Here is a 72,089-nt window from a genome sequence, read left to right as displayed (position 1 = left end):
GCTTTGATCCAGTTTTATGATCCGCCACTTAGATGTTTCACTTTTCAGGATTTTCAGTTGGCTCCTACTTTGGAGGAGACGGATGCTATGCTTGGGTTTTCAAGGATAAAAAAGGTATTTTATACAGGTGCTTGAAAAAGGGTTGAAATGTCTGATTTGGACAAAGCTTTGGAAGTGCCCGTTGCGGATTTAGAAGCTAATCACAAAACTGATGGAAGAATACAAGGAATTAAAAGAACTTATTTAGAAGCTCAAGCTATGTCTTATGCTCAAAAGAAACAATGGGACATTTGTGGACATTTTTTGGCTCTTTTAATTTTTGGTGTTGTTTTATTGCCTAATAAGGCGGAGTATGTTTATGATGCTGCTATTCATGTCTTCATCTCCTTCAGAAATTCAAATGAGGATCCAGCTCGTACTATTCTTGCTAATATTTACTATACTATCCATGATCGGTATGAAAAGAAAAGGGGAGCGATATCTTGTTGTCTTCATTTATTGTACTCTTGGTTGACTTCTCATCTTTACAAGGCTAGCTATTTAATCAAAGATTTGACTAGGCATGAATGGTCTCAAAAGCTAAGAGCTCTCAATGCGGATTCCATCTTTTGGTTTGCAAGGAAATTAAATTCTGAAAGAATTATCTATAAATATGGAGAATTTAATAATGTGCCTTTAATGGGAACTTTGGGTTGTATTAATTATAATCCCGTGCTTGCATTGCGCCAATTGGGTCATTCTATGGATTGTGAGCCTTCCGATCAACAAGTGGAAGGATTGATTTTGCATGACAATGGGAAAGGATATCCAAGAACATTAAAGAAAATAATTCAAGCTTGGAAGCATGTTCAAACAAAGAACTATGAGCCGAAGAATATTGTTGCTAAGGAACCTTACACTAGATGGGTTCAAGAGAGAGTTGGAAAGATTTTGCTACCTTTTGTTGTGGATCCCGCGTACAAGCCCGATTCTCCTAATCCTATTTCTCTATACATCGAAGAGATAGAAGGAATCAAGGCTGCCCTAGAGGCGTCCCGTAAGGAAAAGGAAAAATTAGAGCTTGACATACATCGACTTTCCAACGTAAAAAGCCAACTACGCTTCGATCTTAAGGAGAAGAGCCAAGAGCTTCAAGCCGCTAAGGAAGAGAATGATAGACAAAGGAATAAAAGAAAGTGAGCAACCGAAGGAGTACTAAGTGCCAACTTTGATCTAATTGCATATAATGAAAGGTTGGAACAAGCAAATATAGAAATTGCAAGGTGGAGGAGGCGTTATGAAAAGGCTTCCCATGACAAAGCAGAATCCGAGAAAAATCTAGAAGTTGTGGTCTTTGAATTAACGTATAGGACTAAAGATCAAGAGGTAGAAATAAGTTATCTCAAATTTGATCTTCAAGAGGCCCGCAATTCTGGACAAGAAGAACGCATAAGGAGGTTGACCGCGGAAGAATCACTTATACAGCGCACCGATGAGCGTCACAGAGCACTTCAAGCAATGGCTTTGCTTAGGCAATTACTTATAAAGCAAAAGGAGATGTATGAGGCTGCAAGGGATGAAGGGGATTATTGGAAGAGACAATACACAATTGTTTCAACGGCATATGAGCATGTGAGCATGGTTCCCAAGATGCTTGAAGAATATGAGAAATGTCGTGACAATTATGACAAGTTGGTCTATTTGTGCAATGATTTAATCCTAGACATTCCAAAGAGCTTGGCAAAGGCGGAATCATCTCCTATTATCCTTCCTGAAGAAGTCAAAGAATTCATGGAGCTTTGTAGGGACATGGTGGACAAATTCAAGGAGGACATTCATAGGCGTTCTTAGATATTTATTAGTTTTTTACTTTAAATTTAAAAGTCTTATTTCTATTGGTGTTTTTTTTCTTTTCACAAAGTTGAACAATTTTAATTTGTACTTTCTTTAAAGTATTTTAAATTAATAAAGTGTGTTTATTTCCGCATTATTCAATTTCTTTGCAATTTTTCACCAAAAAGGATTATTCAAAAAAAAAGGAGGTTCCTACTACAAAAAAAAAACACAAAAAAAGAAATAATATATATATATAGACATATATGCTAATATATAAATATATATATATATATATATATATATATATATATATATATATATATATATATATATAAATATATTATAATAACAATGTGGATAAGACGTGAGCATAGCATTTGCATATCATTCATAGCACGCATATCATTGCAATTTTTTAAAAAAACATTAAAAGGAAAACTGTCTTCATCTCCAGTCACGCCATTGCAACCCGATCACTCATCCAGACAAGAGCTCAGAAGAAGAAAGCAATGGGACAACTAGAGAAGAATCAAGCCGCCCTTCGCGAAGAAATGACCCAACTGAAAGGCATTGTTGAGGACCTCAAGGGAGGGATGACCCAAATGCTGAGCTTCATGAAAGACCTCAAGGATAAGCAAGACAAAGGTAAGGAGGTTCAAGATCAGTATGAAGAGATACCAAATGATGGCAACCCATTGTTAGGATATGTTCGAGGCCATGACCCTCACAAAACGAATGCTCACGCATCTAAAAGGGTCACCACGACCCATGAAGAGGGAGAAGCCTCTCAAGAAGGGTTTATTCCTGCTGCTCATAAGGAAGGGACGTCTCGCACAGTTCGCATTCCTGTCAACAATCCTCTTAGGGATGAGGACTACTTTGATCTACAGTATGGGGACACTGATGCCACAAACCAAGTCCCTCAACCCAAGCTGACCTCTACTAATTCTGGGGAGGATTCTAAGGATAGTGGACAAATCAAGGCATTGGAAGAGAGACTGAAAGCTGTGGAAGGGTATGATGCCTTCGACGTGGATACTTTTGAAATGAGTTTAGTCCCAGATATGACAATTCCACACAAGTTCAAAGTTCCAAACTTTGAAAAATACAAAGGGCTCACCTGTCTGAGGAATCACTTGCGCATGTATGTGCGAAAGATGGCTGATGATTCATTTTTTCCAAGATAGCTTGAGCGGAGCATCGGTTGACTGGTATATGCAACTGGAGAAGTCTTACATCTGAAGCTGGAACGACCTTGCTAATACATTCCTAAAACAATACAAATACAATTTGGACATGGCACTCAATCGGATGCAACTCCAAAATTTGTCACAGAAGAAAGAGGAATCGTTCAAGGAGTATGCCCAGAGGTGGAGGGAAATGGCTTCCCGAGTCCAACCTCCTCTGTTGGAGAAAGAACTCGTAGACATGTTTATGGCTACGTTGCAAGGACCATACTATGATAAAATGGTCGGAAGTGTATCCTCAGGATTTTCGGACTTAGTGGTTATTGGTGAAAGGATAGAGAACGGAATTAAGAATGGGAAGATACAAGGGGCACCATCTGGATCGTATCAGTCAAAGAGGCCTGCTCCCACCTTCGCGAAGAAAAAGGAAGGAGAGACTAATGCAGTGGTGCATCAGGAAGCTAGACCTCCCATGTCATTCCCACCGCAACAAAACTTGTTTCAGGGAAGTCAAAGGAGATTTGATCCGCTACGTACTTCCAAGAAGGATATACTAAGATATCTGAAAAATGAGTCTTTGGTAGAAATTAAACCATTGGCACCTCCTCCTCCAGGCAAGATCACACCCAACTACAAAGCTAATGAAAGGTGTGAATTTCACGCCAATTCTCCCGGACACACATTGGAGAAATGCTGGGCTTTCAAACATATAGTCCAAGATCTGATAGAGTCAGGGGCAATCGCCTTTGACAAACCCAATGTGAAAACCAATCCTATGCCACACCATGATGGCGCAGTCAATGCAATTGAGGTTGTTAATGAGCAAGAGTTGGTTCAACAAAGGAACACCCCCATAGATGCACTTAAGAGGTATCTTCTTATAAAGGGGTTCGTCTTAGAACACAACGAGGCTTTTAAAGACACTCTGCAGAGACTCATGGATCAAGGATTGATTCAGCTGAAGGAACATTCTGAGGAAGAGTATATGGCTATGGTGGATAGGAACGAGCCGTTGATCATACCCAGTCAAGGGGCAAGAAAGCCGTTAATCATCCCTTGTGCGAGACCACCATTGATGATACCAACGCAAGAGCATACTAGGATAATCCCAATCAAGGATACATATCCTTTGGACAAAATGAAAGCGGTGCCTTGGGAGTACAACTCTGGTACCAATCCTGCTGTGTCAAGTATTGTGGGACCTGGAGGCATGACCCGTAGTGGTCGTATATTCAAAACTGCACAAGCGCAACCCACGTCTAATTAAAACTCGACGCAGTCTGGTGATCCAGCTGTTATGAGACCAAGTAATGAGGCTGAGCCCAAAGATAAAGAAGCTAGCAATAAGGATGCTGAAGAGTTTCTTGCTTTGATCAAGAAAAGCGACTATAGGGTGGTGGATCAGTTACATCAAACACCTTCTAAGATATCACTCTTATCATTGCTAATACACTCCGAGAGGCATCGAGATGCCCTGATGAAGATCTTAAATGCTGCCCACGTGACTAAAGACATCACAGTCAATCAGTTTGACGGAATGGTGGGTAATCTAACTGCTGGGGCATGCTTGGGTTTTAGTGATTATGAGTTACCTCCACAGGGAAGGACGCACAATAAAGCCTTACATATCTCTATACAATGTGGAATGGCTCATCTGGCTAGAGTTCTGATTGACACAGGTTCATCACTAAACGTGATGCCAAAAGCTACACTGGATAAAATAGCTTTGGAGGGTCTTGTGGTTAGACCAAGTCGTCTGGTGGTTTAAGCATTTGACGGATCACAGAGTCCGGTGTTTGGAGAAGTAGACCTTCCTGTTATAATTGGTCGTCACACCTTCTGCATCAATTTCCAAGTGATGGAAATCGAACCAGCTTATACCTGCCTACTAGGGCGTCCTTGGATTCACGCAGCTGGGGCAGTCACCTCTACCCTCCATCAGAAATTAAAATCCGTGAATGGGAACTCCATAGTAACCGTCAACGGAGAAAAGGATATATTTGTCAGCAACCTGAATTCATACAGATATATTGAGGCTGGAGAAGGAGCATTGGGTACTGCGTTCCAAGCGCTGGAGATTGCAACCGCTGTTACACTGCCAGTGGAGAGGGTGAGAAGGGCGGTAACATCATGGAAAGATCTACAAGACGCAGATATGAAGGGCTGGGGCAAGCTACCAGAGGTTTTGGAGAAAAAAGATCACCTAGGGTTAGGATACCAACCCACAAGGATCACAAGCACTAAGAAGGAGGAACAACAATTCCCCCCAATAATGCAGACTTTTGTGACCGGCGGGTATGAACACGTGGCTATGGTGTCCAACAAGGATTCTCAGGAAGGAACGTCCAACTTCATCCGAGAGATCAGACCGGGAGAACAGCTTCAGAATTGGACAAGCCTGGAGATACCGGAGATAGTTTTTATTTCAAAGTAATTTGCTTTTGTGTGTTTTATTTCCCTTCCAAATAAAGAAAAACAATAACGCTCATGCCTCGCCCGAAGCATAGAGTTGGTTTGTAAGGGCCCCATCTATTTCCAAGTTTAAAAGTTTATTAATAAAATTGTCTTTGCATTTGGTATTGAAAACATTGTCTTTTCCGCATTATTCCTTTTTCTTTCAAAATGACAAATAAATTTCTTGCACAAAAAGCACGTTCATATCTGCATACTAAAAACAAAACATAAAACGTGTGCAGATCACCTTCTAACACTACCGATAATAATACTGCTGAAACTCTGTACAAACTCGAGGCTCTCGCTAATCAGTCTGAAGAAGGGGATGAGGAAGACGATGAACTTCCGGAGGAGTTGTCAAGGTTAATGGATAAAGAATCCGAAAGCATGCTCCCTCCTCAAGAGGTCATTGAAACCATAAATTTAGGTATAGACTAAGAACCCAAGAACATCAAGATTTGGGCAACACTGAACGAGGATGTGAAAGCGACGCTAATCAAGCTCCTCCACGAGTATGCAGAGATATTTGCTTGGTCATACCGCGACATGCCGTGGTTGGATACTGATATTGTCGTACATAGGTTACCGCTCAAAGAAGGATGTGCACCTGTCAGGCAAAAGCGCAGAAGGCTTCGACCCGATATGGATGGTAAAATCAGGGAAGAAGTGCTCAAACAGTTCGATGCCGGGTTTCTCGCTGTAGTTGACTATCCACCATGGATTGCTAACATAGTGCCAATTCCTAAGAAAGAAGGGAAGGTACGCATGTGTGTGGATTACAGGGATATAAACAAAGCAAGTCCAAAAGACAATTTTCCACTACCACACATAGATGTCTTGGTGGACAATACAGCACAAGCGTCGGTGTTTTCCTTTATGGATGGGTTCTCCGGGTATAATCAGATCAAAATGGCTCCCGAGGATATGGAGAAGACAACCTTCATGACATCATGGGGTACCTTCTGTTACAAGGTAATGCCTTTCGGATTACGAAATGCAGGGGCAACATACCAAAGAGCCATGGTCACACTGTTCCATGACATGATTCACAAGGAGGTCGAGGTATATGTAGATGATATGATTTCCAAATCTTGCACAGAAAAAGAGCATATCACACACCTACATAAGCTGTTCGAGCATCTAAAGAAGTTCAAGCTAAGGTTAAACCCGAACAAGTGTACATTCGGCGTGAGGTTAGGAAAGCTATTGGGATTCATTGTGAGCCAACGAGGCATAGAGGTTGATCCCGACAAGGTAAAGGCTATACAAGCAATGCCTGTTCCAAAGACAGAAAAAGAGGTGCGTGGCTTCTTGGGTCGATTGAATTATATCTCAAGGTTTATTTCACATCTAACGGATACATGTGAGCCTATATTCAAGCTGCTCAGGAAAGATCAACCTATCAAATGGAATGACGATTGTCAGGTAGCCTTCGAAACTATAAAGAACTACTTGCAAGAGCCACCGATACCTCTTACCTCCTGTACCAGGGAGACCACTAATCATGTACCTCACAGTTCTCGAGAGATTTATGGGGTGTGTACTGGGGCAACAGGATGAAACAGGCAGGAAAGAACACGTTACCTACTATCTAAGCAAGAAATTCACGGATTGCGAGTCTCGATATTCACCATTGGAAAAGACATGTTGTGCCCTAACATGGGCCTCCAAACGTCTAAGGCAATATATGCTGAACCATTCCACATGGCTGATATCGAGAATGGATCCTTTGAAATACATGTTCGAAAAGCAGGCTCTCACGGGTAGAATTGCAAGATGGCAAATGTTGCTGTCAGAATACGACTTACAATACGTCACCCAAAAGGCGATAAAAGGGAGTGTACTGGCAGAACATCTTGCTCACCAACCCATCGAAGAATATCAGTCTATGAAGTTCGACTTCCCCGATGAAGACATTATGCTGGTAAGAGACTACGAAATACCAGGACCCAACGAAGGACCTGAGCCGGGCTTGGTATGGACACTTACGTTCGATGGCGCTTCAAATGCACTAGGACATGGTATAGGGGCAGTCTTGACATCTCTTGACAATCGACACTTACCCTTCACTGCAAGACTATGCTTTGACTGCACCAACAATATTGCAGAATATGAAGCATGCATATTGGGGTTAGAAGCTGCAATTGATCTAAGGGTTAAACTCCTTGAGGTGTACGGGGATTCAGCACTGGTAATCCACCAAGTCAACAAAGAATGGGATACTCGAGATTCAAAGCTAATCCCATATCGAGACCTCATACTGGAGTTAATGGCTGAGTTTGAGACGATCACTTTTACTCATATCCCAAGGGAAGAAAATCAAATGGCTGACGCATTAGCAACACTTTCCTCTATGTTCAAAGTGACCTGGCCAAACCACGAGCCACGGATAACGGTTAGACACTTTGATGAGCCCGCTTATTGTCTCACAATTGAGGAGCAGTCTGACAAAAAACCATGGTACCACGATATCAAAAGGTACTTGGAGAAACAAGAATACCCGGAGAACGCCTCCACGATTGATAAAAAGAAACTAAGGAGATTGGCAGCTAAGTTCTTCCTGAGCGGAAGTATCATGTACAAACGAAATTACGACTCGGTGTTACTAAGGTGTGTGGATAAAAATGAGGCCAAGGAGATTATCAGAGAAGTACACGAAGGAACCTTCGGAACTCATGCAAATGGACACTCAATGGCGAGAAAAATATTGCGAGCAGGGTATTACTAGTTAATAATGGGAGCTGATTGTTTCCAATATGCAAGAACATGTCACAAGTGCCAAATTTACGCTGACAAAGTACATGTACTGCCAAATCCGTTGAACGTTCTGAGTTCACCGTGGCCGTTCGCAATGTGGGGGATTGACATGATAGGGATGATCGAACCGAAAGCTTCAAATGGACACCGATTCATATTGGTGGCCATAGATTATTTTACCAAATGGGTTGAAGCTGCTTCTTACACCAACGTGACAAGACAAGTAGTCACTCGGTTCATCAAGCATAACATCATATGTCGGTATGGGGTTCCAAACAGGATTATCACCGACAATGGGTCAAATATAAACAACAACATGATGAGGGAGCTGTGCGAGGAGTTCCAGATTGAACACCACAATTCTTCACCATACAGGCCTAAAATGAACGGCGCTGTCGAAGCTGCAAATAAAAATATCAAAAAGATAATACAAAAGATGGTGAAAACATACAAGGATTGGCACGAAATGCCTCCCTTCGCCCTACACGGTTACAGAACCTCGGTGCGTACATCCACAAGAGCAACACCATTCTCCCTGGTTTATGGTATGGAAGCAGTCCTCCCTATCGAAGTAGAGATTCCTTCATTAAGGGTCCTGGCTGACACAAAGTTAGAAGAATCGGAATGGGTAAAAACTCGTTTCGATCAGCTTAATCTCGTTGAAGAAAAGCGACTGACGGCTTTGTGTCACGGGCAACTCTATCAGAAAGGGATGAAAAAGGCGTTCGATAAAAAAGTCCGTCCTCGAACTTACAAAGAAGGTGATATTGTTCTCAAGAAAATACTATTACCTCGACTTGACGCCCGTGGAAAATGGACACCTAACTACGAAGGTCCATATATTGTAAAGACGGTGTTCTCAGGAGGAGCGTTAGTTCTCATTACAATGGATGGGGACGAGCTACTGCACCCAATCAATTCTGATGCGGTCAAGAAATATTACGCCTAGCGAAGGCAGGATTGTTAGTCATAAGCTGAAGACAGACTACGAAGGATAGGGATTCGTGCAATCATCTACTTCTAAGGTCGAAGGATTACTGGGACCCTTGATAACAAAGGAGCAACGGCAATATTAATATCATTTCTATTTGTCATTTTCTTTTCTTGCATTTTTGTACACTCGCCAATTCAAGGCAACATCAATAAAAGTTTCTTTTCTTGCATACCGCGTTTTTTCTCATTTCAATACCATTTGCAAAGGTTAAATTATTTTCATAAGCTTTAACTTGGATTTAACATGAGAAACTTACAAACTTTCAATACAAAAGCAATAGGATAAAACTGCGAAATCTCCGGAAGGCTACATACGCCCTACGCTGCGATCACTCAGATCTAATATAACTCGCTCACAAAGGATAATATCAATGGATCATTCAAGTACAATCCGAGCTAGGATTCACAAATACTTCAAAAGGGGTTAAGCAAAGGCAATGGGTGATAAGGAGATAAGGTGTTGGGTTAGCATACATAGTCATTTACATACATGTAACATTTGCATGTGTGAACATCCATACACATACATTATACAAACAACAGGGGCATGCGCATAACGCATAAACATGGTGCATACGCGTTTACAAAACAAACTTCTATGCAGGTAAGCTCGCCCGAATCAGGGTAAGCACTCTTAATGGTGCAGGTGAACTCGCGATAACACTCGCAAGCGATCTTAATGGTGCAGGTAAATCTGCGATGACCCTCGCAGATGACCCTAAATGGTGCAGGTGAAGTTACTATAAGCATAGCAAACTAGCCTAAATGGTACAGGTGAAGTTGCTATAAGCATAGCAAATTAGCCTAAGTGGTGGAGGTGAAGTTGCTATAAGCATAGCAAATTAGCCTAAATGGTGCAGGTGAAGTTGCTATAAGCATAGCAAACCATCCTAAATGGTGCAGGTGAAGTTGCTATAAGCATAGCAAATTACCCTAAACGGTGCAGGTGAAATTGTCCGAACTAGGACAAATGATCCGAATGGTGCAGGTCAGAGCTATGACAAGTAATCCTATTGGTGCAGTTGAGCTTGCTAGAGCTATAGCAAGTGATCCTATTGGGGTTCATAAACTATGAAAACTTACTAGAACTATAGTAAGTGGGGTTCCACAAACTGCGAAATTTCGCTAGCAATACAGTAAGCTAATTACACAACCAACGGAAAGTCCTCGCTATGTAAGACTCAGGCTTTAGCAGGACGATTCTCTCACTCACACTCAAACACGAGGTAAATTTAGGGGTCTTCCATTATTTAATAACTCTTTGATCCGAAAAGTGTGAGACCTGCGTATTCTCACGCCATTAAATCCAAGATAATTAAATAGGGGCAGCTGTCATACCCCAAAATTTACCCGATTTAACTTGCATCTGTCAATTTATTAAGGGCGTTAAAAATTAGGAGCCATAGGGTTTAATATACCTATTATTAAACTCGCTCTCTCATAAAATTCCCTTATAAATTTGTTTAAAATAAGTGGAGGTGTGAACAGCAAATGCTTGTGATCCAATTCGTTTGGGTCCAATTATTTCTCATTCACATTAATTAATAAAGTTTCTTATGGGTTTAAATCCATATTATTGTTAAGAAAAGGGGCAGGGGTGTATTCAAAATGGGGGAGTGGTGATAAATATAACTAGGCCCAATTTGTTTTGGCCCATTTATTTTAACCATTCTATTTGCCTTTTTTATTTTCTTATTGTTACCAGATATATTGTTATCATTATTAATATTAGAGTCATTATGTTAGTTAGTGTTAAATATTGTTGTGAATGCTTTTATTAAATGTTATTATTAAAATTATTTGAAGATGGTTAACCAATTAGTTTAATTTACTGATTGATTATTTAATTAATTAAACAAATCAAGCAAGAGTAGTGGCTGCCGTTTGTTGTTGCTTCGTTGCATTTTGGGCCAAGGCAGGGTAACATGATAATGGGCCAAGGACCCTTTCACCGGACCACAGGCGGATCAATGGACCGGGTCAGAACCGGTCCAGATCCTATTCACCTTCTCTCACACGCGAAACCCTAGTTTTGCGCAGTCTCACCCCAACAGAACTTCTGCGCAGCCACCACCACCGCAAACCCTAACCGAAGCAAGATCCAGGCCCAGAATCTCCAAATCTCAATCAAAACGTAAATCGAATCTCCAAATATCAATCATTAAACAAAATCTAATCTTAACATAAAACGAGATTGAATCTAGAGCAAAAAGAGAATTTTATTAAAAGAGAAATCTATCACAAAATTACAATCTGAATCAAACAATATTGAATCAAATCACCCTAATATAATCTTTCCTAATACAATTAAACCCTAGGCTATAAATTAAAATAAAAGAGAAGATAGAAGGGGTCGGAGAAATTTGCAGAGAAATCTTGGTTGTGCGCCGCCGCGAGCTCAAACCCTAAACCTTCAAATCTTCAATCGTACCTGCACACAAGAGAGAGAAGAAGAACGGATCAAAGGAGGGAGCTTACACGATCCAGAAAATCAAGAACACAAGGTAACTTTAATCGGACTTAGCTTAGGATTTTGCATTTTTGCGTGTTTGTATGTTGATCTTCTCCTCTGATTGCATGCGAAATTTATGATAATGAACGAATTTGGGGTTAAATTAGGGTTAGGTTTCTTAGGAATTGATAGAGTTCATGTTTCTTTCTTTTGAAATCTGGGTTCAAGTATGAAGATAAGGGGGAGGAGTGATGAAGATTCACCGGAATCTTCATCGGGACCTGGGTTTAGGGGTGGTTTGTAGGGGGTGTACGGTGTTTGGAGAGGCAATTTTCTGGGTTTCATTGGAGAAAGAGAGAGAGAGAGGATATGAGAGAACGTATGGGAGGGAGAACGAAAAATGGAAAAGGAAATGTGGGTTTTTTGGGTAGATGCTATACCGGCCGTTGGATCAACGCCAAGTGGCTTCACGATAACCACTTGGCAGGTGTTGAGACTTTGATCTCATGCCATGTCCATTCCGTGTTCCCCCAGTCAACGAAGACATGTAGACCATAGGATCCACGCTAGATCTAGATCAACGATGCAGATTTCCTTCTCCACCATAGGACCACATTTACGCATGCGTTGAATTCAGGTGGACTCCAAAATTAAATGGGCCTAATTCTTTTCTATTCACACCCTTTCAAATTGCTAGCTCTTAACAAAACACACCCCCCATGCGCTAAAAGAGTACTTAATGGACTTGGCTCAGCCTTTTATTATCCACAAACCCTCTAATCACTACCATTTAACAAAATGCACCCCCCCTGTGAAACAAATAAAACTAACTAATTAAATTACTAAAAAGTGTTTAATTGTTTTTTTGATAACTAATTAATTAAATTACTAAAAAGTGTTTAATCGTTTTTTGATAACTAATTAATTAAATTTCTAAAATTTGTTTAATTTTTATTGATGACTTAATTTCTCCTCGAACCGACTAAATCCATTAGTCGTATTAGACGAGAAATAAATTGTTCTGATTAATTTATAATTTAATTAACTCTTGTTAATTCTCTCCTCGACCCGACTGAAGCTATCAGTCGCTTTAGACGAGAGATGAAAAATACATAAAATTAAAATACATTTTAATTTGCTGCCCGCGATGATCAATCTATCGATCTGAGTAACCAGCAATGCCTTTAATCCGTTAGCTATACTGACCAAATCCATTGGTCACCGCATCTAACGGTGCCAAATCAAATCAGGGTTGTATGCCAAACTTCAAAACATTTTTCCACATTCAAATCAATTCAAACTGCGAATAGGCCACTCAAAAAGCCTTTAATCAATTTCAAACCACAAATTCAATCCTAAGGCGTACAACCCTGTGCCCGAACTACGTTGACTCTGATCGTATTTTTTACCCTTTTCAATTCATTAGCTATAAACCTCATAATGCCATAAACCTTATCTTTACAGTGTAAGCCTTTAGGAAAGGGTTGAGGGTGCCTAACACCTTCCCTTAACCTGATTATAATAACTTACCCTGAATCTCATATCTGCGTAGGGTTTCCTATTCGCCCTTCAGAATAGATGGCGACTCTAAACCTTTAATTTTAGGGCAGGTTGCTACACTTATAAATAGAAGTTCTGATGAGAAGCTGAATACAACACTTTGCGCAAACATACAGAAACGCTGTCAAATTCAAAAGGTCTCAAATTTCATCTCCAACCTCACTTCATTACTGTTGTAATATCTTAGTGAGATTAAGCTTAAACTTTAAGAGAAATATCACAGTTGTGATTATAGATTTTTTAAGAAGCATTGTATAACTCTTGTAAGAATTTGTTTACATTCATTTGTAAAGAACTAGAGGAGATCAAGTTGTGATCGAATTCTCTAGAAAGTCTTAGAGGGTATCTAAGCATTGTGTTCCTATAGTGATCAGGTTGTGATCAGAATACTCTAGAAGACTTAGATGGTATCTAAGTGGAAAACCATTATAATCTTGTGTGATTAGTGGATTAAATCCTCAGGTGAGGTAAATCACTTTAAGGGGGTGGACTGAAGTAGTTTCGTTAACAACGAATCAGGATAAAAATCATTATGCAATTATTTTTATTCCAAGAGTTTTTAAAGTACACTTATTCACCCCCCCCCCCCTTTCTAAGTGTTTTTCTATCCTTCCATTGGTATCTGAGCGTCGGTTCTAAGGTGCAAGCACTTAACCGTGTTTAGAAAAGATTCAGGAAGAGAAAAATGCTAAGTCAAGATGGTTGAAACTCCACCACCAACATCTACATCTGGCTCTGCTGAGCAACACAATGGAAATGGTAACAATGGTTACACTATACCACTAGTATTCGATGGTGAAAACTTTGAATATTGGAAAGATAAACTTGAAAGTTACTTTGTTGGTTTAGATGGTGACTTATGGGATCTTCTGGTGGATGGTTACAAACATCCAGTGAAAGCTAGAGGAGTAAAGCTTACAAGACAAGAAATGAAGAATGATCAAAAGATAGAATTCAAAAATCATCACAAGTGTAGGACTGTTTTGCTGAACGCTATCTCTCACGCTGAATATGCGAAGATATCTAACAGGGAAACGGCCTATGACATATATGAATCATTGAAAATGACACATGAGGGAAATGCCCAAGTCAAGGAGACTAAAGCTCTTGCTTTGATCCAGAAATATGAAGCCTTCAAGATGGAGGATGATGAAAACATTGAGAAAATGTTCTCAAGATTTCAAACGCTAACTGCTGGATTAAGAGTTCTTGACAAGGGATACACTAAAGCTGATCATGTCAAGAAGATCATCAGAAGCTTTCCCAGAAGATGGGGCCCAATGATGACTGCATTCAAGATAGCAAAGGATGTGAATGAAGTCTCTTTGGAAGAGCTGATCAACGCCCTGAGGAGTCATGAAATAGAGCTGGATGCTAATGAACCTCTGAAGAAAGGTAAGTCTATTACATTAAAATCTAATTATAAAAAATGCACTAGGCCGCTAGAACTTCTGCACATTGATCTGTTTGGACCAGTCAAAACAGCATCTGTCAGAAGGAAGAAATATGGATTAGTCATCGTGGATGATTATAGCCGTTGGACATGGGCAAAGTTCTTAAAACACAAGGATGAGTCTCATTCAGTGTTCTTTGAATTCTGCACTCAGATTCAATCTGAGAAGGGGTGCAAAATCATAAAGGCAGAAGTGATCATGGTGGCGAATTTGAGAACAGATTCTTTGAGGAGTTCTTCAAAGAAAATGGTATTGCCCATGATTTATCTTGCCCTAGAACTCCACAGCAAAATGGAGTTGTAGAGCGAAATAATATGACTCTACAAGAAATGGCCAGAATCATGATCAATGAAACCAATATGGCTAAGCATTTCTGGGCAGAAGCAATAAATACTGCATGTTATATTCAGAATAGAATCTCTATAAGACATATTCTAAATTAGACTTCTTATGAATTGTGGAAGAAAAGAAAGCCCAACATTTCATATTTTCATCCTTTTGGATGTGTTTGTTTCATTCTGAATACTAAAGATCATCTTGGTAAGTTTGATTCTAAGGCACATAAATGTTTCCTTCTTGGATATTCTGAACGCTCTAAAGGCTACAGAGTATACATTACTGAAACATTGGTTGTAGAACAATCAATCAATATCAGATTTGATGATAAGCTTGGTCTTGAAAAGCCAAAGAAGTTTGAGAATTTTGCAGATATAGATATTTCAATCTCAGAAGCTGAAGAATCAAGAAGCAAAGTATCAGAAGCTGAGGATCTCAAAAGCAAAGGATCAGAAGATCAAGTTACTGCATCTTTAGAGAATCTCAGAATTTCTGAAGAGCCAATAGTCAGAAGATCTTCTAGACTCATATTTGCTCTCTCAAAAGATGTCATTCTTAGAAAGAAGGATGATCCTATCATAACTATATCCTTTTTAAAGAATGGTAGTCAGAACACTTGATCAGAATAAGAAGATGAGAAGTTCTATCTTTCAGCAGAAGCAAATTCTATGTAAAACAGCTGTCACCTAGCGCTTTCTGATGGTGAACACGTGTTCACACGATAGGTAAAAGCGTGCGTGAAATTGATGGGAAGTCGCCCTAGGTAATTGTGCGAATTATTTCAAATATCATATTCTCTCACCTAACGTCACTCATCATTTAATGCATTTGATTTCAATTGATTCTGTAACTGTTCACTCTCATAAATTCATTGCATTTTTTTTCAAATCCGCCTCTATATATTCATTACAAATCATAACGTTTATCTTTTTCGCTCTCATTCTCTCTCTTCTTGCATGCATTTCTGCAACTTGTTCGCCCTCTTCTCTAACCCTAAACAAAAAACCAAGAAGAAACCCAGTAATCTCAGTTGTGCTTAAATGGCTGCTTCTTCATCGCAAGTCGTTGGTTCCTCGTCTCAGCAACGTCAACAAGGAGAAGAACAACAGATTGTTCCAGTAATCACTTGCTCGATTCCGAGGAATGAGTTAGAAGTGATTTGTGAGTTAATTGTTGATTTTGACAGTCTGGAAGAACACAATTTCCGTCTCAAGAATAACATGCTTTTTCAAGGATGGACTTCATTGTTTTCTTAGTTTTGTGGACCAGTTTATCCAAAACTGATAAAAGAATTTTGGGTGCATGTTGTTGTTTCTCCTAAAGCAATTATCTCTTTTGTTCATGGAAGAATGGTTGTCATCACTGAGAATATTCTGAGAATGATGTTCGATTTGAGAAACCCTGTTGGTGTCTTTGAATCTGATCAAAGAACAGATTGGGATGCTGTTCTGACTGAACTTTACACAGATGTGAAGAGAACAAAAGATGTCAAAGATATGAAGGTCATTTACAAAGTCTGGACCAAGATTCTTCTGGGGTGTTTCTATCACAGAAAAGCAACCCATTCTCCAAACTTTGTCAACAAAGAGCAACAATACATTTTATACTGCATTGGTACTCAGAAGAAGGTTGATATCATCTACATCATTTTCAATCATATGTGGCATGATGTAAAGTACTACAGAAATGCGTTCAGAATGAAGAAAAGAAATATCATTCCTTTTGGAAGAATCATTAGCAATCTTCTGGTTCATACAAAGACTATTGAAGACTAGGAAGCCCAAGGAATAGTCAAGGATCCTGTTATTGCTACATGAAGTTTCTTAAACGCCAACACCTTGAGAAAGATGAATCTTATTCAAGTTGTTAGAAACGTTCCTCAACCTCTCCCTGGGGCAAGAAGCATAAGAAGTCCTGTTCTTGCTGAGTTTGAAACGTTCTTTAGAAGTGAGCTGCCAGAAGTTAAAGTTCAATATCTTAACACTCTCAAGAAAGATGGTACCAATGATGCTTCTGCTGGAGTCAGTCGTAAGAAAGCCTCTACCTCTAGGCCTGCAGTCTCAGAAGATATTTCAGAAGATTCTCAAGAAGTTGTTGGCAACAAAGAAAGAAGGACAAAGCGCAAGTTTGATCGTCCTTCTGTCATCAAGGAGAAGGAAACTCAAGAAGAAGCTGTTGCAAAAGGTGATGAGAATGTTGTTTTGGAAGAAGCTGAAGTTGAAGAAGTTGTTGCTGAAGAAAATCAAGAAGTTTTAGTTGAAAATACAGAACAAGAAGCTGCTGAGAAAAAGAAGAAATAAAGAAAGTCTAAGAAAGTAGAGGATGAAAAGGAAGTTGAAAAGAAGAATAGGAAGAAAAATAAAAAGAAAAAGGAAGTTATTGTTGAAGAAGAATTTCTAGAAGCTGTGAATCAGCAAGTAGAAGAAGTGTTTCAAAAAGAGAGGAATAAGGAAGAGCAACTGAAGGAAACTACCAGAAAGAGAGAAATTGCTCTGGGCAAGGAAAAATCTGTCTATGAGAAGAAGAAAAGAAAAAGGCTTGAAGATGATTCTGAAGGGTCTCAGAAGATATCCAAAGGTATACATATCTCTGTACCTGTATCTGTCTCTGTTTTAATTTCAGAACCTATACCAACAGAAGTTCCGATTACCCCTCAACCAGAAAATCAACCAGAAACAGCCCAAACAGATTCACCCCAACACACCAATGTTCTCACCCCACCTTCTTCTCCCTTTACCAATATTCTTACCCATCCTCCTTCACCCATAACCAACAATGTTTCTGACCATCCCCTTGAAACTCTTGTTCTTGATATCCAACCCCTTCAAACCTGTTTTCCTCCTCATTCAAATATCTCCACTTCTCAACCTCCTCCTCATGCTAACTATGAACCCATTTCTTCCCCCACTCAAAATAATCCTTCCTTATTTGACATTCCAAATTCTGAGTCACATGAACAATTGCTCCATGACTCCAACTACACACCAAAGCCCCGTCCTGAACCTGAGCAGGTTGTGTTAGACTCGAAGAATGAAGCAGAATCATCTCTCTGTCTCGATAGAGAACCTCAACCCTACTTCTTTCTAAAACCAGATTTTGTCGTCACCGGACTCAAATCCCGCCGGGAACTTTCTGTTGGTGTATGTTTTGAGCTATTAAATCTAAGAATGCAGACAGGTTTAGAGACGCTGAAGGCAGCACATCATGCCAGGATGGATGATGTTGAATTGAGAAATCTCTGGAGGATCTTCAGAAGGAAAATGGACCTTGAGTTTCTGAAGCTTCAGAAGGAATGCATAGCAGAAGCTCCTGGTCATCTTGGATTCCTAAGATCCTATGAAGACTTCTGGCATAGTCCTCTTGGAGGCAGGTATTACTTTGAAGAGAAAGCCTTTGTTGATGAACTAGTGGAAGTTCCTGCAGTTGAACCAGAAGCACATTCTTTGGAGATTGTTCTATGGAAGCCTCAATATTCGGTTCTGACTGGAGATTTTCAATGTCTATTCAACTGGCTAAGGGTGAATCCTTCTGATGAAGAACCTAACATGGTCATTCCTGAAGTAGTCTACCCTTCAGAAGTTGCTGCTCCCATTCCTCCAAAGAATCTGGCTGAGATTCTTCAAGCTCTGGAAAATGAAGATTATGTGATCCCCGATCCAAAATATGCTGAAGATGCTTCTGAGTTAGAAGCTGATGTTGAGATGGAAGATGTTGAGAATCATCCTTCTGAGAAACGTCTTGTTCAGGAAACTCAATAAGATGTTCTCATTTTGGATGCTGCTGCTGGAAATGCTATCCCTCTGAATGATAGCCGTGAAGCTTCCTTTTCTGAACCTTCAATTCTGGTGAATGCTATAAAGGCTCTTCTACATAATCAAGATGTTCTAGCTTCTCGCTTGGATAAGCATGATGAAGCACATGAAGAGTTCAGATCCTTCATGAAGAAGAAGTCTGAAAGTACCACTAAGATTCAAGACCTTCTGGCCAGAATAGTTTCTAAGCTAGGCTAGTCGTAGTCCTTTGGTCTTAGTTGTTTCTTTTGTTTTTGCATATGTTTTTATTGCATCTTCAATATCTTCTGATACGTTTTTGATCAATCAACGAATCTTTATCTTCTCTCATTTTGTTTGTTTTTCATCTGAATCTTTTATGTTTTTTGATGTTATAACAAAAAGGGGGAGAAAATGTGATAAATGATTTGATTTATATTATCAGTTGCTAGGAGTAAGTCTCCACATTTCTAACAGAATTTACAAAGTTCTATGTCTTTGAGATTTTTTGCAGGATTGAAGACATTCTGAAAAAGCTCAACATGAGAAGCAAAGACATGGGGAAAAGCAATTCTATATAGAAACATGCTCATGGAATTTGAAGCAAGCTTAGCATTGTGAAGCTTCAAGATCAGAAGCAAGAAGGAAGAATGTTCAGATATTTTCGTGGTAGAATATTCTATAACACATTCTTATTCCTTATATGTTCTGATGCATTTTATGTGTTCTGACACATACTATATGCTCTGATACATATCTTATGTTCTGATTCATTCGTGCTCTGACTTTTGTCGTTTAGTTTGTTCTGAAACATTTCAGGATGTAGAGATTCTCTGATGATGCTCTAGTACATTCAACAATGTTCTGATACAATCTAGCATACAATGATCCTAGAAGAAATTCAAAGCTCAGAAGCTGTCCTATGGAAGCAAGAAGCAGAAGCTCTGAATGTTATGAAGTTCTAGGCATTTGTGAACGTCTTAACTGAAATGGAAAATACTCAGGGAAGTCCTTTATTTATAAATTTCTTTCAATATTTTTTTCAGGGGGAGACGTATTGACACACTATGTTTATATGCTTATGCTATAACTGTGTAATTGTCTTTAGCTGTCTGATTTTCTGATTGCAAATTCATATAATTTATATATGTTTTTGTCATCATCAAAAAGGGGGAGATTGTTATAACAATAATTGTTCTGATCAATATTCTTAGTTTTGATGATATCAATGTATATGAATTTTGCTTGAGACAATGTGGTACTCTAATCCTATGCAATTTCCATTTCAGGAAATATATAAAGAGTATGCACAAAATCAGCGCAAGAAGCACTGACTCAGAAGGTTCAAGTATGCAACATCAGAACATGCTCTCGCAAGACATTAGAAGATGGTCAAGCAGAATTAGAACATGGTCTACTGAAGCATCAGAAGAACTTGAGATCAGAAGCAGAAGCATTGAAGTTCTCATGGTATCACGCTAGAAGCATTTCAAGGTCAGAAGACAAGAAGATGCTCTGCACCAAGCTGTTATGACTCTGATATATTCAAACGTTGTATCTACAAAGATTAGATCAGAAGCAAGTACAAGATGACAGGCTACGCTGATTGACAAAAGGAACGTTAGAAGCTATTAAAGGCAACGTCAGTTAAAGCAGGAAAAGAAAGGCTCGAGGTAGTTGACAAAAGAGTGAAACATTAAATGTTGTGTTGTACGGATCACGCAACACATTAAATTCTCCCAATGGTCATCTTCTCAAACGCATATAAATAGAAATTCTGATGAGAAGCTGAATACAACACTTTGCACAAACATACAGAAACACTGTCAAATTCAAAATCTCTCAAAATTCATCTTCAACCTCACTTCGTTACTGTTGTAATATCTTAGTGAGATTAAGCTTAAACTTTAAGAGAAATATCATAGTTGTGATTATATCTTTTTTAAGAAGCATTTTATAACTCTTGTAAGAATTTGTTTACATTCATTTGTAAAGAACTAGGGGAGATCAAGTTGTGATCGGATTCTCTAGAAAGTCTTAGAGGGTATCTAAGCATTGTGTTCCTAGAGTGATCAGGTTGCGATCAGAATACTCTAGAAGACTTAGAGGGTATCTAAGTGGAAAACCATTGTAATATTGTGTGATTAGTGGATTAAATCCTCAGGTGAGGTAAATCATTCTAAGGGGGTGGACTGGAGTAGTTTCGTTAACAACGAACCATGATAAAAATCATTGTGCAATTGTTTTTATCATAAGAGTTTTTAAAGTACACTTATTCAACCCCCCCCCCCCCCCGTTCTAAGTGTTTTTCTATCCTTCTGTTTGAACTGAACTGGGTAAACAATTATGTGTGTTCTTTATTGTTTTTATGCGCTTTTATTTTGATGTTTTATGCTGTATAATTGTGGATGTCATAACATCTAGTAAGACATCAAGCGTGAGTTACTAGAATTTTCATTTATGCTTATGCACTTTTTCTTTTGTCCACATGGACCATACTTTATTTTTATGCTTAAAATACTAATAATCAACTTAAACCATAAAAGACTTAATATGGAATTTGACTTTGGTTATCATATCCTAAGCTCAGGGGATGGATCTATGGACTTAGAATTAGGACCTTGACCCAAGCACTTTGGAGTTTCGTCCGAGTTCTTGATACTTTGATTATGCTTGTTTGTCTGGAAGTCCTTGGAGTTTACTCCAAGGCATTGGGTTATTTCTCTTTGTGTATGTAGGTGTTTCTTTGAAAGTCCTTGATGGTTAATTCCAAGGCATTGTGATAAGGAATTCATTTGTACACAGCCGTTACTCTGCCCGATCTTTGTCAATAGCTTATGATGCATTCCAAAGACTTGATGCAAGTTGTGTTAAAGATATCAAGTTCATTTGGATCCCTAGTTGGTATTATGTTTGCTTGCTTATGGTAGTCCAAAGGATGGGAAATCTACATTGACTCTTTAATGTCAAGTGTTGACTTCTTGTTTTGTTAGATCATTCTTTTCCTTAGCTTTTATTTTATGCTCTAGGATAGTCCCTTCATCTCCTTTCGCCTTCTTAGATTTTCAAAATCTTCACCCTTTTTCCAAAACCTTCTTATGTTTGCAAACTCTTTTAAAAATATTTTCTTTAAAAATATCGCTTGCCCTTAGTGGATGTTTTTTCAAAGTTTGGATATGATTAATTGTTGTGGTAAGATGTAAAACCCCAAAATTCTTGATATTGATTCATATGATGGAACCTTTTCCACTTGTGCTTTTCATCATAATTCCCCTGGGCATGGTTTAGAGGATTGAAGGCCTCTAAAAGATGAAGTTCAAAGATTGGTTAGTTCTGGCATGCTTTCATTCTGTGACGTTGGTCCTAATGTGCAAAACAATCCCTTACCTCCTCATGAAGCGTCTGTTGTTAACATGGTTGAACATAATTTGAGACACTGTCGTGTACCTGATATTTGTGCCCAACGTGGATCTTTGAAATAAATACATGAGAGGTTTGTTAGAAAGGGAATGATTTATTTTAGCCATGATGGTTGTCCTTTGTGTGGGGGAAGATCCTATGGGGTGTGCTTCCCTCCAAGAGGATGTTCAAACGCTAATAGGCTTGGAATTATTAGATGATGAGATAGACAACACCTACATAGACCACAGGTTGCCTTTGGCCCAATTCCATGGAGTAGTGAGTAATATTATTGCGTGTAAAAACTTGATCTTCAGTGATGAGGATTTTCCTTAGGAAGGAGGAAATCACAATTTGGCTTTACACATATCTGTTAGTTGTAAGGAAGATTTGTTGTCGAACGTGCTAATTGATACTAGTTCGTCGATGAATGTTATGCTGAAATATATTCTTGCTAAGTTGTCTTATAGAGGCACGCCAATGAGATATAGCAATGTGATGGTAAAAGCTTTTGATGGATCAAAGAAGTCACTAGTTGGGGAAGTTGATTTGCCCATTAGCATTGGCCCATTCATTTTTCATGTCATTTTTTCAGGCGACGGATATCTTTCCGGCATATAGTTGTTTCTTATGACGCCCATGGATTCATGAAGCTGGGGCAATTACTTCCACCCTCTTGTTAGAACAAGATTTGTTCTTATCAATATTCTTAGTTTTGATGATAACAAGGATATGAATTTTGTATGAGATAATGTGGTACTCTAATACTATGCAATTTCCATTTCAGGAATCACATAAAGAGTATGCACAAAATCAGCGCAAGAAGCACTGACTCAGAAGGTTCAGCATGCAACATCAGAACATGGTCTGGCAAGACATCAGAAGATGGTCAAGCAGAATCAGAACATGGGTCTATGGAAGCATCAGAAGAACTTGAGTTCAGAAGCAGAAGCACCGAAGTTCTCATGGTATCACGCTCAGAAGCACTTCAAAGTCAGAAGACAAGAAGATGCTCTGCACCAAGCTGTTTGACTCTGATGATATTCAAACGTTGTTTACACAAACATCAGATCAGAAGCAAGTACTAGATGGCAGGCTACGCTGACTGACAAAAGGAACGTTAGAAGCTTCTAAAGGCAACGTCAGTAGACACAGCGGAAACAAGGCTCGAGGTAGTTGATAAAAGAGTGAAATATTAAATGCAATGCTGTACGGATTACGCAAAGCATTAAATGCTCCCAACGGTCATCTTCTCAAGTGCCTATTGTCATACCCTAATTTTTGACCCCCCTGAGATGATATATCTTCAGGATTTTCATCAGGTCAAAGCAAGTACCCAGAGCAGTCACTTCTTCATCTGGCATTTAATCAAGGATGTTCAAAGACAAGAAATCTCAGGCAAAGGATCAATCAACAGAAGAGCTGGTCTCTAACACAATCATCAGACTCAAAAGCTTCATTTTTTATATTCACCTATGATTGATTAGACACCCAGTCATCTGAGTACAGGTTTACTCAGGTCACCAGACTAGGGTTTTTGAGCCTATCAAGGACTGAAATCAGGGATCACCTTTGGGAAACCCTAAAAAGCTCCAGGACATCTATTAAAGACTTCAATTATCTTCAAATGATCCATACAATAAGATCCACTGGACATCACACCTCAATTCAAGATCCACAGTCACCAATTTCATCTGGTCGACAATTAGGGTTTTTAACCTAACTCATCTGGATAGTTGACTTTTAATCAGGGCATGGATCCAAAACTCAAGACATGATTAAAGAACCTCTACTACCTCAATATAATCCATTTACATCACTCATTTGAGGAGAAGATCTTAATTCCACACAAAAGTCCAAAATCTCACTTTATTTGGAAAAAGTCAACTGTATGGGATCACCTTTGACTTTTAAGATTTTTGGTCAAACCAAGACTTTCAAAGATCATTATCATCAATATATGGATATTAAAGTCATTTGACCAAAGAAATTCAAAGAGAATCATCAAGGAGCAAAAAGTCGGGAATTAGGGTTTTTGAGGGCATTGTGGGAACTCAAAATTTCACCTACACAACTCAAAAAACTTCCAACATGAAAGTTGTAGATCTTGCAAAATAAAACAACATCTTACAATGGAACTTTTTTCAAAAGATCAACCATTTAAGAGATTTGGAAATTTTGAAGTTTTAGGTCATAAACACTTAGAAAATTTTCTAAGTGTTTTTAACCTAGTTTTCTTCCAACTTTGGCCTCATTTTTCACAAATTTGCCAAAGGATTCTGAAGGAACCATAAACTAATGATTTGAAGTAGATGTTTAGGGCTTTCCAAATTGTGTTCAACCTTCCTCAAATTCATTTTGAGCTAGGAGTTATGCTTGTTCAAAGTTGGCCTCATGAAGTGAAATTATAGGTCATGTACAATTTGAAACTTTGCAATTTTGTGCATTTTGCTTCACTAAGTGATGCTACACGACCTCTAATACATCTGCAAGCATGCCATACATCAATTTCCATCATTGCATAAGGATTGAAGAAGATCCCAAAAACAAAGACATGTGACTATGTAATGATTACATTTGGGAATTTATGGCAAATTGATGAATCACCAAAGGAATCTTTTCCCAACCAATTGGAGCTCACTTCTGCATCAGAATTGTCCCATAAGATCAAGCAAAACCGATGGCTAGGGAGTGGTATCAAAGAGCTCATCATTGCACTTGGGATATTCTTTGAATTTCTTCATGCTTAAGAAACCAAACTTCCCTCACTAAGCAAGCTCACAATGTCCAATTGCTCTGCATTCATTTGCCTATAAATACAAGTGCATACCTCAGTAATTAAACACACCAAAGCAACATAATTCTTGCTTTCTCTCTTCTTTCTTCATACTTAAGGTTTTCAAAGGTTCTTTGGCAAGAAGACTCGGATTCTTCAAACCAGAGCTCTTCCTTTGGAATTAAGTATTCAAACACCTTAGGAGGGTCATTTAGAGGTGATCCAGACCTCTGAAACACTTCTGTGCGTGGGGGATCATCATCTGCACCTCTCACTTGAAGGTGTTGCAGTTAGGGTCGAGCAAGAGGTTCTGGGTACTTTCAGTCCAAGTTAAGCATCTCAACACCTTCCAGGAGGATCACTGAAGCTATCTGGGTCGTTGCAACAGCTCTGCAACACACTTTATCAGAGTCAAATCTTCATTTTTCAGGTAAGTTTCAAAAGCTTCAAACTCTATGATTCACGCATGATAAATATAAAATGAAGTTACCAGTTGGTTTCTGCACCTTCATAGATCATTAGCCCTAAATCAATTGCATCAAATCATGCATATATAGCATTTCATGTTTAATTTCAGTTTTAGGGATCTTAGTGTTCATGCTTGCGAATTTTATGTTACACTTAGAATAAATGAAATTAAAGGATACTATCATGATCCTCGTCCAAAAACGAGCAAAATCCATCTTTATATCTTTGAATTTGGTTGAGAATTGAGAGAGATACGATTTCCAGAAAATCAAAAGCTTGAGGTTGAAGATGAAGGTGGTGGCGCCATTTTTCAAATTTCCTAGGCTTTAGTTTATATCATTTTGAATGGTATGCGTTTTATAAACGAATTCATCGTTTTCCCTAGTGGCCTCCCATGCGCTCTTAGTCTCCTCATGCCCATAGTCAGGGGTTCGAATCCCCCTCGCCCCAGACTTTTTGATCCTTTTATTTTTTTAGATTTTTCTAACTTGTTTTAAAACAAAACTAAATGCGCGCGTGTTGTAGTCACCAACTGGCGTTTGGCCCAGTGGTGTTGTTTTGAGTGTGTGACTATAAGGGCGTGGGTTCAAACCTTGGTGGTGACAAAACCTTATTGTTTATCACTTTTTCCACTTAATTTCCTCACAACTTTAACCAATTATTTAACTTATCAAATTAAATCATTTTCACTTCATTTTTCACACACTTGTCATTTAATATATCTATTTTGTGAATAATCAAAAAAATCATAAAAATATTATTTATTTCATGTGTTTTTATTAGGTTTAAAATAGTATGTTTTAAGTGTTTTCTTAAATACTTTAAATATATACATTCATTTTGTTTTAACCTAATTATTTTGTGAATAATTTTACGATAAAACCCTAATTATTTAGGTCTTAATTAGGTATAGATCTTTATCTTTACCCTATTTAAGTTGACTTTTTGTCAATTTTCAAAACTGTTTTCAATCTCCGATTAAACAGATGATTGAGGTTTTCAAACAACAAAACCTTATATCATTCCAATTTTCTTTCAACTGTTTCACAAACAGTAAATAAATCTTTTGGGCCTCTATTAGAGTGTAAGACCCAACACCTTCTTTCTTTTCATAGTTTGTTTTCAAAAACTGTATTTACAAAATCTCCTTTCTGTTTTCGAAACATTCTTCTGGTATTTGAAGGGCATTATTCCCGGTGAAACTCTTCAGATACCTATGTGACCTTTGTCCATCTTCACTTCTTCTGTTTTCAAAACCCTTAACTGTTTATAATAAATATTCAACTGTTATCAACAAAACAACAAAAAATTGCTGGTAAGGCTTTGTACATACTTCTTCAAAGGCCTCCACTCCATCCAGGTTAGGCTTTACAAGCTTTCAATTTACAGTCTTTGTTTAAATTACTGTCAAATATAAACTGTGCATATATTTGTTTAGAACTACGTTTGAGTGTAAACCCTAGGACAGTTAAACTATATATATATTATAGGAATATGGCCTAGGATTGAGAATGTCTTCCCGGTGAAGGCTCTTTCCTAATTAGAGATCTGTAGTTCAAACCCCCCCAAGATGAATTATTCCCGGTGAAACATCTTGGCAAAAGCCTTAGAACCCAAAATAGGACACATTCACCCAAAGAGGAATTATTCCCGGTGAAACCTCTTACCCATTTGCTTAGAGCCAAAATAAGTTCAAAACTACATAGCTTTCTCTTGTGCTATAACAAGGACCCTCGATGATCCTCGACTAGCCTCCTCTTGGGCTTTGTACAAGGACCCACAGGCTTCTTAAAAGAATTCCCAGCTTCCTCTTGAGCTTGTATACAAGGACCCATCAGGTTTCTTATAAACATAGGAACAGGTCTTTAGTCACCTTTTAACATACCCTGGTGAGTTCCTTCCAATTTAAACCAGACTTTAAACAAGCTAAGTTTGTCTCAATTTTACATTGAGTACACTTTTTGGAATGAGAGACATGGACAGTCTCTGTCACCCTTATCTTCATTAATTTTCCTTAGCAGAGTCTAGGATCCATATTTGCTCATCACAAGCAAGAGTCAGCCTTAATCTTGGGCTTTAAAACAAGAGGTCTCCATTAGATAATCTTTTTGCCTTCATTTTAACAAAAATCCCTGGAAAGGGTTAGCCTCCACACATTCCTTCATTTTAACAAAAATCCCTGGAAAGGGTTAGCCTCCAAAATCAGTCCTTCAAAACCAAAGATTCATTCTCTTAGGAGATAATTTCCCCAAAAGAGTCAAAAACCCCTGGAAAGGGTCAGCCTCCAAAAAACATGATAAAAAAATCAGTCTTTTAACAGACAATTTCTCCAGCCGAGTCAAAACCCCTGGAAAGGGTCAGCCTCCAAAATCACTCCTTCAAATTCAAAGACTCATTCCTTTGAAAGATAAATTCCCTAAAAAAGAGTCAGCCTCAATACTGGGCTTTGTACAGAACACCAAAAACTTCTAAATTTAAATTCTCCCCAGTAGAGTTATCATTTCAATAAGTCAATAAATCAATCAAAAAGCCTCAAGCTTGGGCCTCATGCAAGCCAGCTAAAGTCAAATCTTTCATACAGTAGATAGACATAGCTTTTCTCTATAGAGAGATCTTTCCTCTATCTCACCACATTCAAATAAACAAACATTACATTTCATTTTAATCAAGTCTCCCATTTAGGATTTTGAAAGGCATAAGCTGGCAGTAAAACCCAGACATGTGGTAAATTTCCCTAATTTGGATGAGCATCTTTCTTTCATTTAAGAGGCATTTGACTGGTATACTTGCACATACACAAGTAAGGTCCCCCTCTTGAATGAAATGAACTCATTTATTCTGTCACTCTTTTAAATGTTTGTGGTGGAATAGTAGAAATACCTCTCTATAAAGATGACTTCATGTCTCTTTACTGTAGACAGAGATTTAATTCAAGCTTCAACCTTGAGCTTCAAGCAAGGCACCAAAAATAAGTAATTTCCCTAGTTAGTTCCCCGAACTACATTAAGCTCTGACTTCCATTAGGGATATGTAGGCATGAGGTTCACAAGGAATCTCAGCGAGCTAATAAAATACCAAAAATAGTCAGTTTGTCTATCTGTCTATCTGTCTTTTGAAATCAATTCAATTCTCTCTCCTAATACAAAGGAGAAACTTTCCCAATCATTAGCAATAAACACAATCACAATGACACAGAGAAGGTTCCTGTAGAGTACTACAGATATGTAGGGTGTTTAAACACTTCCCCATGTATAACCGACCCCCCAGACTCCAGAATTTCTAGTCTAGGTGAAATCCCCACACTTAGCAAACTCCTAGGGTTTAGTTGAGATCTTTTTTTCCCTTTCCTACTCTTAGGACAATAAGAAAGTTCGTGTGATATCGTAGGAAGAACTGAAACAAAATTCCTCCCACCCCGGGCGCATTCTCCTTCCAAATTTCGCGTGAAGGGTCTAGCGTGCCGTCCTCCCAAGTGAAACGGGGAGGTAAAAAAAACGACACCACAGATAAAAATGGCGACTCTGGTGGGGATATAAGTGTTAAAAACCTTGGTTTTTCATCCAAACCAATGGTTGATCTGTTGCTGGTCCAGCCCCAATGAGGAATTAGGGATGCCAAATTCCCCCTCAAACAAGAGAGGTCCTGCCTAACCTCTGTGTCATATCATGTGTTTGTTGCATTTATTTTTGTTTATTTTTTTATTCTGTATCGGGAAAGGGCTTGATTCCCCCTTGTGGTGAGAAATCCTATACCCGGATTTGAGTGCAACATAAGATAGGATGGAGGATGTCTTCCCGGTGAAGACCCTCTAATCTTGGTTTCCAAGTCTACTCTTGGGATTTGCCTGGCTGGTTGTGATTAACTGCGCCACTGCATTCCGAGACTGATTTGTACCAGGAGGACCTAGAAACACATTAACCCCACTTAAAGCCTTTTTTAGGACGTAGAGCGGTGATTATGAAAGTAATTGTCACGCAGATACTACACTCTGAGAAAACTCTGAGACCCCTAGAACCCGTTCTACAGGTACAAAAATCCTTATCCTTAATTTACCATTGGGGCGAGGTTTGCGTTTTGACTTCATGACCACCATACCTTTCAACGCCATGTTTGTTTAAAACTATTGTGTGTGCATTCATGCATTCATGCATCATTCATTAATAACAACTAAAAACAAAAGAGTCTTTTTCGAGTCGTTTTTCAAGGAAACTAAATAACGAAGGTTTTAAACTTCATAGAAAGAGAGAAACGGAGAAAGGACTTAAGGATCTATACCATGGATTACGGACGAAAGAGAGCTAGGAAATACACCTTCAAGATTCCCCAGGTCGAGGAACTGGGAAAGCTCGGAAAACTGGTGGTCAACCCCCAGGCTTTCAAGGAGAAGTATGGAAAACTTCTGCCTTTGCTCAATACAAACATTGTGGATGGGATCCTTCCCACCTTGGTACAGTTTTACGATCCAACTTATCACTGCTTCACCTTTCCAGATTATCAGCTTATGCCTACGTTGGAGGAGTACTCTCGTCTGATTGGAATACCCGTGTACGCGCAAGATCCGTACTCCGGTTTGGAAAAGAATCCTGACAACATTATCATTGCTACAACTACTCCTTTGAACGTAGTCGACATCAGAACTCATATGGTGAGTAGAGGAGGAATTCAAGGATTGCCCTCCAAATTCCTGTTTAATCAAGCTCGGTACTTCGTCAGCATCCAAGATATGAGCGCTTTTGAGGAAATCTTGGCTTTACTTATCTACGGATTGTTTTTGTTCCCTAACATTAACGATTTCGTCGACATCGACGCAATTAAGATCTTCTTAATTGGAAATCCAGTTCCAACCTTGCTTGCGGATGCTTATCACTCTGTGCATTCAAGAAACCTGCAGCGAGGAGGATTAATTACATGCTGCGTACCGTTGTTATACGAATGGTTCGTTTCGCACCTGTCGAAGTCTAGCACTTTCTGGAGCATGAGGGATGGCCTTTACTGGTCATAGAAAATCATGTCTCTCACTCATACGGACATTGAGTGGTGTAGTCCTGACAACGACGAAACCAAGATTATCTTCAGTTGCGGAAGTTTTCCTAACATACCCCTTATTAGAACTAAGGGAGGAATCAGTTACAATCCAGCTTTAGCCCGTCGTCAATATGGCTATCCCATGAAAAATATTCCAAGTAGTATCCAATTGGAGGGTCTGTTCTTCAAAAACATCGACGATCATGGAAACATGCTGAAGAAGGAAATTGTCCAAGCCTGGCGTCTTGTACACAGCAAAGGGAGAAGATTGTTAGGAAAACATCTTTGCATCTCCCTGGATCCTTACCTTCAATGGGTACGCGTCAGAGCATTCAAGATCAGGATGCCATATCAACATCAAGAACCTATTCCCCTAAGGGAACCAATTTACCTTTTCTCCACCAATGTTGAAAAATTACAAGCGGCATTAAACAAGGTATGCCAAGAAAGGAATACTTGGAGGAACAAGTATCGAATCGTCAACACGGAAAATGTTGAGATTCAAAACATCCTAAGAAGGAAGGATGAGTTACTTGAAGTACTCGATCGACAAGTGACACAATCATCACTTTCTCATCATATCCCTCCTGCTTCCTGGATCATCGATCAGCTCACGTCAGAAAACGCTCAGCTCAAGAAACAGAAGAAGATGTTAGAACGTGAAGTCGGCTCTTCGTCAAAATTTTAGAGTCCTATCTCTCAGTTTCTCTGTATTTCCCTTTTCAAAGTGTGTAAAAACGGCGTTTTCGCTTAATTAATAAAAGTTTGATGTTTCATAACGTAATTATGGTGTTTCCTTGAAAAATATTAACTTAATTGCATATCATACATCGCTTTAGCTGTACGCACTGACACGAGAATTGTCGCGGAACTAATAGTCACTTTCCTTTCTCCAGAAAGGGAGGAGGAGAAGGAGGTGAACCAAGGCTTTCAAGTTGTTTCATCCATACAACACTCGTTCAAGTCGCAAGAAAAGAATGGAAGACTTTGAGCAAGAGAATGAAGAACTCAGAGAAGAGATTAATACTCTCAAGGGTACTGTTGAAAGACTCAATAGTATGGTAGAAGCCCTGGTAGTTGCGCAGAATCGACCAACACCAGAAGAACCGCAAAGGACTGTGGTTTCCGAGATTGTTTCTACTCCCATTCCTCAGTATACCATGCCACCTGATCGACCTTGGGGCATGCCGTATAACTTTATTCCAGAAGGGTACATACCTCCAGCTTCTGAAACTCCAAAAGTCACCATGGATATGCGTCCACCGGAGGGTTACAAACCTCTGAAAATTGAAGTTCCAAGAGCAAAGGCAATGGGTTTCGCACAACAGAATGCTGAGATTCCAAGATCTGCTGTCATGGCTTCTCCACGACCGATTATGCATACTTTTCCTCCACCGGGCAGACAAGTATATCATCACGCTCCAAGTGAGGATGCTGGCATGTATGAAAGATTGGACGAGTTCCAGGAATAGTTTCTGCAAATGCAGAAGGAACTCAAGACTCTTCGAGGACAAGATCTCTTTGGAAAGAATGCTGCAGACCTCTGTTTAGTTCCAAATGTTAAGATTCCTCACAAATTCAAAGTACCAGATTTCGAGAAGTACAAAGGGAATTCATGCCGACAAAGTCATCTCGTAATGTACGCTCGAAGAATGTCAACTCAGACTGACAATAAACAATTACTCATTCATTATTTTCAAGACAGCCTGACTGGTGCTGCACTCAAATGGTACATGAACTTGGACAGTTCAGAGATTCGTACTTTTCGAGACCTCGGAGAGGCCTTCGTCAAACAGTATAAGTACAATTTGGATATGGCTCCCGACAGAGATCAACTCCGGGCCATGACTCAAAAGGATAAAGAAAGCTTCAAAGAATACGCTCAGAGATGGCGTGAAGTTGCTGCTCAAATTTGTCCACCACTTGAAGAGAAAGAAATGACAAAAATCTATCTCAAAACTTTGAGTCCATTTTACTACGGACGAATGGTTGCAAGTGCACCAAGTGACTTTACCGAGATGGTAAACATGGGTGTACGTTTAGAAGAAGCAGTTCGGGAAGGACGCTTGAACAAAGAACCAGAATCTTCTGTTGGTCCAAGGAGGTATGGAAGTTCTTCCCTGAAGAAAAAGGATCAAGATGTCAGCAATGTCTTGCACAAAATCAAGAAGAAATTCCAACCTCAAGTTGCAACAATAACTCCGGTTGTTAACTCAGCGCCAGCTTATCAACCTCAGGTCCCGCAACAACAAATTCAACAAAGGTCGCAGCAACCTCAGCAGCAGGTTCGACCTCCAAATTACAACAATCGGGCTCCAAGGTATCCTGCCTTTGACCCCGTACCAATGCCGTATGCGGAATTGTTTCCAACATTACTGGCAAAAGGACTCATTCAAACAAGAAGTCCTCCAAATCCTACAAACAGTTCCTCACCATGGTATAAGGCTGACCAATCTTGTCCCTATCATCAGGGGGCACCAGGTCACAATATTGAGAACTGTTTCCCTTTCAAGATTGACGTCCAACGATTAGTGAAGAGCGGAATGCTATCCTTCAAAGATACTAGTCCAAACGTCCAAGCAAATCCTTTGCCGCAGCATAAAGAAGCTTCAGTGAATTGGATAGATCAACACCCTAACGTCATTCAAATCTACGACATTCGTCAGATAGGGGAAAATCTTGTCAAGACGCACGCTAAACAAGCTGGGTACGGCCATGTACCACCTCACAACTACTTCACATGCGATATTTGTCCAAAGAATAATCAAGGATGTGCCGTAGTTCAAGCTGCATTACAAGAACAAATGGACTTATGATGGATTCAACATATCCGAGTCAAAACTGAACATGACATCAACATGGTTCAAGGATGTCCAGGAGAATACAAAATCTACAAAGTTGAAGATCTCGAAGGATCGGTAGTCAGGTTCCATAAAACTTTAAATGGACTTGCCTACTTTGGAACAGACTTCCACGCTTATAGTAGATGCGAAATCTGTCGAAGAAATTCACGAGGATGTTTGCGTGTTTGCAACGACATTCAAAAGCTGATGGATGACAATACCATTACTGTTCTTGCCAACAAAGAAGATGATGAAGTCTTTACCGTATCTCCTCAAATTAATCAAGTTGAACCAATGCAAGTTAAGTATGATAGCAGGAAGATAGCAGTTGCTCCACTAGTCATCTACTTACCAGGTCTTGTACCGTATGAGTCCAGCAAGGCTATACCATACAAGTACAACGCTACATTCATTGAAAATGGTAAGGAAACACCATTACTGTCTGTTGTCAACATTGCTGATGTTAGTCGAGTCACCAGAAGTGGACGAGTCTTCAACAGAACAACAGAAAATGTGGAGAAACCTTCGGAGGAAGTACTACATAGGCAAGACAATCATCCGACCAATGCTGTTCAAGCGAAAGAAAATGATGAGATCTTGAAGTTAATCCAGAGGAGTGAATACAACATTGTAGATCAATTACTACATACTCCGTCTAGGATTTATGTTCTTTCCCTGCTATTGAGTTCTGAAGCTCATAGGGAAGCTCTACAGAAAGTTTTGGAACAAGCTTTTGTAGAACCTAGCATCACAATAAGCCAATTCAACAACATCGTTGCCAACATCTCCGCCGGAACTAACCTAAGTTTCTGTGACGAAGATCTTCCTGAAGAAGGAGTACACCATAATCTTCCACTTCACATCTTAGTTGGCTGCATGGGTGATATACTCACAGGAGTCTTAATAGACAACGGATCCTCTCTCAACGTCATGCCTAAATCCACATTATCAAGATTATCTTTCGAAGATTACCCTCTAAGAAAAAGTCATGTCATCGTCAAAGCATTTGATGGATCAAGGAAGTCAGTTTTTGGAGAAGTGGATCTTCCCATAACTATTGGACCTCAGACGTTCAAAGTCACTTTCCAGGTCATGGACATTCCAGCGCAATACAGTTGTTTGCTAGGTCGCCCATGGATTCATGAGGCTGGGGTAATTACTTCAACATTTCATCAGAAACTGAAGTTCATAAGAAATGACAAATTGGTAACCGTATGTGGAGAACGAGCTCTGATCGTCAGCAACCTGTCATCATTCTCCGACATAGAACCAAAAGAAGTTGTTGGAACTAAATTCCAAGCACTTTCCTTGGACAAAGGAAGGGAGAAAGCAACATCTATCTCTTCATACAAAGATGCAATCCAAGTTGTAAAGGATGGCACTACCAGTGGTTGGGGACACATTAATATTCCTACCAACAACAAGAACAGAATAGGAATTGGATTCTTTCCGACATCATCAAAAGCTATCCCAGGGATTGAGGTAGTTCTCCCAACTCAAGAGACTTTCCGCAGTGGAGGTTTTCTTCAACCTGTTCAACAAACAGTCAATACCATCGGTAAGGAAAACACCGATGAAGAGGAATGGTTATCCTATCTTAACAAAGCAGGATACATAGCCCTATCAGAGTCTGATTCACCTTGCTGTTATCCGACCAAAGGATCCGAAAGTAAGACTCAACCAAGCAGTGATGAAGTTACTAACAGCTTCACCACCAGAAGTCATGGTTAATCAGAAGAAGTTCCTCCTATCCCCGAAGAGACTTGGGATACATTAGGAGAACCAAGCGGAAAATTCGATTACATGGTGAAATACTCCGCTCCTGAAAGTTCAGGAATCTCTCTTGAAGATATTGTTCCAACTGGATGGAACAGTGATTTTGAGTACCTCTCTCAGCCAAAAGAGATGTATAACCCTTGCTATTCATCATCATCGACTGGTGAAATCATCATTGAGGATTATATCCCCAAGTCACCTTCCGAGGCTACGGATCTAGAGTTCACATATCTAGTCAACGCCATCTTGGGAGAAGAGCAAGACCAAAATACAGAAGAGGATGATCTCGAAAGTGTCTCCGACAACGAGTCTCTCCATTCAGAAGATTGGAAGTTTCCTCAAAAGAAAAACCGACATACTCCACTTGGAAATGGGTATGCTCACACCGCTCAGTCTGCTGAAGTAGAAGAAGATCGTCTGAGTGTTGCAAAGACAGTGGTTGGTAAATCAAGACCTACCATAGGCCAGCTTAAGCCTAAGGTTCCAGATTACTTAGTACACAATGGGGTTCGCCACTACTGGACAGCTGTTGAAGTTTCAACTGTTGTTCGCACTCCTAAGTAGGGACTTTCACCGTTATTTTGTCCTCTCACCATAGCCCAAGGTGAAGAGATGTTTCATAGGGCTTTGCATTTTACTATTTCTTAGGAAAATGTCCCTCTTTGCTTCGCCCGAAGCAATAGAGTTTTGTTTTATAGGGTCTTTGTTTCAAGAAATGACTGTTCATAAATAAAAATGTCATTCTGTTCCTTCGTTTAGGTTTTCCTTTTCTTTTTTCGGAAATTGGTAATCCTAAAAAACACCCTTAAAAAAAACATCAAAAAATCATTAACTGCGTACACCGAGTCTTCCCTCGTTGTCTAAATAAAACTTATCACACATATGCAGATTAATCATAAAATACCCCGTTGAAACAAACGACCGTATGACTTCTCCAAGCTTTGAGTTTCCTGTATTCGAGGCAGAGGAAGAAGAAGACGAAGAAATATCAAAGGAAATTTCACGATTACTTCAACAAAAGGAAGAGGCCATTCAGCCATACAATGAGCCTCTAGAGATCATTAACCTTGGTTCCGATGGAAACAGAAAAGAGGTTAAGATTGGAGCTTCGCTCAGTTCAGAGATCAGAGAGAGTTTGATACAACTGCTCAAAGAATTATCAGATGTCTTCGCTTGGTCCTATCAAGATATGCCAGGGTTGGATACCTGTATAGTGGAGCATCACTTGCCATTAAAAGCAGAATGCCCTCCGGTCAAGCAAAAATTAAGAAGAACTCATCCAGAGATGGCCATGAAAATCAAAGAGGAAGTTCAAAAGCATATCAACGCAGGTTTCCTCGTCACTTCAGAATACCCTCAGTGGTTAGCTAACATTGTTCCCGTTCCTAAGAAAGACAAAAAAGTCCGCGTGTGCGTCGACTACAGAGATCTGAACAAAGCTAGCCCTAAGGATGATTTTCCTTTACCACATATTGATATGTTGGTTGACAGTACAGCAAAATCCAAAGTTTTCTCGTTCATGGACTGATTTTCAGGATACAACCAAATCAAAATGGCACCTGAAGACATGGAGAAAACAGCTTTCATCACCCCCTGGGCACGTTCTGCTATCGTGTTATGCCTTTTGGACTAAAGAACGCAGGGGCAACTTATCAAAAAGCGCAGGACAACTTTATGCCACGGTCAGCTATATCAACAAAGAATGAAGAAAGCTTTCGACAAAAAGGTTCGACCTTGCACAATCAAAGAAGGCGACCTTGTACTCAAAAAGATTCAATCTTTTCTCACAGATTCGAGAGGGAAATGGACTCCCAATTATGACGGCCCCTACGTGGTCAAGAGAGCTTTCTCAGGAGGAGCCTTAATACTCACGACTATGGATGGAGAAGAATTCACCCGTCCTGTGAACGTCGACACAGTCAAGAAATACTTCGCCTAAATAAAAGAAAAGAACAGCTCGCTAAGTTGAAAACTCGCAAAAAGCGGCTTAGGCAAAAAAGAGCGTCTCGGTGAATCGAAAACCCGAAAGGGCGATTCAGGCAAAAGTTAGAGACATGAAAAATAAATAATCAATCCCGGTAGACTTAAAACCCGAGAGGGGTAGTTTACGCAAAAGTTAGGGATATATGGCAAGTAACTGTGTTCAGGACAAACTTGATCATTCAAAAATCCATAGCGGAGTATTCATCATCAGTAGGTCATCTTCTACGAAGCACGAATACAGCGTAACTCGGAGTGGAAGGGAAAGATAACGGTCGTCACGTTTCATCGTAGCCCTTTTCCCGAAAAATTACCAATTTCTAACTTTGTAAATACTCCATGGAATCAAGCATTTGGCTGATTACCATTCCATAAATAATAATTTGAGCCTTGTGCCTTTCTTTGCAAATCTAGTCTTACTCAGTTTCTTGAAATGCATTTTAAGTTTAAACAGTCATTTTCTTGAAACAAATGTTTTCATAAATTAAAATGAATTTACTTGCAAAAATAAAGGTGAAATTTCTTTCTAAGGTTTACAAACAATAGGAAGAATGCAAACAGTTGCTCCAAGAATGGTTGAGACTCCGGGAACCAAGATTTCCCCATGAGGTCGCTTTGCGAACATCTCCCGATGACGGATCTTCACTTCAATTCATATTACTCACTTCGGACAGCGGACAACTGATAACCAGGTATTCCCAAGAGAGTTCGAACTACAAGAAGAGGACATCTTCTGATCAACAAGATTCAAGTCGTATCATAGGATTTTACATCAGCGACAATTCTATTCACATTCACTTTGCATTTCATAATCATCGTAGTATTCATGCATTTCGTCTCACATCATATTTGCATAATGAGCATAGTCTAGCCAGGTTTTGATCATGTTAATACCCAAATTACTTGGGCATATACTCAAGATTCCCCTGCAAAGTTGTGAAAGGTTTTTTCTTCTTCATGAAGAAGGTTCATACACCCAAATTCCCCAAGCAAGTCAACAAATGGTAGTCTCCCCCAAAGAGATAGTTTGTTCACTTTTGGAATTCCCCAACTGAGAATCTCCTGCAGAGCGATGCTCGACAATCTTCTTCAAATAAGGTAGTTTGTTTTGCATTTTTAAATCCTCAGAAGTTCGGTATTTCCCTAGCGGATCGACAAATGATCCCCAACGAAGTCAGTGAATGGTGGTCTTCGTCCAGAAGATAGTTCAGATTCCTCAGCATAAGTAGATGAATGGTAGTCTTCTTCCCGAAGACAGTTCATCCACTTTCAAGCAAAGTCATTAGCCCCTCAAAAGAGCGCGGGACCATATGACGATCCTTCAAAAACGTCAAGTTGAAAGGAGGGATGGTGAAGTTTCTTTATTTACCGTCAAATGGTATCTTACCTCCAAGTGCTGGTAAGAAGTTTGATGAGGAAACAAACCTTTGAAGTTTCTTTATTTACCGTCAAATGGTATCTTACCTCCAAGTGCTGGTAAGAAGTTTGATGAGGAAACAAACCTTTGAAGTTTCTTTATTTACCGTCAAATGGTATCTTACCTCCAAGTGCTGGTAAGAAGTTTGATGAGGAAACAAACTTTTGAAGTTTCTTTATTACCATCAAATGGTATCTCATCTCCAAGTGCTGATGAGAAGTTTGATGAGGAAACAAATCTTTGGAAATTTTTTCTTTATCTGAGATATTGTCCAAACACGACTGAGACCAGTTTCGAGATATGGACATCCGAAACAAGGGGAGGTTGTTTACCTTTTTCTAAATATCAACACTTAGTTAAAGACGATGGATTGCGTATCCTACACTGCCATCCATTCACCAGAGTCCACATCAAGTATTTCTATAGGAGTTTGTCTCCTCATCCCCCGCCAAGTGCGACAACGGGATCAAGTCATGCAAAGATTTTATCAATTACAACATCTCAGGAGCGCCCAAAATTTGGGCATTCTTTGATATTTAAGTCTCTTTCACGCAGGAGAGATCGAGATATCAATCTCTCTCCCTCCAGATAAAAGAAACTTAAATATGGGCATCTGTCATACCCTAATTTTTGACCCCCCTGAGATGATATATCTTCAGGATTTTCATCAGGTCAAAGCAAGTACCCAGAGCAGTCACTTCTTCATCTGGCATTTAATCAAGGATGTTCAAAGACAAGAAAACTCAGGCAAAGGATCAATCAACAGAAGAGCTGGTCTCTAACACAATCATGAGACTCAAAAGCTTCATTTTTTATATTCACCTATGATTGATTAGACACCCAGTCATCTGAGTACAGGTTTACTCAGGTCACCAGACTAGGGTTTTTGAGCCTATCAAGGACTGAAATCAGGGATCACCTTTGGGAAACCCTAAAAAGCTCCAGGACATCTATTAAATACTTCAATTATCTTCAAATGATCCATACAATAAGATCCACTGGACATCACACCTCAATTCAAGATCCACAGTCACCAATTTCATCTGGTCGACAATTAGGGTTTTTAACCTAATTCATCTGGATAGTTGACTTTTAATCAGGGCATGGATCCAAAACTCAAGACATAATTCAAGAACCTCTGCTACCTCAATATAATCCATTTATATCACTCATTTGAGGATAAGATCTTAATTCCATACAAAAGTCCAAAATCTCACTTTATCTAGAAAAAGTCAACTGTATGGGATCACCTTTGACTTTTAAGATTTTTGGTCAAACCAAGACTTTCAAAGATCAATATCATCAATATATGGATATTAAAGTCATTTGACCAAAGAAATTCAAAGAGAATCATCAAGGAGCAAAAAGTCGGGAATTAGGGTTTTTGAGGGCATTGTGGGAACTCAAAATTTCACCTACACAACTCAAAAAACTTACAATGGAAATTTTTTCAAAAGATCAACCATTTAAGAGATTTGGAAATTTTGAAGTTTTAGGTCATAAACACTTAGAAAATTTTCTAAGTGTTTTTAACCTAGTTTTCTTCCAACTTTGGCCTCATTTTTCACAAATTTGCCAAAGGATTCTGAAGGAACCATAAACTAATGATTTGAAGTAGATGTTTAGGGATTTCCAAATTGTGTTCAACCTTCTCCAAATTCATTTTGAGCTAGGAGTTATACTTGTTCAAAGTTGGCCTCATGAAGTGAAATTATAGGTCATGTACAATTTGAAACTTTGCAATTTTGTGCATTTCGCTTCACTAAGTGATGCTACACGACCTCTAATACATCTGCAAGAATGCCATACATCAATTTCCATCATTGCATAAGGATTGGCTAGGGAGTGGTATCAAAGAGCTCATCATTGCACTTGGGATATTCTTTGAATTTCTTCATGCTTAAGAAACCAAACTTCCTTCACTAAGCAAGCTCACGATGTCCAATTGCTCTGCATTCATTTGCCTATAAATACAAGTGCATACCTCAGTAATTAAACACACCAAAGCAACATAATTCTTGCTTTCTCTCTTCTTTCTTCATACTTACGGTTTTCAAAGGTTCTTTGGCAAGAAGACTCGGATTCTTCAAACCAGAGCTCTTCCTTTGGAATTAAGTATTCAAACACCTTAGGGGGGTCATTTAGAGGTGATCCAGACCTCTGAAACACTTCTGTGCGTGGGGGATCATCATCTGCACCTCTCACTTGAAGCTGCTGTAGTTGGGGTCGAGCAAGAGGTTCTGGGTACTTTCAGTCCAAGTTAAGCACCTCAACACCTTCCAGGAGGATCACTAAAGCTATCTGGGTCGTTGCAACAGCTCTGCAACACACTTTGATCAGAGTCAAATCTTCATTTTTCAGGTAAGTTTCAAAAGCTTCAAAATCTATGATTCACGCATGATAAATATAAAATGAAGTTACCAGTTGGTTTCTGCACCTTCATAGATCATTAGCCCTAAATCAATTGCATTAAATCATGCATATATAGCATTTCATGTTTAATTTCAGTTTTAGGGTTCTTAGTGTTCATGCTTGCGAATTTTATGTTACACTTAGAATAAATGAAATTAAAGGATACTATCATGATCCTCGTCCAAAAAAAAGCAAAATCCATCTTTATATCTTTGAATTTGGTTGAGAATTGAGAGAGATACGATTTCCAGAAAATCAAAAGCTTGAGGTTGAAGATGAAGGTAGTGGCGCCATTTTTCAAATTTCCTAGGCTTTAGTTTATTTCATTTTGAATGGTATGCGTTTTATAAACGAATTCATCGTTTGCCCTAGTGGCCTCCCATGCGCTCTTAGTCTCCTCATGCCCATAGTTTGGGGTTCGAATCCCCCTCGCCCCAGACTTTTTGATCCTTTTATTTTTTTAGATTTTTCTAACTTGTTTTAAAACAAAACTAAATGCGCGCGTGTTATAGTCACCAACTGGCGTTTGGCCCAGTGGTGTTGTTTTGAGTGTGTGACTATAAGGGCGTGGGTTCAAACCTTGGTGGTGACAAAACCTTATTTTTTATCACTTTTTCCACTTAATTTCCTCACAACTTTAACCAATTATTTAACTTATCAAATTAAATCATTTTCACTTCATTTTTCACACACTTGTCATTTAATATATCTATTTTGTGAATAATCAAAAAATCATAAAAATATTATTTATTTCATGTGTTTTTATTAGGTTTAAAATAGTATGTTTTAAGTGTTTTCTTAAATACTTTAAATATATACATTCATTTTGTTTTAACCTAATTATTTTGTGAATAATTTTATGATAAAACCCTAATTATTTAGGTCTTAATTAGGTATAGATCTTTATCTTTACCCTAATTAAGTTGACTTTTTGTCAATTTTCAAAACTGTTTTCAATCTCCGATTAAACAGATGATTAAGGTTTTCAAACAACAAAACCTTATATCATTCCAATTTTCTTTCAACTGTTTCACAAACAGTAAATAAATCTTTTGGGCCTCTATTAGAGTGTAAGACCCAACACCTTCTTTCTTTTCATAGTTTGTTTTCAAAAACTGTATTTACAAAATCTCCTTTCTGTTTTCAAAACATTCTTCTGGTATTTGAAGGGCATTATTCCCGGTGAAACTCTTCAGATACCTATGTGACCTTTGTCCATCTTCACTTCTTCTGTTTTCAAAACCCTTAACTGTTTATAATAAATATTCAACTGTTATCAACAAAACAACAAAAAATTGCTGGTAAAGCTTTGTACATACTTCTTCAAAGGCCTCCACTCCATCCAGGTTAGGCTTTACAAGCTTTCAATTTATAGTCTTTGTTTAAATTACTGTCAAATATAAACTGTGCATATATTTGTTTAGAACTACGTTTGAGTGTAAACCCTAGGACAGTTAAACTATATATATATATATATATTATAGGAATATGGCCTAGGATTGAGAATGTCTTCCCGGTGAAGGCACTTTCCTAATTAGAGATCTGTAGTTCAAACCCCCCCAAGATGAATTATTCCTGGTGAAACATCTTGGCAAAATCCTTAGAACCCAAAATAGGACACATCCACCCAAAGAGGAATTATTCCCGGTGAAACCTCTTACCCATTTGCTTAGAGCCAAAATAAGTTCAAAACTACATAGCTTTCTCTTGTGCTATAACAAGGACCCTCGATGACCCTCGACTAGCCTCCTCTTGGGCTTTGTACAAGGACCCACAGGCTTCTTAAAAGAATTCCCAGCTTCCTCTTGAGCTTGTATACAAGGACCCATCAGGTTTCTTATAAACATAGGAACAGGTCTTTAGTCACCTTTTAACATACCCTGGTGAGTTCCTTCCAATTTAAACCAGACTTTAAACAAGCTAAGTTTGTCTCAATTTTACATTGAGTACACTTTTTGGAATGAGAGACATGGACAGTCTCTGTCACCCTTATCTTCATTAATTTTCCTTAGCAGAGTCTAGGATCCATATTTGCTCATCACCAGCAAGAGTCAGCCTTAATCTTGGGCTTTAAAACAAGAGGTCTCCACTAGATAATCTTTCTGCCTTCATTTTAACAAAAATCCCTGGAAAGGGTTAGCCTCCACACGTTCCTTCATTTTAACAAAAATCCCTGGAAAGGGTTAGCCTCCAAAATCAGTCCTTCAAAACCAAAGATTCATTCTCTTAGGAGATAATTTCCCCAAAAGAGTCAAAAACCCCTAGAAAGGGTCAGCGTCCAAAAAACATGATAAAAAAATCAGTCTTTTAACATTCAATTTCTCCAGCTGAGTCAAAACCCCTGGAAAGGGTCAGCCTCCAAAATCACTCCTTCAAATTCAAAGACTCATTCCTTTGAAAGATAAATTCCCTAAAAAAGAGTCAGCCTCAATACTGGGCTTTGTACAGAACACCAAAAACTTCTAAATTTAAATTCTCCCCAGTAGAGTTATCATTTCAATAAGTCAATAAATCAATCAAAAAGCCTCAAACTTGGGCCTCATGCAAGCCAGCTAAAGTCAAATATTTCATACAGTAGATAGACATAGCTTTTCTCTATAGAGAGATCTTTCCTCTATCTCACCACATTCAAATAAACAAACATTACATTTCATTTTAATCAAGTCTCCCATTTAGGATTTTGAAAGGCATGAGCTGGCAGTAAAACCCAGACATGTGGTAACTTTCCCTAATTTGGATGAGCATCTTTCTTTCATTTAAGAGGCATTTGACTGGTATACTTGCACATACACAAGTAAGGTCCCCCTCTTGAATGAAATGAACTCAGTTATTCTGTCACTCTTTTAAATGTTTGTGGTGGAATAGTAGAAATACCTCTCTATAAAGATGACTTCATGTCTCTTTACTGTAGACAGAGATTTAATTCAAGCTTCAACCTTGAGCTTCAAGCAAGGCACCAAAAATAAGTAATTTCCCTAGTTAGTTCCCCGAACTACATTAAGCTTTAACTTCCATTAGGGATATGTAGGCATGAGGTTCACAAGGAATCTCAGCGAGCTAATAAAATACCAAAAATAGTCAGTTTGTCTATCTGTCTGTCTGTCTTTTTAAATCAATTCAATTCTCTCTCCTAATACAAAGGAGAAACTTTCCCAATCATTAGCAATAAACACAATCACAATGACACAGAGAAGGTTCCTGTAGAGTACTACAGATATGTGAAATCCCCACACTTAGCAAACTCCTAGGGTTTAGTTGAGATCTTTTTTTCCCTTTCCTACTCGTAGGACAATAAGAAAGTTCGTGTGATATCGTAGGAAGAACTGAAAGAAAATTCCTCCCACCCCGGGCGCATTCTTCTTCCAAATTTCGCGTGAAGGGTCTAGCGTGCCGTCCTCCCAAGTGAAACGGGGAGGTAAAAAAACGACACCACACCTATAAATATGAAGTTTTGATGAGAAGCTAAATACAATACTTGTGCATAATACAGAAACGTTGTCAAATTCAAAAGCTCTCAAACTTCATCATCAAACTCACTACATTGCTGTTGTAATATATTAGTGAGATTAAGCTTAAACTTTAAGAGAAATATCACAGTTGTGATTATAGCTTTTCAGAAGCATTGTAATACTCTTAGAATTTGGTTACATTAATTTGTAAAGGACTAGAGTGACCAGGGTGTTGATCAGTATACTCTAGCAAGTCTTAGAAGTTGTTTAAGTAGTTTGTTCCTAGAGTGATCAGGTTGTGATCAGGATACTCTAGAAGACTTAGAGAGTCTCTAAGTGGAAAACCATTGTAATCAAGTGTGATTAGTGGATTAAATCCTCAGGTGAGGTAAATCACTCCAAGGGGGTGGACTGGAGTAGTTTTGTTAACAACGAACCAGGATAAAAATCATTGTGCAAATTGTTTTTATCTTACAAGTTTTAAAGCTACACTTATTCAACCCCCCCCCCTTTCTAAGTGTTTTTCTATCCTTCAATTGGCATCAGAGCGCCGGTTCTAAGGTGCAAGCACTTAACCGTGTTTAGAAAAGATTCAGGAAGGGAAAAACGCTTCAGTAAAAGATGGCTGGTGAAATTCCAACAACTACATCTACATCTGGCTCTGCTGAGCAATACAATGGTAACAATGGTTACACTAGACCACCAGTGTTTGTTGGTGAAAACTTTGAATACTGGAAAGATAAACTGGAAAGTTATTTCCTTGGTCTAGATGGTGAACTATGGGATTTTCTGATGGATGGTTACAAACATCCAGTAAAAGCCTCAAGCGTATGGCTTACCAAACAAGAAATGAATGATGATCAAAAGAAGCTTTTCAAGAATCATCATAAATGTAGGACTGTTTTGCTGAATGCTATCTCTCATGCTGAGTATGAGAAGATATCTAACAGGGAAACTGCCTATGATATATATGAGTCATTGAAAATGACTCATGAGGGAAATGCTTAAGTCAAGGAGACTAAAGCTCTAGCTCTAATCCATAAGTATGAAGTCTTCAAGATGGAGGATGATGAAGATATTGAGAAGATGTTCTCAAGATTTCAAATGCTAACTGCTGGATTGAGAGTTCTGGATAAAGGCTACACCAAGGCTGATCATGTAAAGAAGATCATCAGAAGCTTACCCAGAAGATGGGGTCCAATGGTGACTGCATTCAATATTGCCAAGAATCTGAATGAGGTTTCTTTGGAAGAGCTAATCAGTGCCTTGAGAAGCCATGAAATAGAGCTGGATGCAAACGAGCCTCAAAAGATAGGTAAGTCTATTGCATTAAAATCTATTTTTAAAAATGCCCTAACGCTTTTCAGGCAGAAGAAGTAGATTCTGAGGAATCAGAATCAGAAGAAGAAGATGAATTGTCCATGATCTCCAGAAGGGTTAACCAACTCTGGAAGAGCAAGCAAAGGAAGTTCAAGAGCTTCAGAGGTTCAAAGAAATTTGAACAAGGAGAATCTTCTGGTGGCAGAAGATCTGACAAGAAGAAAGTTGTCTGCTATGAGTGCAATGAGCCTGGACACTTCAAGAATGAATGTCAAAAACTTCAGAAAGAGAATCCCAAGAAGAAGTTTCATAAGAAGAAAGGTCTTATGGCAACATGGGAGGATTCTGAATCTGAATCAGAATCAGACTCTGAAGGAGAGCAAGCCAACTTTGCACTGATGGCCACAGTGGATGATGGATCAGAATCTACATCAGAATCAGATTCTGAAGAGATATCCTTAGCTGCAAAGAGGACAAAGCACAAAATGTCATGGTACCTGTACTCTGGGTGCTCGCGACACATGACGCGAAAAAGGTCTACATTCCAAGACCTGGTGCTTAAACCAGGTGGAGAAGTCAAGTTTGGAGGATATCAGAAGGGCAAGATCATTGGCTCTGGAACCATAAGTTTTGGTAACTCTCCTTCCATAACTAATGTACTTCTTGTAGAAGGATTAACGCATAACTTATTGTCCATAAGTCAATTAAGTGACAATGGTTATGATATAATCTTCAATCAAAAGTCTTGCAAGGCTGTAAGTCAGAAGGATGGCTGAATCCTATTTACAGGCAAGAAAAAGAACAACATCTATAAGATTGATCTTTCAGATCTTGAGAAGCAGAAGGTGTCTTGCCTTATGTCTGTTTCTGAAGAGCAATGGGTCTGGCACAAAAGATTAGGACATGCTAGTTTGAGAAAGATTTCTCAGATTAACAAAATAAATCTGGTCAGAGGACTCCCAAATCTGAAATATAAATCAAATGCTCTTTGTGAAGCATGTCAGAAGGGCAAGTTCTCCAAACCTGCATTCAAATCTAAGAATGTTGTCTCTTCCTCAAGGCCGTTAGAACTCTTCCACATTGATCTGTTTGGCCCAGTCAAAACAGCATTTGTCAGAGGGAAGAAATATGGATTAGTCATCGTAGATGATTATAGCCGCTGGACATGGTTAAAGTTCTTGAAACACAAGGATGAGTCTCATTCAGTGTTCTTTGAATTCTGCACTCAGATCCAATCTGAGAAGGAGTGTAAAATCATAAAGGTCAAAAGTGATCATGGTGGCGAATTTGAGAACCGATTCTTTGAGGAGTTCTTCAAAGAAAATGGTATTGCCCATGATTTCTCTTGCCCTAGAACTCCACAGCAAAATGGAGTTGTAGAGCGAAAGAATAGGACTCTGCAAGAAATGGCCAGAACCATGATCAATGAGACCATTATGACTAAGCACTTCTGGGCAGAAGCAATAAACACTGCGTGTTATATTCAGAATAGAATCTCTATAAGACCTATTCTAAATAAGACTCCTTATGAATTGTGGAAGAACAGAAAACCCAACATTTCATATTTTCATCCTTTTGGATGTGTGTGTTTTATTCTGAATACTAAAGATCATCTTGGTAAGTTTGATTCTAAGGCACAAAATTGTTTTCTTCTTGGATATTCTGAACGCTCTAAAGGCTACAGAGTATACAATACTGAAACATTGGTTGTAGAAGAATCAATCAATATCAGGTTTGATGATAAGCTTGGTCTTGAAAAACCAAAGCAGTTTGAGAATTTTGCAGATATAGATATTGTCATATCAGAAGCTGCTGAACTAAGAAGCAAAGCTCCAGAAGCTGAAAGTCTCAGAAGCAATGGATCAGAAGATCAAGTTGCTGCATCTTTAGAGAATCTCAGGATTTCTGAAGAACCAACTGTCAGAAGATCATCTAGACTTTCATCAGCTCACTCAGAAGATGTGATCCTTGGAAAGAAAGATGATCCCATCAGAACAAGAGCATTCCTTAAGAACAATGCAGAGTGTCAATTAGGTCTTGTTTCTTTGATAGATCCAACTTCTGTTGATCAAGCTCTAGAAGATCCAGACTGGATAATTGCCATGCAAGAAGAACTAAATCAATTTACAAGGAATGACGTATGGGATTTGGTTCCTAGACCAAAAGGATTCAACATCATTGGTACTAAGTGGGTGTTCAGAAACAAGCTTAGTGAAAAGGGAGAAGTGGTAAGAAACAAAGCCAGACTGGTGGCTCATGGATATAGTCAGCAAGATGGGATTGACTATACAGAAACCTTTGCACTAGTGGCCAGGTTAGAATCTATTCGCTTATTAATCTCTTTTGCCACTCAACATAACATCACTCTGTATCAGATGGATGTTAAGAGTGCCTTCTTAAATGGTTATATAGATGAGGAAGTCTATGTCCCCCAACCTCCTGGTTTTGAAGACTCTAAGTCTCCAGAACATGTTTTCAAACTTAAGAAATCATTGTATGGATTGAAGCAAGCTCCCAGAGCTTGGTATGAAAGATTAAGTTCTTTTCTTCTGGACAATGGTTTCACTAGATGACAAGTCGACACAACTCTCTTCTGTAAAACATCAAAGAAGGATATTTTAATTTGTCAAATTTATGTTGATGATATTATCTTTGGAACATCTAATGCCTCACTTGGAAAGGAGTTTGCTAAGTCTATGCAGGCTGAATTTGAAATGAGTATGATGGGAGAACTCAAGTATTTCCTTGGGATTCAAATCAACTAAACTTCTGATGGAACCTATGTTCATCAAATGAAGTATGTGAAAGAACTTCTGAAGAAGTTTAATCTTTCTGAAAGCAAAGAAGCCAAAACTCCTATGCATCCAACATGTGTCCTAGGTAAGGATGAGGTAAGTAAGAAGGTAGATCAGAAGATGTACAGAGGTATGATTGGATCTCTTCTATACTTAACTGCTTCTATACCTAACATTCTATTCAGTGTTTGTTTGTGTGCTAGATTCCAATCAGATCCTAGAGAATCTCACTTAACTGCTGTTAAGAGAATTCTGAGGTATCTGAAAGGTACTACTAACGTTGGCTTAGTCTACAGAAGATCTAAAGAATACAACTTAGTAGGATTCTGTGATGCTGACTATGTTGGAGACAGAATTGAAAGGAAGAGCACTTCTGGAAGTTATCAATTTATTGGAAGTCATCTGATCTCCTCGTACAGCAAGAAGCAAGCTACAATAGCTCTTTCAACAATAGAAGCAGAATATGTTGCTGTTGCTGGTTGTAGCACACAAATGCTCTGGATGAAGAGTCAGCTAGAAGATTATCAGATATATGAGAGTAACATTCCTATTTTCTGTGATAATACTTCTGCTATATGTTTATCTAAGAATCCTATCTTACATTCCAAAGCTAAACATATTGAGATTAAACATCATTTCATAAAGGACTATGTTCAGAAGGGTGTTATATCTTTAAACTTTGTGGATACAGACCATCAATGGGCTGATATCTTTACAAAACCCCTGGCTGAAGATAGGTTTAAATTCATTCTGAAAAATATCAGTATGGATTTGTGCCCAGAATGAGAAGATGAGAAGATCTTTGTATGAATATCTTCTGAAATGTGTTAGGACTAGGCAGCCATAAGAAGTTCTGATACTAATCAATTAGAAATTCTGATTCTGTTATTACTAACGTTTCATTATCTAAGTTGATTCAGAAGTTCTTTTAAAGCAAAATAGCTGTCACCAGTCTTTCCAGAAAATGAACACGTGTTCTCTATTTTTGGACAAGCATGCGTGCAGTTGAGGAGACGCCGCCCTAGGTAACTGTGCAAATCATTTCACTTTGTCACATTATCTCTCCTAATGTCATTTCTCATTAAATGCGCATTAATGTTTTTTTTCTTGTAATCATTTCATTTAAAACAATTTTCTTTTTTCTTTAATTTTAATTTCTTTTTTAAACCGTTTAAATAACCCGCTTCATCTTCATTTCATCCTTTTCACTCTCTTTCCATTTGTGTATCTCGCTCTCTCTGCATTTGTTTCCGTCAAACCCTGGTTTCTGATTTGATCTCAAAGCATAATCATCATGTATTCATCTTTAAGTTCTTCAAGCCCAGTAGAAAGACTCACCTCTACTCAGATTCTTCTACGCAAATATGGGTATGCTCCTCTGAAAATATGCATGATTCCCACGGACGAACTGGAAGTTCTCTATGAGTCTGCTGTAGACTTCAACAACCTTAAAGCAAATGGTTTTCTGTGTGACGTCAGAATATTAGAGCAAGGAAGGTCAAAATATCTTGATAGATTGGTTGGACCAATTTATCTTGAACTTGTGAAAGACTTCTGGGTACATGCAACGGTTACCCCAAATGCTATCATTTCCTTCGTGCTAGGGCATGAAGTGGTTATTACTGAAAAGCTCATCAGGAAGCTATACAACCTGAATGATGAAGAAGGTTGCACTGGTCTTCAACATGGAACGGTTAACTGGTATCAAGTTGAAAATCAAATCTCTCTTGCCTTCGGAACTGAATCACATAAAACGGGCAATTTGAGGCCGTTTTATCAAGTATGGGCTGAGATTATTCTGGGTTCTCTTCACCACAAAAAGAAGATGTTCTCCTCCTCCGCCTACATCAGTCTAGATCACAAGTACACTCTCTTCTGCATTGGCAAAAAGATAGAACTCAACATCTCTCACATTCTGTTTGAGAATCTGAAGACTTCTATTTTTGAATCAAGAGAAGATGAAAGGGCGAAGTACCCTCATGATCCAAGGAACACTATTCCTTTCGCCAGAATGATATTTGACATTCTGACTGAAAGCAATCTGCTGGATTCCATCAGGACCCTTGATGCGTCCCAATTTCTTGGAGTGGTTCAAGGTCCCGTCTTCAACGGTGTGAATCTGTTCAGACTTGATCTCATCCAGACGGTATCTTCTGTTGGAACAAGCTTTCCTGACATTCTGTCAAGGAGAATTTCTGTTGAAGGTTTTGCAACATTGTTCCATCTAGAACTTCACAAGGCTGTCACCAATCACTTGGAAGATTCTGTTATGAAACAATCAGAAGTTGATCCTGCTTGGATCCGTGGCAGAGTACTTCTGTCCAAAGCTGATCTTCAGAATAAGGATCAGAAGAAACAACAGGCGAGGCTAAAAAGAAAGGCTCAAGAAGATGAGGCCAAGCAAGCCAAGAAGTTGAGGGTCACCTATGATCCTGACAAGGTGAACACTCCAGAATACAGGCAGCAGAAGATCAGAGATTCGTTTCGTACTCCCAGATCTGCAAATGCTTCTTCTGCAATAGTTACAAGGCATGTCTTCACACCCCCTCCTTATGTTCCTCAATCTTCTACCCGACCACTTCCTTCTGAACCACAAAATACCTTCTCTATACCTAATCCACTTCCACCTTCTCTTTCCTCTCTAGTCTTAAACCCTACACCACTGAGTATCCTTCCCCCAACTCCTTCTGATAAACCATCTTCATCAACCCCCATCATAATTATTCCTTCTTCTCCTACCCCTATCTCAAATATCCCTTCATCCTCTATCATCCCCACAGATATTCCATCCTCCTCAAACACCGCACCTTCACCTTCTCTATCCCATTCCCTACCTACTGTAGCAACCTGCCCTAAAATTAAGATTTAGAGTCGCCACCTATTCTGAAGGGCGAATAGGAAACCCTACGCAGTATAAAGATCTGGGTAAGTTATTATAATCAGGTTGAGGGAAGGTGTTAGGCACCCTCAACCCTTTCCTAAAGGCTAACATTGTAAAGATAAGGTTTATGGCAATAATTGTGAGGTTAATAGCTAATGAGTTGAAAAGGGTAAAAAATAAGATTTTAAGGAAGGGGACTCGCCTTGGTTGTCCAAGTGCCTACGTATCTCCTTAGGGATAATTAGAGTCAACGTAGTTCGGGCACAGGGTTGTACGCCTTAGAATTTGAATTTGATATGGTTTTAAGGCTTTTTGAATGGCCTGATTGAAAAGGATGAAAATCCGTAGTGTGGTTAAGCGTGTTTTAGAATGTTTAAGGTTTGGGAAGTATTTTAGGATTTGGGCGTACAACCCTGATTTAATATGTTACCATTAATCGCGATGATCAATAGGTTTGATCACCATAATTAACAGATTGAATGAAGGATTGCTAACCATTCTAATCGATGGATTCGATTATCACAAATAGCAAATGTGTGTATTTTAATTATCGTTACTCCTCGTAATCGATAGATTCGATTACAAATAATAACGAATTTTGATAAAGGGAAAATATGTTAATCATCGTAACCAATAAGATGGTTAAAACCATTTAGCAGAATAAAGGTATTTTAATTTATATTTAAGGAATAGGTAATTATTTGATTATTACCCACCGCGATCAATTGATTTAATCGAAGCGAATAATAAATTAAATCTTATTATTATGGCTGAAAAAAGGCTAATGGGATTGGACAAACCCTAATAGTCATAAACTTTCTAGGGTTTTTATGGTGATTTTTATATTAATTAAAGTTAAATAAATTAATTAAAATAATCAAGTTGAATAATCGAGAAAATAATCGGGGAAATCCTAAATCCTAAGTTAATCTACCCTAATCTCATTATTTATCCCTAATCCTAAAATTAATTAGATTAAATACAAGTAATTGTCAAATAAATAAAACAACTAAATACATAAAAATATAAGAAAAAAATTGTATAGAAACCTGGTGATAATCTTGTGTGGTGCGCCCTTGATGACCCATGGTGGAGCTTCACGCTGTGGAGCGTTGGATTCAGCATTGGCTTGATCTGATGGTGAACGGCCAAAGGTGTATGGTGGATCCCCTGCAGGAGCGCACATGCAATCTAGAAACAAATTATATCAACAAAAAGATGCATGGGAGCCAGGATCGAACCTGCGCCCCATATATCAACTATTGCGTTTCTTTCCAACCCAGCTGGCTATGCAATTTGTTTAATTCACACGCTGGGCACGTAATATATGAAAAATAAATTTGAACCAGAATTTAAAAAAAGTGCAGCGCATTTTCCTTCTTCGTTGATTTATTTTTCCAGAATATGAACAAACCTTTACCTACAGTTCTTTTGTACGTTGCTATAGGCCCTGTTAAATTCAAATAATACAATACACAATGGAAAATCCTATATAAAGCAACGATTCAACTCAGTTAAACCTCATGAACACAACGGTGGCTTCGGTCTCTTCCAATTCGGGCTAAATCTCTAAGCCCCAATTTTGAACCTTCATAACCTAACAATGGTGGAATCTCACATATGCAACCAAACTCCGATTAACTTATGCCAAAAGCTTCAGAGCATCATCATGAACTCAAACACATAACCAAATCGCATTAAACAATCACGTATTAATGAACACGACAAAAATAAATTCACTGCAAACCGTGAGCATCATGGGCATAATTCTGGGCGCGGCCATTGAAGGTGACGATGCTCCTAGATTCGGAACACTCCCAGCATCATGTTGGAACTCTTCAAACCCCTTGAACTAGTCTCAAATCCTGAATCCGAATTCAAGTTTTTCGTGAATTTTTTTTATTCGTTTTTTTTGTTCTTGGAGGCCAAGAAGCGAGCCCCCTCATTCTCAATTTCTTTAGATACTTATAGCCATCTATTAGGTCAACATTCTTTGCCCAAAATCTCTTTAAATCTTACTATTTGATACCAATATCTTTGATTTGGAATCAATCCAATCTTGCTATATTTTGATCCTCCTTCTATTTCCCCAACTTTTTTTTTCACGTTTTTTTGGCATCCTTGATTTTTTTACAAATTTCTCTCTCTTTTTTTTAATAACTTAATAATAACAATTAATAATAACAAATAATAAAATAATATTAACACTAATATAATATATTTTAATTAATAAATCCTAATGATAATCTTAAATGTTAATAATGATTAATAAAATTAATAATAATCAAAAAAACAAATGTTAGTGAAAAGAAATGTAATCCCAAAAAATGATAAAACCATTGTCCTAATTGGGCCCAAGTGCTTGGGTCCCAAAATACCTGTTATCCACACCTCTGTTCCGATTTATAAGAGAATGAGTTTAACAATAAGAATGTTAAACCCCACGACCCTTAATTTAGTTCCCTTGATAAATTACTTTACCGAAAATGATTGAGCAAATTTTGGGGTATGACACCTACCAGAAAATCCAACCCCTACTGCCTTCTCTACCCTGACTACAAATTCACCTTCAATCCACCTGAACCTGAACCCCATATCTGCCTGGAGTTGTTCAGACATGAGGTGATTAGCAGGCTGGATCTTCTGAAGGATGCATTCTTCAGTGATCTTGATGATGTTTCTACGAGAAATCTCTGGAGAAACTTTCGCCAGGATTTTCAAGTAGGAGCAATGGGAGTACAGAAGAAACTAGTGGCTGCTGCCCCTGGTTATGCTGGTTATCTTCTGGAGGGTGACAATGGTATCTACTATCATCCCCTCAGAAACAGTGTTGCTGCTGAGGAGAAGCGGTTTGTGGATGAATTAGAGGAAGCAAGAATTGCTGCTGAAATGGAAGCTAATCCTTGCAGGGAAATTGTGGTATGGAAGCCTCAATACCCTGTTCTGCTGGGAGATTTCAAAACTCTCTTTGACTTTCTGAGGGAAAATCCTTCTGTGGAAGACCCAAGCTTGGTCATTCCAGAAGTTGTTGACCCTCCAGAAGTTGAAGGACCTTCTGCCCCCAGGAATCTTGCTGCCATTCTTCAGGAACTTGAAGATGGAGATTCTGAGGTTCCGGCTGTAGAATATGGAGATGCTTCTATGCAAGAAGCAGATGCTGAGGATCATGTTGCTGAATATATTCCTGTTGTGGAAAATCAAACAAATGATCTAACTATGGAAGCTGCAGATCACAATGCCATTCCTGTGAATAGAAGTTGTGAAGCTTCTTCTGATGAACCTTCCCGTCTTGCAAGGACTCTGGAAGTTATTCAGAAGAACCAGGAAGAGCAAAGATCAATCAATGCTTAATTTCGTGCTTTCATGGAAAGGCAGAATGAGAGCAACAGTGGGATTCATGAGATGCTGGCTAAGATCATGTCGAAGCTAGGGTCATCTTAGATTGAGTCTTAGTTGTTTTTCTCTTTTGTTTTGCTGCAACTATTTTGTGCATCTTCTTTTGCTATCCTCTTATACTTCTGTACTTATGTTTTCTCTGAGCTAAATGAAAATTATCCTTTTCTTCCATATGTTTGTTTTTGTTTTTCATCTGAATCTTTTATGTTTTTGATGTTATGACAAAAAGGGGGAGAAATATGTGATAAATGATCTGATTTAATTTTATCAGTTGCTGGGAGAAAGGCTCCACATTTCTAATAGAACTTGCAAAAGTTCTATGTTGTTGAGTGTTGTCTTGCAGGAATTGAAGATCCTCCTTAAAGCTCAACATGAGAAGCAAAGAGATGAGGAAAAGCAATTCTATAAGGAAGCAAGCTGAGTGCTAGAAAGCTTCAAGATCAGAAGCAAGAAGGAAGAATGTTCAGATATTCTGATGATAGAATATACTTTCATTTCTATTCCTTATATGTTCTGATGCATGTTTTTAGTTACAAAATATGCTCTGAAACATTATGTCTATTTGCTCTGATACATATTATATGTTCTGAAACATATTCTATGTTCTGATTCATTCATGCTGACTTTTGTCGTTTAGTTTTGTTCTGTAACATTTCAGGATGTAGAGATGCTCTGATGATGCTCTGGTACATTCAACAATGTTTTGATACAATCTAGCATGCAATGATTCAAGAAGAAATTCAAGCTCTGAAGCTGTCCAATGGAAGCAAGAATCAGAAGCTGTGAATACCCTAAAGATCTAGGAAATTCAAGTTCTGAAGCTGTCCTATGGAAGCAAGAATCAGAATCTGTGAATGTTCTGAAGATCAAAGCATATGTGAACGTCTCTACTGAAATACTCAGGGAAGTCTTTTATTTATAAAATTCCGCTAGTATTAATTTCAGGAGGAGATTATTTATCTCAGGGGGAGATTATTTATCTCAGGGGGAGATTGTTAATCTCAGGGGAGACATATTCAAACGTTGTCTATATGCTTATGCTATAGCTGTGTAATTTTCTTTAGCCGTCTGTCCTTTCTGATCGCAAATTCATATCATTTATGTATGTATTTGTCATCATCAAAAAGGGGGAGATTGTTAGAACAAGATTTGTTCTGATCAATATTCTTAGTTTTGATGATAACAAGGATATGAATTTTGTATGAGATAACGTGGTACTCTAATACTATGCAATTTCCGTTTCAGGAATTATATAAAGAGTATGCATAAAATCAGCGCAAGAAGCACTGACTTAGAAGGTTCAGCATGCAACATCAGAACATGGTCTGGCAAGACATCAGAAGATGGTCAAGCAGAATCAGAACATGGTTCTATGGAAGCATCAGAAGAACTTGAGTTCAGAAGCAGAAGCACTGAAGTTCTCATGGTATCACGCTCAGAAGCAGTTCAAGGTCAGAACACAAGAAGATGCTCTGCACCAAGCTGTTTGACTCTGATGATATTCAAACGTTGTTTACACAAACATCAGATCAGAAGCAAGTACTAGATGGCAGGCTACGCTGACTGACAAAAGGAACGTTAGAAGCTATTAAAGGCAACGTCAGTAGACACAGCGGAAACAAGGCTCGAGGTAGTTGACAAAAGAGTGAAACATTAAATGCAATGCTGTACGGATTACGCAAAGCATTAAATGCTCCCAACGGTCATCTTCTCAAGTGCCTATAAATATGAAGTTCTGATGAGAAGCTAAATACAATACTTGTGCATAATACAGAAACGTTGTCAAATTCAAAAGCTCTCAAACTTCATCATCAAACTCACTACATTGCTGTTGTAATATATTAGTGAGATTAAGCTTAAACTTTAAGAGAAATATCACAGTTGTGATTATAGCTTTTCAGAAGCACTGTAATACTCTTAGAATTTGTTTACATTAATTTGTAAAGGACTAGAGTGATCAGGGTGTTGATCAGTATACTCTAGCAAGTCTTAGAACTTGTCTAAGCAGTTTGTTCCTAGAGTGATCAGGTTGTGATCAGGATTGTCGCCCTCGGTTTTTTACCATACCTCTCGCGGAGAGAAACGCGAACTGACTCTTTTTTGTTTCTGCTTTTGTGTTTGAAAATCAGAGAGTCGCCACCGACCTTTTATTTTATCCAATTAAGGAAAGGTTTATAAAAGAAACAGAAAAAATACCTTTAAGAAATTCTGGGTAAGGGGGTAGGTTATACAAAGGGAAGGTGTTAGCACCCTTTGTATCCATGGTTATCCATGGGCTCTTTAATTTGCTTAACTCACTTGTTTTCAATTACTTTTCTATTGCCTTGAAATGCTCGTATGTGGTTTCAAATACCTTTGTAAATTGACTTTGTAATGATCCTTGTGCGGATGTATACAAAGTGTTTTTATCTTTCAAAAGATGTTTTTGAAAAAAGAACGTTAACTTCGTAATGATCCTTGTTTGGATATATACAAAGTATTGTCTTTTTGAAAGTTTTATTTTGAAAAAAAACAATGATATATGAGAGATTTGTTTGTTTTAATTTGAGCAAGCAAGTTAGGAGGTCTACCCTAAGTTATAAGGTCTTTATCCTATTTCCTTTAAAAAACTATCCTTTCATCGGATGTAAACAAAAGTTCGGTCTTGCATTTGAAATTGATTTTGATTTTGAAAAGAGTGAGAAGAGGGATTACCTTAAGAGGTGCAAGTGTGATAGTGTTTTGATTCAGATATTTTATCTTTGAAGTTAGTGATCTAACGGTTCAATTTTTATCTTTGGCATACACGCAGTTTTATATGTGATGGAATTTAAAATGCGGAAATGTAAAATGCGGAAAGTAAATCTACACTATTACATCGATTTTACGGGAAATGTAAACTACGCTATTTACATGAATTTGACAACCTATACATTTATCTAGGAATTTAAATTGCAAGAAAATAAAAGAAATGCTTTTGGATTTTTTATGATTGATTTTAATTATAATTAATGCATGATTAATTTAATTAAAATGAGGAAAAGATGGAAATAAAAATTTAAACCTAAAAGTTAAGTTTAAAATATGTTCAAAATGCTTGTTAATTAATTTTAAAAACAAAACTAATTTTTTGGAATTTTTGAAATTGATTTTGAAATTATTAAGTTAATTAATACATAATTATAAAAATAATTATACAAATAATTAAAACTTAAAGAGAAAATTATTCTAATTATGTACAAAATTAGCCTATAATATATAAACTATATTTAATATAAAGAACAAATTTTTTATGATTTTTTTTTATTGGTTGAAATAATTAAAAGATAAATATATGCATACTATCTAATTAATTATACTAAATATTTAAATTATGAAGAAAAATAAAATATTTTTATATCAGAAAATAAAATATTATTTTAGAAGCCTAAAAATATTTTTTGTGTATTTTTTGGATTTTTAGAACTATTTAAATTAATTTTTGTAAAGAAATTAAAATGAAAATAGAAAATAGAAAATAAAATAATCAGGTGTGGTATTTAGATGAGGTCCATGATATGAGGGCTCATTCAGATGTGTAGGATGTACTGAGTGGATGGATCTGATGGCTTAAATTGTGAGGGACCACCACACGTGACACACCTGCAGACACTGAATCCTAGGTTAATTTAAAAACACGCGCGCGCTTCTGTTCAATGAGGTGAGGACACCTCATCGTCTTCAGCCTCTCGCCAGCACATTTAACAGCGCTTTTATGAGAAAAGCGCTATAATAGATGAGTTCCAAACCTGCAAAATAGCGAATAGGGGTAAACCTCCATTCGACTTGGCTTGATTCACTGAGTTCGAATATGCCATTAATTCTACTTAATTTTGCTTCTAATGGAAAGCCCTAAATTTAAGTTCACAAACCCTAGAATGGTATCTTCGTGTATATGCAACCAAACTGTAATTAACTATCCAGAAACGATCAGAACCTCAAACTAAACTTAAATATGAGTCTACATCTTGTTAAATATGCATGTGTTATGAGATATTTGTGAGTTTTAGTTCAAGCAAACCGTGAGGTTTAGTGGTCGATTTTGAGTGTTCCAAGGCTTGAAACTGATTGGGATATATTCAATGATACTTGAGGATTGTATTTGGGTCTTTAGTTTGAATTGAAACAAGCTAGAAATTAAAATTCGAATTTTGAATTTCTTTGAAGAATTTAAGTTGGTACAAGTATGTTACAAGCAATGCTTAGGTTCTGAACTTGTCTCTCTTTGATTACTGATGTATGCTAGCTCTTATATAAACATTGAAGTGCTTAAGAACTAAGCTAAAAAGCATTAAGTGCTTTTGTTGAATTCTTGAGTTTTTCAACACATGTGGCTTTGCATTTAAGCTACCATGGCTTGACTTTCCACTCTCCTTCTGCTGTACTTGGCTTGGGGCAGAGTTTTTGATTGATTCCTTGATGAGTCATGCTTAGAAACTAAGCCAAGCATTATCCTTCCATTTTCCATTTTCAATTTAATCTTAAAAGGGATAAAATTAAACCAAAAATGGAATAAAAATGATGTGGGCTTTGTCTTGGTCGTGGGAGGCCCATTATATCATGGAGACATGTTTGGATCATGAAAACTTGGCCCCATTTGGAAAAAATACATTTTTTATCAATGTTGGTTTCATGCATTTTCCCAAACTTTAGCCAACTTCAACAAGGTGTAAATCCCTCAATTTTTATCATATGAAGTAGATCTTTCACTTTTTGGAAACCTCAAAGAGTCCTATAACCAATGTCTTTGGTCTCATGTCAAAATGATTTTCCATGCTCCTTGTGTGTCCTTTTGAAAAAAGTGTCTTTTTGTTGACTTTGAAAATGACCTGTAATGTCTTGGTTCATATTTTTCAAATGGTGAACCTAATGACCATGGGACTAATTGAATTTGAAAGATAATTGAATTTCCTTCAAAATGAGCTTTGGTTTGAATTTTTTGGATGAAGGATGAGAGAGTTATGACCAGTCAAAGTTCAGTTGACTTTTTAGGCGAAAACCCTAATTTTGATTCTTAGGGTTTTGTTGATTTTTGATCTTTCCTTGATGAATTATGATCATCCAATGATAAAATGATGAATCCTTTGACAAAATATGGATGTTGACAAAAAAATTCATTTTTGACTGTCTGTTGACTTTTTTGGTCAAACGGGTCGTCTGTTGACTGTTTGAGCTGCTGACGGTGCGTCTGGGTGAATTGAAGTTTGAAAATTTGCATGGTGGTACTTTGAGATATATGGAGGTCCATGAAATCCATTTGAGGTCTCAAAAACTTGTTTCTCCTGAAAAAAACAATAAACCCTAATTAGGGACTGCTTTGTGTAGGAGACAGTTAAGCGTACCTGATTTTTGTGCAGTACTGAGTCTCTGCTAATCATGTGATATTCAGAAGACTTCTAGAACAAAAATCTTGGAGTTTTGAATTTCAAAAGATTGATTTGATTGATGGTACAAAACACGGAGAATTGCACTGTCAGTGGTTTGACTGTCAACTGACTGTTCAGGCATGTAGCAGTTAAAGTGAGAATTCAACATTTAAAGTTAATTTCTCTTTTTTGTTGTTTTTGTTTTATGTGAAAGATGAAAGTTTATTTACATGACTTGTTAAAAAAACAGACATAATAAATAACTAATATTTACTGTACGCGAGCAAAATTACCGATAATAACCCTAAAAATCATTTAATGCACTGAAAAATAAATATTTGACTGGCAGAAAACACACAAAATATTATCTGAATAATTAAGCAACAGTACGACAAATAGTACGACATTTAATACTAACAGTACAAATATTACATACTATAATGAACAGTACGACGAGTAAACGGTACATTTAAGAAAATAAGAGATACGGCAAACTTTAAGAATGACGATTGATAACCCATGCTACAAATAATAACATGTAGATGATTGGGAGTGTAAGCATCCCAGGTCCACATTTTTCCGGGCTATGTAGACAGAAGAAAGACATGATTACCACCACAACGGTGATGACCATAAGAAAACACGTTTCTATCCGCTTCACCATTTTGTCGGGGAAGGAAGAGAGAATGAATGTGAAGTAGAAATTTGAGAGATGAGTTAGAATTTGATGTGAGATTTTGTGGAAAAAATGAGAGGTATTTATAGAATGAAAATAAGGATAGAGACGTTGGGGAATGAAGTGATTCCGTACAAAAGGAAAATTTGAGTGGAAGTAAGATTTGAAAGAGAAAGTGTATGATAATGTTGGAAAAAAGAGAGATGTATAGAATAAAGTTAGGATTTGATTTTTGAAAAAGAGATTTGAAAAGAAAGGAAAAGATTTTGAAAATAATGGAATATAGTACAAAAATTAGTGGGAAACAAAAAATTAATAATAATACTTGTTACTAGTACAGTCTGAATCCCCGGACTCTGCGCCTGCAAAAGATTTAGTTCTGTACCAATTGCGTCAGTACTATTTATCTGTAAACAAATATCAAATAAATAGCGTGTGCGAAGTAATAAACAGTACTTGGCGTTTGCGTAAGAATAAATCCAACAGCGAGCCAAAATACCGTAAGAAAAATTCTAAAAACCAAGTATTCATAAATCAGGATATGAAAATCCAAGATTATATGAAACTCTTAATTTTTAGGTTGAAGTTTTTCTTGAAAAAAAGATGCGGGCAAATTTTGGGGTATAACAAGGATATTCTAGAAGACTTAGAGAGTCTCTAAGTGGAAAACCATTGTAATCAAGTGTGATTAGTGGATTAAATCCTCAGGTGAGGTAAATCACTCCAAGGGGGTGGACTGGAGTAGTTTAGTTAACAACGAACCAGGATAAAAATCATTGTGCAAATTTTTTTTATCTTACAAGTTTTAAAGGTACACTTATTCAAACCCCCCCCCTTTCTAAGTGTTTTTCTATCCTTCACCTCTACCAGAAGATAAAATATGTGAAGAATGGAAAGTTGGTTGTTGTGAATGGAGAGAAAGCTTTGCTGATTAGTCATCTCTCTTCGCTCAGTACTATAGAAGTTGATGAAACTTTCATTGAATTTGCGTTCCAAGCCTTGATAGTTAATGATGAATTCACGAAAAATTTAGCTTATATTGCATATTTCAAAGATTCTTAAAAAGTGGTGAAGAGGGGACTCTCAGGTGCATGGGGACAAGTGGTGAGTCTGCAAGAGAACAACAATAGAGTCGGCTTAGGATTTTCTTCCTCAGGCAAGTCAATGATGAAGTCAGGTATATCAGACTATTGATCCTAGGGGCAGATAGACTCTCATATACAAAAGGCCAAGTATGGTTAAGAAAATATTCTCTGGCAGTGCTACTACACTTACTACTATGGACGGCGAAGATTTTTCGCACCCCGTGAACGCGAACATAGTCAAAAGATACTACGCATAAATGAGACCCTCTAGGTTGACAGACCTAGGCAAAAGTAAGGGCGTCATGGTGATCCAAAAAGGTTCGGGCAAAAATTAGGGATATATACATAAAATAATTGTACACCCGGCAAGTCGAAAACCTGAAAAGGCGACTTGGGCAAAAAAGGCTATTCCGGTGGACTGAAAACCCGAATAGGCGGTCCAGACAAAAATTAGGGATCAAAGCGTACGACTATGTCCCGTTGGATCAATCATCTACTTCCAGCTAGCTTTATTACCAATATCAAGTTTGAATGACACCGAGAAATCCAGTCATTCTTCTTCCGACAACAATGGATGAGATGCGTGAAGATATAATGGCAATAGCAAAGTTGAAACCTGATGGGATTATTTCCACATAGCTATTTTTCTTTGTTTTTCACTTTGTTCTTTTTCAATTTTTACGACAACTTCCTATTACTAGGATTTCTGTCTCCTTGTAAAAACTTGCCTATTATAGGCCCTTTTCAAAATCAATACAAGTCTATTTCGAATTCATTTTCACTTTCCCCGTTTTGTTTGCATAAATGTCTAATGGTTATTTTGAATGAACATATGCATTTGAATATGATTGACGTTTACCAAAAATTTTATAAAATAAATATTTACATAAAAAGGGAATGGCAGTTACTAAGGAATCAGGATAATGTCCGAGTCATCCATGCGTCCCCCACAGAGCCTGCTTCATGGAAATGCCCTTACAAAGATGTATTCCCCAACAGATTTTATGTCTCCCACACTAAGAAATCCCCAATGGGATTCTCTCCCTCAGCAAAATTCATTCGAGCTCACAATCCTCAAAAGAGTCAACACTCATATCTGAAACCTGGTTAGATAGTACATCGGAGGATTATCCACATATCTAAAACTTGGTCAGATAATACATCGGAGGATTATCCACATATCTGAAACCTGGTCAGATAGTACATCGGAAAATTATCCATCTCTTTTATCCCTAGTCAGGGTACATAAGAGTCAAATCCTTCAAAAAGTGACGAACGATTGACTCTTCTAGAAGTTACTTTCGTCCCCAAGCAGATATCAAAAATTCCAAGCCTTGCACAAAAGGCAAGAATCCCTAGTATGGTAGTTCAAAACAAGGGCGAAGAAATATTGTCATCATCTCTAGCAACGAACAGGGATTTATTTTCCCAACCATAAATTGCTATATGGAGCTCAACTACATAGTTGTGTCCATACAACATTCATTCATTCATTCAACTACATAATTGTGTCCATACATCATATGAAATGTATCATGGCAAATGCATGCAAGATTCTCATTTATTTTGGGAACCTCATTACACAATACATTACATGCATCATGACATTATGCACGACATCCAATCAACAATATCACAACACAATCAGAATAATTACGACAGAAACAACAACTTAACCACAACTTAAACAACTTTCAACTTTTGCTATTTAAGCCTACAACCACAACTTGTCCAAATTCGGGACAAAACCAACTTATTTCAACAACACCTGCCATTCACGAAATCGACATAATATTCAACAAACATAACCAACCACAATTTCCTAAATATATATACAAACCACCCCAACGAATTTCATCCAATTCCGATTAATTAATTTTTTTCGCTTATTCCGGCTGAGCCAACTAAATCAGCACTGGTTCTTATCCCATCACTTATTATACTACTATACCATGCTCCTACTTAATTGTTCCTTACTAATTATTTATTTTCTACTACCAAGATTAAACTTTTATCAAATTATGCTTCTGCTAATTTACTTCAGTTGCTGCTAATTTCTTGCTTCTGCTAACTGTTACTTGGATTCTGCTAAATGATACACTACTGCTTAACATGTTAAATCTATGATCATTATTATTGTTAACTAATGGAAGTATTTCTATGATAAATTCTTAAACATATACATGGGTAAGTATTATATATATTACCTAATATAACATGTTATATGGTAAATCAAACTTTTCCTAAAACAAAAGCCTCACATGTTACACCACACACACACGTAACACAAGGAAAGGAGAATGGATGGAAGTGAGGCGCCCACCCCCAAGCCAGGGGCGCCCTCCCTCAAGACTTGGTGGGGCCCACTTCCTTTTCTTCTAACAAAATTGAGACGGGCGTCCTAAGCCCCTATTCCTCTTCTTCCACTCGCAGCAAATTTTCTTCTCTTTTTTTCAAGTTAAACACATACATACCCTCCATTGACATTCAACCCAGATTCTTACTAAAATTTCTAACACCTACTTCAATTCCTAAATCCAAAATTCATACTCAATGCAGCAAACGTTACAATTTCATTTTCACAAAACAATGGCACGACAAACAGCAACAACCGGAATGCCACACAACCATCACAGCTTTAACAATTTCATCACAAACACAAAATTAACAGCAAAATCATACAACCCATATCCCACATAACAACTATCATACAAACGATTATATTAGTCGAACCCCACCCCTTACCTTTGAATTGAACGGAGCTCGAAAATTCGATCGGTGAACTGCAACTTCTAACACTACAAACCTTCAAATTCCAGACTACTAGCACAAAACCCTTATTTCTTATTTTCCTCTTTCTCTGCTACGTGACTGTTTGTGTTCTTTGGTTTTGTTTGATAACTACTACTACTACTCTAACAAAACCTAATAGAATAAATGGACTTCTAAAACTCATGTTTGGGTTCCTACTAACTAATACTCCTCAATTGCTAATTCACACTTATAATTAAATCCAACCAATTCATTTAATAACTCCTAAAATAAATAATAATTCTAATATTATTTATCTTCCGAATTTATTCGACTTTCTACCCGATTATTAAATAAATCCACATATCATCGCAAAATACTCAATGTACATAATATAAAAATTATTTAATTAAATACAGGTGTTACAACTCTCCCCCACTTAGAATATTTTCGTCCTAAAAAATTTACCTGGTTCAAACAACTCTGGGTAGGAGTCTCGCATCTTTCTCTCCAATTCCCATGTCATGCTTTCTTCGGCGGCTCCCAAGCATACAACTTTCACCAATGCAATCTCCTTTCCTCTCAGAGTCTTCATTTCCCGATCCGCGATTCGCACAGGCTTAGTATCCACAATGAGATTATCCCGCACTTGCACGTCATCCATCTGCAGCACATGAGATGGATCTGGAATGTACTTTTGGAGTTGTGACACATGAAACACATCGTGCAAATTAGACAGATTTGGTGGCAACGCCACTCGGTAAGCAACTTTTCCAACTCTGTCCAAAATCTCATAAGGACCGATAAAACGAGGAGTGAGCTTCTTAGACTTTAAAGCTCGCCCAACACTAGTCACATGTGTGACTCTCAAAAACACATGGTCACCAGCACTGAAACTCTAAATCCTTCCTTCTCTTGTCAAGATATCTCTAATGTCTGCTCTGAGAAGCTTTCATCTTTTCTCGAATATGAAGGATAGAAAAACACTTAGAAAGGGGGGTTTGAATAAGTGTAGCTTTAAAACTTGTAAGATAAAAACTATTTGCACATTGATTTTTATCCTGGTTCGTTGTTAACTAAACTACTCCAGTCCACCCCCTTGGAGTGATTCACCTAACCTGAAGATTTAATCCACTAATCACACGAGATTACAATGGTTTTCCACTTAGACAACTGCTAAGTCTTCTAGAGTATACTGATCACAACCTGATCACTCTAGGAATAATCTGCTTAGATACCCTCTAAGACTTGCTAGAGTATACTGATCAACAACCTGATCACTCTAGTTCTTACAACTTAATGTAAACAAATTCTTTTAAGAGTTACAATGCTTCTTATAAAGCTATTATCACAACTGTGATTTTCTCTTAAGTTTAAGCTTAATCTCACTAAGATATTACAACAACAATGTAGTGAGTTTGATGATGAAGTTTGAGAGCTTTTGATTGGAACAGCGTTTGTGCAAGTTGGTTCATAATTCGTAACCTTGCTTCTCATCAGAACTTCATATTTATAGGTGCTTGAGAAGATGACCGTTGGGAGCATTTAATGCTTTGCGTAATCTGTACAGCATTGCATTTAATGTTTCACTCTTTTGTCAACTACCTCGAGCCTTGCTTTCGTTGTGTCTACTGACGTTGCCTTTAATAGCTTCTAACGTTCCTTTTGTCAGTCAACGTAGCCTGCCATCTTGTACTTGCTTCTGATCTGATGTTTGTGTAAACAACGTTTGAATATCATCAGAGTGAAACAGCTTGGTGCAGAGCATCTTCTTGTGTTCTGACCTTGAACTGCTTCTGAGCGTGATACCATGAGAACTTCAATGCTTCTGCTTCTGATCTCAAGTTCTTCTGATGCTTCCATAGACCCATGTTTTGATTCTGCTTGACCATGTTCTGATGTCTTGCCAGACCATGTTCTGATGTTGCATGCAGAACCTTCTGAGTCAGTGCTTCTTGCGCTGATTTTGTGCATACTCATTATATAATTCCTGAAACGGAAATTGCATAGTATTAGAGTACCACATTATCTCATACAAAATTCATATGCTTGTTATCATCAAAACTAAGAATATTGATCAGAACAAATCTTGTTCTAACAATCTCCCCCTTTTTGATGATGACAAAAACATACATAAATGATATGAATTTGCAATCAGAATATCAGACGGCTAAAGACAATTACACAGCTATAGCGTAAGCATATAGACATTGTGTGTGAATATGTCTCCCCCTGAGATTAACACTCTCCCCCTAAGATAAATAATCTCTCCCTGAAATAAATACTGGAAGAAATTTATAAATAAAAGACTTCCCTGAGTATTTTCCATTTCAGTTGAGACGTTCACATATACATAGATCTTCAGAACATTCATAGCTTCTGATTCTTGCTTCCATAGGACAGCTTCAGAGCTTGAATTACTTCTTGAATCATTGCATGCTAGATTGTATCAGAACATTGTTGAATGTACCAGAGCATCATCAGAGCATCTCTACATCCTGAAATGTTACAGAACAAACTAAACGACAAAAGTCAAAGCATGAATGAATCAGAACATAAAATATGTATCAGAACATATAATTATGTATCAAAGCAAATAATAATGTTTCAGAGCATATTTTAGAACTAAAAACATGCATCAGAACATATAAGGAATACGAATGAGTTAGAGCATATTCTATCATCAGAGTATCAGAACATTCTTCCTTCTTGCTTCTGATCCTTGAAGCTTTATAGCACCCAGCTTGCTTCAATTTTCATGAGCTTGTTTCCATACAGAATTGCTTTTCCCCATGTCTTTGCTTCTCATGTTGAGCTTTTAAGAAGATCTTCAATATCTGCAAAACACTCAAAGACATAGAACTTGCAAGTTCTGTTAGAAATGTGGAGACTTTCTCCCCGCAACTGATAAAATAAATCAGATCATTTATCACATTTTTCTCCCCCTTTTTGTCATAACATCAAAAAACATAAAAGATTCAGATGAAAAAACAGACAAATGAGAGAAGAAAAGATAATTTTCATTGATTAGTCAAGGGAGAAGTATCACAAAGAGTACAAGAAGATGCATAGAAGGAAGATGCAAGAAACAACGAAAACAATTAACACTCAAAGACTAAGATTACCCTAGCTTAGACATAATCTTGGCCAGCATGTCATGAATCCCATTGTAGCTCTCAGTCTGCCTCTCCATGAAAGTGCGGAACTCAGCATTGATCGTGCGTTGCTCATCCATGTGAGTTGCTAGTTCAGCATGATTCTTCTGAATAACCTCCAGAGTCTTCTCCAGACGAGAAGGTTCACCAGAAGAAGCTTCACAACTTCTGTCCAGAGGGACAGCATTCTGAACCGCAGCTTCCATTGTCAGATCATCATTATGATTTTCCTCAGCAGGAATAGTCTCAGCAGGATGATCTTCAGCATCAGCTTCTTCCATAGAAGCATCTCCATCATATTCTGCAGCAGCCACATCAGAATCCCCATTCTCAAGAGCATGAAGAATGGCAGCTAGATTCCTTGGGGCAGAAGGACCTTCAACTTCTGGAGGGTCAGCAACTTCTGGGATGACCATGTTGGGGTCTTTCTCAGAAGGATTCTCCCTCAGAGAGTCAAACAGAGATTTGAAGTCTCCAATTAGGTCTCCAGACCACAATCTCTCTACAAGGATTAGCTTCTAATGCTGCAGCAATTCTTGCTTCCTCAAGTTCATCCATAAATTCCTTCTCTTCAAAGATATATCTCCCTCCGAGACGAATGAACCGGAAGTCTTCATAACTCCTCAGAATTCCACAAGGGCGTGGAGGAATTTCTACAAAAATTTCCTGAAGTTCTTCAAAACAAGCATCTGCTTTTCTTCGGAAGATTTTCCAGAACTTTGGCATAGCAACGTCATTCAAGCCAGTACTTTCAACAATTTTGAGAGTATCAAAGACTCTTCTGAGATTCCTCTTTACCATTTAAAAGATTACACCAATAGTGTATGCTCGGCGGGATTTGATTTTGGTCATGGGGGAATCTGAGTTTGGGACAGAATAGGGTTAAGGCTCTCTATCCAATCGAAAAGATGATTCTGCTTCATTCTCAGAATCTAACACTACCAGTTCAGCTTCTGAGCGAGGCTTGGGAGTGTAATTGCACTCACGGAGCAATTGCACATGCGATGCAGAATCTGGAAGACCAGAACCAGAGGGGTTGTTTTGAGAGGTGGAAGGAATGGGTTCATAGTATGCATGAGGTGGGGGTTTAGAAGTGGATATATTTGTGAGGTGGAAAAAGAGTTTGTAGGGGTAGTATATCAAGAACAGGGTTTTCAAGGGCCTGGTCAGAAGCAAGGTTGGTTGTTGGTGGAGATGAATGAATGGGAACATTTGTGATGGGTGAGGGAGGAGGAGTAAGAGTTTTGGTTACAGGAGAGGAAGGAGGTGTAAGAACATGAATTTTTATGGGTGATTCTGATGGGGCTTTTTCTGGTTGATTTACTAGTTCAGGGGTTTGAGCAACAGTTATAGGTGCAACTTTTGAACGTAAAGCAGGAACAGAATCAGGTTCAGAGAGATGAATACCTTTAGATACCTTCTAAACAGCTTTAAACACAACCTCAAGCTTCCTCTACTTCTTACTCTTCTGCTCTTCCACAACCTTTGCCTTCCCAAGAGAGATTTCTCTTCTTCTGGCAGATTCCAGAGTCTCCTTCTCACCAGTAACAACCTTCCGACCTTCAACTATTTGAGTTGTTGGTCCATGAGATATTTTATCTTGCTGATTCACAGCTTCTGCTTGCTGATTCATAGCTTCTGCTTGCTGATTCACAGCTTCTTGAACTTCCTCATCTACATTGAGGCATCAATTATTAATTTTCTTTTTCTTGTCTTCTTCTTCTCAACAGCTTTAACAGTTTTCTCAGTGTTATTAGAAGGCTTTCTCTTATTCTTCTTTTTCTCAGCAGTCTCCTTCTTACTCTTCTCATTTGCAACTGAAGTAACCTGAACTTATTCAGCAACAACTTCTTTTGGAATGGCTTTCTCAACAGTAGTAGCAGCAGCTACACTCTGGACTACCTTCTCCTGATTATCAGAAGGATGATCAAATTTTCTCTTAGTCCTTCTTTCCTTCTTTTCAGTAGCTTCAGGAGCAGCTTCTGAAACATCTTCTGAAGCAGCAGGCTTGGAGGTAGAAGCCTTCTTGCGACCTCCTTTAGCAGGAGCACCTTTTCCTTTTTCTTTTTCTTTTTCTTCCTTGAGAGAATTCAGATATCTAGTTCTGACTTCTGGCATCTCACTTCTAAAGAATGGTTCAAAGTCAGCAAGAATAGGATCTCTTCTGCTTCTTGCTCCAGGAAGAGGTTGAGGGGTTTTGATGATAGCATCTATAATACTCATCTTTCTCAAAGTGAGAGCATTTAAGTAACTTCCAGTATTAACAACCAGATCTTTGATGGTACCTTCAGCTTCCAAGTTCTCAACAATCTTGGAATGAACCAGAAGGTTCATAATGATTCTTCCAAAAGGAATAATAGTGAACTTCTTTATTCTGAAGGCATTTCTGGAATCCCTCACAGTGTTCCACATGTGATTGAAGATTATGTAGATAACATCAACCTTCTTCTTAGTGGTAATGCAATACAGAATGTATTTCTGCTCATTGTTGACGAAATCTGCAGCATGTGTTCCTTTCCTGTGATAGAAACACCCCAGAAGAATCTTGGTCCTGATTTTGTAGAGGTCCCTCATGTCCTTGACACGCTTTGTCTCCTTTACGTCTGTGTAAAGAGTAGTCAAAACTTCTTCCCAATCAGCCCTTTGATCAATTTCATGAGCACCCTCAGGGTTTCTTAGATCAAACATCATTCTCAGGATGTTCTCAGTAACAACCACAAACTTCCCATGGACAAAAGACATAATGGATTTAGGAGCAACAACAGCATGCACAAAAAATTCCTTTACAAGATCTGGGTAAACCGGTCCACAGAACTCAACAAATAAAGAGGTCCATCCTTGAAAGATGATATCTTCTTTAAGACGAAAGTCATGTTCTTCGAGACTATCAAAGACTACCATGAGTTCATAGATAACTTCCAACTCCTTTTTGGGAATAGAACTGGCGATAACCGGAGTGATTTGCTGATCTTCTTCTTGAAGATGGAGAGGGACAGATGAGCCAACATTGTGAGATGATGAAGCGGCCATTGAAACAGTACTGAGATTTGAAGAACAATTTATGGGTTTGCGTTTAGGGTTTTAGAAAAGACCAAAAAGGTTGCACAAATGCATGCAAGAAGAAATAGAGAATGGGAGCGAAAAAGATAAACGTTATGATTTGAAAAGTATTTATAGAGACGGATTTGAAAATGAATGCAATAAAATTTTAAGAATGAACAGTTACAGAATCAAATGAAATCAATTGCATTAAATGATGAGTGACGTTAGGTGAGATATCGTGGTAAACGAAATGATTTAACACAGTTACCTAGGGCGGCGTCCCATCAGATTCTTTCACGCTTTTACTAAACGTACAGACACGTGTTCACCATCAGAAAATACTTGATGACAGCTGTGTTGTACTGAATAGAACTTTTCATCTTCTGATTCTAATCACCGCTTCTGATTGTTATTCTTTAGAAATGATCTAGTTCTGAAAGGATCATCTTTCTTTCCAAGGATCACATCTTCTGAGTGAGCTGAGGTGAGTCTAGAAGATCTTCTGACTTTTGGCTCTTCAGAAATTCTGAGATTCTCTAAAGATGCAGCAACTTGATCTTCTGATCCTTTGCTTCTGAGACTTTCAGCTTCTGGAACTTTGCTTCTTGGTTCTACAGCTTCTGATATGTCAATATCTATATCTGCAAAATTCTCAAACTGCTTTGGCTTTTCAAGACCAAGCTTATCATCAAATTTGATATTGATTGATTCTTTACAACCAATGTTTCAGTATTGTATACACTGTAGCCTTTAGAGTGTTCAGAATATCCAAGAAGAAAACATTTTTGTGCCTTAGAATCAAACTTACCAAGATGATCTTTAGTATTCAGAATAAAACACACACATCCAAAAGGATGAAAATATGAAATGTTGGGATTTCTGTTCTTCCACAATTCATAAGGAGTCTTATTTAGAATAGGTCTTATAGAGATTCTATTCTGAATATAACAAGCAGTGTTTATTACTTCTGCCCAGAAGTGCTTAGCCATATTGGTCTCATTGATCATGGTTCTGGCCATTTCTTGCAGAGTCCTATTCTTTCGCTCTACAACTCCATTTTGCTGTGGAGTTCTAGGGCAAGAGAAATCATGGGCAATACCATTTTCTTTGAAGAACTCCTCAAAGATTTTGTTCTCAAATTCGCCACCATGATCACTTCTGACCTTTATGATTTTGCACTCCTTCTCAGATTGGATCTGAGTGCATAATTCAAAGAACACTGAATGAGACTCATCCTTGTGTTTTAAGAACTTTACCCGTGTCCAGCGGCTATAATCATCT

Source organism: Vicia villosa, linkage group LG7, assembly GCF_029867415.1.
Source record: "Vicia villosa cultivar HV-30 ecotype Madison, WI linkage group LG7, Vvil1.0, whole genome shotgun sequence".
NCBI lineage: Eukaryota > Viridiplantae > Streptophyta > Magnoliopsida > Fabales > Fabaceae > Vicia > Vicia villosa.
The sequence above is the reverse complement of the archived record's forward strand: the minus strand, read 5'-3'. Positions refer to the sequence as shown.